This window comes from Pocillopora damicornis, chromosome 9, assembly GCF_964200805.1.
Source record: "Pocillopora damicornis chromosome 9, jaPocDami1.2, whole genome shotgun sequence".
Classification (NCBI taxonomy): Eukaryota; Metazoa; Cnidaria; class Anthozoa; order Scleractinia; family Pocilloporidae; genus Pocillopora; species Pocillopora damicornis.
In genome coordinates, this window is record NC_142678.1 from 2879481 (window position 1) to 2949470 (window position 69990).

Sequence of the window (69990 nt, forward strand, 5' to 3'; positions counted from 1 at the left end):
ATGTGTCTTTGCTTGTATTACTTGACCTTAGCGCTGCGTTTGGTACGGTCGACCACACCATCCTCTTACGCCGTCTCGAGACATTGTTTGGTGTTACTGGAGATGCGCTCAAATGGATCGCCTCCTACCTGTCAACTCGGTCTCAACGTGTCACGATTAATGGTGTACTGTCTAATAGATTTGATTTGTCATTTGGAGTTCCTCAAGGGTCATGTCTCGGACCACTTCTGTTCTCTGCCTATGCCAGCAAGCCGTTCCAGGTTATCAAGAACCATTTGCCCAATGCGTATGCGTACGCTGACGACACTCAGCTTTATTTGTCGTTCAAGCCAGACAGTTCAATGGGTGAGACGTAAGCAAGAGGTGCTATGGAGAGATGTATCAGGGCCGTAAGGGCGTGGCTGATTGTTGATAAATTAAAGCTGAATGAAGATAATTCTGAATTCATGCTCATTGGAACTCGCCAGCAACTTAGCAAAGTTAGAACTGACAGCCTTATAGTTGGTGACACGCAAGTAAAATCAGTCAGTGAAGCTAGGAATTTAGGTGTCTGGTTCTATTCTAATTTCCAGGTTCGCAGCCATATAAACAAAACGTGTCAATCAGCTTTCTTTTCGCTATATAACATAAAGCGTTTAAGAAAATATCTGCCTTTTGAAGCTGCAAAGTCATTAGTGCAAGCATTTGTTATAAGCAGAATCGACTACTGTAATGCAATATTATATGGTTTGTCTGCTATACACGTTAATAGGTTACAACGCGTTCAAAACGCTGCCACCAGGTTACTGACCAATACACCACGTTATTCGCACATTACACCTGTGATAATTAATCTCCATTGGCTGCCAGTTAAATTTAGGATCATTTTCAAGGTAAATTTGTTGACTTTTAAAGCTCTCCATGGCCTAGCGCCAGCATATCTTAGTGATATTATATCATTCAAAGGCGATTGTAATTATAATTTAGATCAAATTTTAATAATTTATTAGATCTGCCAAGACCACTGGGGACAGAGCTTTTCCGGTAGCTGCCCCATTTTTATGGAACTCTCTTCCGGAAAGTCTCTTATTATTAAATTTAAGAATCCTCGATTTTTGCAACAAAAGACAATTTTTTTCCTTTCTAGTAAACTAATTTCAGTTCGATTACAAGCTGGTCGTAGCTTTTGCGACAAATGATTGACAGTTTTATCACGGTTTTGTTTATTTAGTCGATTTTGTCCAGTTTTTTTACCAAGGGAAAATTTGTCGGCGGTGCGTTTGAAGATTTTTCAAAAATTTTACAAGTGGCGACAAATCATCCGCACTTGTAAAATGTTGGTGATTACGGAAAGGTCCTAAGTTTCTATACAAACTGAGGTGCTACGTCGGTGGAAGGGTATTACAAGACAATTGCTTTAATACCAATTGAGTTTATAATGTAAATTGGCCACCATAAGTTGACGTTTCGAGCGTTGGTCATTTGTCAGAGCGAAGTTCTTTTGGATGTCACGTAATGCTCCATGCACCCTTAGTCTACAACTAGACTAGACTACAACTACAACTACAAGTGGGGTTTTAAATTTTTTTTTCAAGAAAGAGGCTAGAGCTATGGAGCCCAACTCCGTAGTAAAAGATGTAAAAAAATTGTCAAATTATCTACAACATTTTGACGCAAATGAAGACTTAGGTATTACTTCATATTTGAAAAGTGACCAATTTGAGATTAAAAAGTTAAAAAACTCAAATAAACTCTTAAAAATAAAACAAGAGTACATGAAACTGTCTACTTCAATTTGCAATTTCAAGTTCAAAATCTGTGACTGTGATTGGCTAAATTTCTCATATGGCGCACGGCATGTGTGGTTGTAAAATATGTCTAAAGGGGAGGGAGGAGGAGAAGATTATAGTTTCAGTGTTAAGCCCCGTTCAAACGGTCATAATTTTTTATGATAGTTTCAACTATCAGGCGTATTTAAACAAGAACTATCATCGACTATCACCAACAACCATGTAGTTTGGACATTTTCAAATTCGACCTGATAGTCGATGAAATATTTTTGCTGTTTGAACGGGCGGATGATCAGCAGTTTTGCCAAAAACAGGCTCAAACCGAAATGGCAAATGGTAAAATGACTGAAGTAACCGTAAAAAAATTCCTAAAATATCTCGTAGTCCATTCACATCATCTCCTTGTAGGCTTCAGTATCTTCCACACGCAACTTCTTCATTAAAATTTCAAATGCCCCAAACTTTGCTGACCTCAGCGCGCGCCTTTTTTTTTAACCAATTACGCGAACCCGATGCGTGATTTTGGCAACTAACAGAAAATATCATGAACCATTCGAATGCAAACAAGATAGTAAATGATACTGAATAAAAGTTGAAACTATCGCAAATTATCATCAACTATCATGACCGTTTGAACAGGGCTTCATGACATCATAGTTAGTAGAGGAGACTAACTATGATGACATATATCGCTTGATTGTCCACACTTACGCTTTTGATCAGACTGCCGGGCACGGTCTCAAATGGACTGAATGCCAGGCAGTCAGAAATTTTCACAAAAATGCTACTGAAAACCTCAGAAAAACCTGTTGAGTATATTCAATGTTTGTTTAGTAATGTTGGTTTTTCGGTAACATACCAAAACGCAGAAACGTTCCAGAACGCTCAAGCTCGGATAATTTGTCCACTAAAGAACCAAATTAAGTTTTTAATCACTTGACATTCCTAAACAAATATCTGATGCTCTGTAGAAGATTCAATGAACAATTTAGTGGCATTTTGGTGAGAATTTCTAAATACTGGGCATTCAGTCTATTCGAGACCGTGTCCGGCGGTCTGATCAGAAGCTTACAATTTCTAAGTGTCGAAAACCGAGCGATATTAAAGTATGCTCAAGCTCGGAGAATTTGCTCACTAAAAAAAAAAGTTAATTTTTGGAATCGCTTGACATTTCTAAACAAACATCTGTTATTCTTAAGAAGTTTGAAAGGACCCTTTGGTGGAAATTCTGTGAAATTTCTGACCGCCGGGCATTTGGTCTATTTGAGACCTTACCCGGCAGCGACAACATCGACCAACAGTATACCTAAGGATAAAACAATGACCTCCTCTTACTGCAGACCTATGTAGCTTCATCTTGAAGTGTGAATCGGCCCCTAAGTAATAACTGAGGTAAGTTCAAGTGAGGAGGGGGAAGTCTTTTTCGAGGAGATGAAGATGTTAGGTCTTGAAAGCTTAATCATCTCGTTTACAGTGGTATTGCTGCTCCCCATTTACGGGAGACCGAGATTGGTCCGTCGCAAGTGTTCCTAGCGATTCGGGGCGCGATCGGGAGCCCAGGGTGTAATCCGATGTTCGTGTGCATGGCTTCAGCTAGCGTCTAGCCTTTACGATCGCTGTGCTCTTGCTGGTCGAATTAAAGCGTTGGTGAATCGCATCCGATAGATTCCGCAAGTAAATTGCAGTCAGCATTCCTTGTAGAAGAAAAATAATAAGACAGCGTTTGAAATGCCAGATAGAGATGATATTTTGTTGAAACGCTTCCCCGTCATATCGCACATTGTAGAAAAACGGACCTTTAAAGTCGGGAATTTCATCAGCGCTTGCAACACTTTCGCTTCCTGCATCAGGCCTCACAATGTTTCCTCGAACAAGTAGAGAGCTTAGACCCCTTTTTAAGGCTTCGTAAAAAGCTACGTGATCGGATATATAAGTTCCGAGGGCTTCGCGTGTATCAATGAAGGACATCTTGCCAAATGCAACGGGTAACCAGGACTTTCCCTCTAACCGAGCGAAATAGCACATTGCTCCCATTCGTATATGAAGATTACCTTGGCAGAAAGTAGTAGATCCCATCGAAGCTTGAGAGTATCCCATAACTGGGCAAGGCGCACATAACCGGATAGGAGAGGCTGACCCAACAAAACGACTACATTTAAGTTCTGCATTCGGAAAGATTACTTTGATTTCCTCCAGGATCAGTGAGAAGGCAGGGATGAAGACCCTTGAAGAAAAGTGTGGTATGATGTCGATCCATTTTCTAGCTGTTGGCCTTCCTAAAAGACTCACGACAAGTTTTTCCCCTTCATGCCAAATTCCTCCAGTGTTGTTTCTAACAAATATTTTAAGGACTCTATGGAGGTAAGGAAATAACTTTGGGTGAGGCGGAAATTTTGCCACGTAAAGAAGCACTTCCATCAGCAATAAGAGGCAACGCTTCTGGAATTCAAACCATGCAAATATGTCAAGCCAATCATAGTTCTTGTACGAATATCGCACTTCCATATCTACGACTGGCAACGTCGATAGGTCAAGATCAGTCGCGTCTACGAGATAATCCAAATAAGCTTGTGTTCCTTCTCCATCTTTTGTGATAACACAACAGTTGTGTAAAAAGAAGGTAGGCATTTTCAATTCCAGGTAATTACACAAGAGATAATCAAGAACACCTAAAACACACTGCGCGTCTACTACCTCACCAAGATCCGCCAAGGGTGTTTTACATTTCTGGACGTAAACATGGTGTAAGATGGCCATTTTAATCTGGTAAGAGCTCAAAATGTGATTAACCAGTAAACATTTTAATACTCTGTAACAACGGCGATGACATTCATCTAAGGATTTCATCAGACAAAGCTCGGCCTGAGCAAAGGACACGTGGAAGCATTTCCGACAATCTGGTGAACAAGGTTTTGGTACAAGGTAGCAAGGATGTTCTTTAATCAAGTTGTAGAAATTTGACGGAAAATTTTCGTCCTCAGCAAGTTCCGCAATGAACTTATCAGTACATGAAATTGCTGGCATGATATCAACTTTAATGTCGAATTCTTTGTGGTTTGCGCCTTTCCACTGCAATTGAAGACAAGGTCTATGCGCTGTGATGAGCAGCGTACCTGATTCCCTAATTATTTCGTTTTCATCATCTGTCATTGTTTTCACAGTTGCTGCAATCATTTCTGTAAACATATCACCAAGATTTTTAAGCCATACTTGCCGGTTACTCTCAAACGTTACTCGAACGCGTCCTGGTCTACATCCCTCATTTAAGGTCAGTTCTCCCACGTTTAACTTGATGTTGAAGTCAAACTCATTGGGAAGCGCTATTTTTGTATTTTCCACGAAACTCCCGATGGGCAAAATTTCCTTCACCGAAAAAAGCTCGCCGTAAGTTACAACTCGATCTTGTTTATCTTTGGGTTGCTGAACTTTCAACTTTTGACCCTTTTCGAGGATCACAGACAGTGCTTCGAAAACGGATGACGCTATATCATTTACTTCTGAAGAAGATACTTTGAAGCTGCAGTAGACGTCGTGGATCACTTTTAAGAACACACTTAAGTTGATAATCTGATCTGAAATTCAAGAAGAGTATCTTGAATGGACACACTTTTTTCCCCTTCGGTTTATTGCAATACTTAACAGTTATGGCTGGTAACAGGAGACAAGCTAGAAACAATTAAAACATAAATTTGGCAATGCAATATTGCAGCGGTTGGTGTGAAAAATGGACAAAAGCATTATTGCATAATGATAGCTGACCATTAGCCTGTTCCAGAACTCAATCAGAGGAGAAGAGTGAAGGAGCGGGCGAGCTAGAAATGGCTAATGTGGCTGACAAGGAAACTGCTGTTTTAACCTTGGGCTTTTCTTATGTACGTCGAAAACCTCTAAATGGACAACTCGCTAAAATGGGTTCTTTTCATCAAAGAAAACGATCAGATAACACGTGATACGCTGTGGAAGTAAGGTGAGGTATTTTTATTGAGAATTTGACGTATTGTTTTATTCCTTAGAGCGGTCGTAAATATTCTCATACAAACTCTTATAATTCCGCTATGACTGTTATTGTGCGAGATGACCATCTCACAGCTGGAGCTTGGGCCGCCTGTGGTTTGAGTTAAGTTGGATGATTCATTTTGGACTCGAGTTTATAACTCGCAGCGGTGAAATAAGTGTGAACCTCATTCTCAAGAAGACATTGGAAATGAAATGAAAGTTATACCGCAGCCCTTATATGAAGAAGTAGACTTCGAGCTTGGAGGTAAAGAGATCAATTTAAATTTATTTCATTAAAAAAATTGTGGAGGAGAAATCGGGTAGCTTACGCTCATCTAACATTGCTCCTTCGTCCGTTTCTTCAGGGTTGACGTCATTTACTTCAGGTGGCTTTTCAGTAGGCAGATGGGAACGATCTGGAAAAGGAAATATTCAGCATTGGTCGCTCAATAAATAAAATTATACTCTAAGAAACTGTTGTTTGCTGGCAGGTGAAACTCTGAGTTGAAGATCATCCTAAGGTTTCAAAAGGTAAATAAGCTACCTCCGCGAGTTTTGAAATATCCCAAAAGCGCTAGCTTTTTGAAGGAGTAAAACAGAATGTTATCAGTTATGAGTGAAATGAACGAATCTGACGAGGTAAGATTTTTTCTGTTTTATGCCCTGATGTCGAAGTGAAATATTGAGAACTACGTAACTGAGGTAACATTTCTGCACAGGGCAACAGACTACTAAAAAGTCACTTTTTCAGAATAATGTCTGAAGGTCTCGGGTAACATATTGAAACAGACACAAAGTACTTCGAACGCCTCTTTGTGCCTTTTTTCGCTCGCAAAACTGTCCCAAATGCAGCTTCGTGAGTCATTCGCCATATACGCTTCGAATTTGATCATGTGACCTGGTACGTCACGCCGGTGTATACTTAGCTAAGTAATCACGGCGGATAGTGGTTCGAGTTAAAGCAGTTCTATTTCAGGGTATGATTATTCGGATTTTGGGGCCTCGATAGAAGGTGAAAATAATGATAGGGCGTATGAGCCTGTTGGTTAAATCAGGTCCTAGCGATTTGAACCGCCAGGACGAACCAAAAGTAGAGCGCGAGTCAGAAGAGGATCATGGGCATCAAGAACCCGTGCGCCGGGGCCGCCTCAATCACAGGCAGACAACCCTGTGGGTTTGAGGCCACGTGACGTCAGTTATTTGATACGCTGGTTAAAATCTTACGTTGTTTGTAATTTGCAACGGACGTAAGACGTAAGTGATCCCGAGAAATGTTTCACAAATACCGCAAATTGTAACATTTCATCCCCAAATCCACTTAATGACAGTAAGATAAATAAAGTTCACTGACCTTCGTTTTTCTGTGTTGTCTCGAGTGATTTTGCGGGGTTTAAGGAAGGTTAATTCCCCACTTTGCACTGATGCCCCTCCAAAACATCAGACAATCAGAACGAAGCTACTACTGGCAGCTTCGTTCCGATTGGCTAATATTATTTTCCGTTTGCGGAACGGAAGTGGTAAAATAGTCTTAGGAGAGGGCTGGCTTGTACCGTCTTTCGACGACACACTATGCGCTGGCGTGAGGAGGGAGGGGTGAAATCTGAGCTCGAATGGTGATTAATTTCCTTAGAACAATACGGTTAATCGAAGGCTTATGATCGACCATCATCTGCCGTGTCGACGGCGGATGATGAGCAAATGTCGGAAATCGAGCAGGCTTTTGAGGTGGTTAGAGGCGGGCAATTGCACTGATTTTTGTCTTGGGTCTTAAACGTTTATCGAGTTTTAACGTTCCCGAAGCTGGGAGGTGAGCAACATTTGGAAGCGGAAGAAATTCGGCGAAGTTCTAGAGGCTTGCCTAGACGGTAGTGGAAGTTGCACGCCTTGTGATTTTCCTTTGCCTTTTGAGGGGCATCAGTGCAAAGTGGGGAATTAACCGTCCCAAAACTCCGCAAAATGAGGGCGATGAAGTGTTACTATTTGCGGTATTTATGATACATTTCTCGGAATCACTTACGTCTTGCTGAGATCGACCGTTGCAAATTACAAACAATGTAGGAGTTCAACTAGCGTATAAAATAACTGACGTCACGCAGTCTCAAACTCACATGGTTGTCTGCCTGTGCCTCAATCAAGAAAGCGAAGAATTGTGAGTCCAAATTGTTTCTTTAATTGATTTTTGATTTTACAAATTAGCTGACTGACATTTGATTTTAGCTTTGATTGACAGTCGGTGACGCAATCGTTTTCGTAAGTTTACCTCGAGATCAAATGACACGATTTTGAGCTGTGAAAGAGAAAGTATTGTTCCTCGCTAGCTAACCTGTAGTTTTTCTTCTGATCCGTTTCTTTCCCGTTTCGCTGACCTGTTCTTTAGTAACTTTTGACTGGATAACGCCACAGAAGTAATTTGTTTTGTAACCAGTTTGATTTTCAGTATTGTAATTTCGTATTTTCGACATTTAATTTCATAAATCGCTCGCTGTTAGAGTTTTAGGAATTGTGTATTGTCTCTTACAGATCGAATAGAATCAAAGAAAGAATTATACGATTTGTATTCAGTCAATTACTCGATAGCTACTTTATCCCTGAACCACAACAATTTGTAAAAAACATAAGCATGCGTAGCATGCAAGAGTCATTTTAATGGCTGGGTGGGTTGAGATGGGACAGTTGGTATACTTCATGTTTTCATTTTTGTCACGGAAAAGAGCATAACTTTCAAAAAACGAAAATATCGCAGAAAGACAGAAAAAAATCTAATTTATCTGAACCCACACAGATATTATTTGAACTACTTTCTCTGTTATCTAAATACTTCGAAGTTGAAATGAAATCCATCGATCAGGTGCCACATTGACCAAGCCAGGTCTCAAATTACGCGGAAGTATATTTTTGAGGTAACTAACTGTAGACGAATAATTTTGACTTTCTCTCTCTTGGAGGAACGGCAGTAAGCAGTCTCTTTCGCAACCGATATTTGGTCTCGTCACGCAACGCGCGCTCTCTCTTTCAAACGGGAAATAGAGGGCGTTGTGAGACGAGACCCAACAACGGCTGCGAAGGAGATAGCAGTAAGCGTGGCACCGATGCATTTCATTTTAACTTAGAAGTATTAAGACAATAGAGATAGTAGATCACATAATATCTGTATGAGTTCAGATAAATTTAGTTTTTTCTGCTTTTCTGCGATGTTTTCATATTTTGAAAGTTATGCTCTTTGCGGTGACAAAAATTAAAACATTAAGCACACAAACTATCCTATCTTAAACAGCCCAGCCAAAAAAACAACTCTTGCATGCTACGCATGCCTATGTTTTTGCTATACGCACGCAACTTCCGAAGACCGCGGTGAAAATATAAACATACACACTTGTGGAGGTGCATTGGACGGATTCATTTCTGAGAGTAGTTTTCCACATTATACACGTTTCAACGCGTTTGAATCGGTTTAAAGGTTTCTTGTATTGAATTTGGCGAACGATTAAAGATTTCTCGGCTTTAAATGTAAAACACAATGCAGCAAAAAAATAGGATTCGTACATGTAGAATTGAAAATCCTCTTAATATTAACCTATTTTTAACTTAGTTTACCCTTCTGTTGTCTAGATTTCTTGTTTACAGCCTCATTGTAAGTCATATCTCACATTTGTGACAGTTACAGAGCTGATAACTGTTCATTCAGGTGAAACCAACCATACAACTTGTGTCAGTTCTTTATTTCTTTCATTCAACATCGTGATAAGAATTGCTATTGTACTGATTCTTTTGTTAGAAGGTGTCAGTGAGGAAACTGCCAATCAATGTGGAGGGAGGAAGAAAAAAATCTGCCGTCAAGAAGTAGATGTGAAAAATAAAAATTTGGAGGCTGTTACAGAGGAACAGTTGCAGGCAGAACCCAGATGCATTGTGCAGCATCCAGGAGTAGGAGACGCTTGAATGAATTGAAGGAACTGCAGACTTCCTTAATACTAGCTTAGAGCTAAAATCCAGCCATTTTTGCACGGAATCCTTTGTAGTTGTCAGCTGGGAAATAGTTGCTGCAAATTTGACTCAAACCTAGTGCCCAACTGTTAGGTTCTCTTTTTCTTCGAACAAATGCAACCTACTGCCGCAGCACACTTTTATCAGCTGGAGATTGATGAGGGCTAACTCCGTCTGCATTTGTTTTGTTATAAAACATCACTACACAGCGCTTTCCTGGTTTTCGTTTTTTCGATTGAAATCCTGTTGTTTTCCTTTCATATCATATATGTCAATGCGGCTAAGAGTGGTACAGTTTTGGATAACTTGAGCGTGAAAAAATATACATATTTTTTATAGTTAAGCTCGCAATTTGAGAAACATTATGCTTGTTATTTCCGTCGCACGATTGTGTCGCTGACTTGGTTCGTTTTTTTCAACCAAGACACTATGCTGTGGGTGCTAGGCAGTCTCATATCATGTGCTTTAGTGGTTTTCTCTCTAAGGATGTCGGTTTTTTTTATACACGATAAACGAGGGCGAGTAATATATTGTTCACTCAGCTGACAGTGGTACATTTTTTAAACGAGTAACCTTGTGGACAAGATTGATCTCATCATACTTTCCGGTCGCAAATGAGAAACAACGCATGAGTGTGGTGCTCATAACAAGGCGTTTCTTGTAACTTCGGTTTACAGCATGTTTCTGTCATTATTCACTTCCACTGGAAGTCAGGCTTAGGCAGACGAATGTTCTATATGTGCTGTTCAATGTTAGTTGTAATCATTTTTCAAGAAGTCTCAACTAGAGACGAAACGCGTTGGAAAAATACACAATGTTACAACAGTAAGAGGTCTTCATTTGTTCAGCTCACTAATCTCTGTTAAAAACGATAAATAAAGGATAAATCTTGTACATTTCTGGAACTTGGAAGAAGAGTTTCGCTCACGAAACCAGATGAAGACCTCCCATAATACACGACAACACTATGCGCTCATGTCACGCTCACTCCAGAACTTATGGGCTTGAGGTCACAGTGATATACACCGGACAGAATCCTAAGTTAAAAGCTTTCCGGCTAGGACTAAAAATACATCTATAAGTAACAGACTCGATAATGGTCGAGAGGAAAGAGAAATAAATATATTTTTTTAACCGCTGTTTGGCATGGCAGGCAATTTACCTGTGGCTCTGAATACAGATACGCGATCCGTCGCGTTTCGACAATTTGACCTTTTTAGAGAAAGTATTTTATTTCTCACTTCGTATTTCATAGTCTCTAAATGGTGACTTGTACCAAAATGGTACAAATCTTTTTTTCCCCGCTCGGTAGCAGCTGGACAGCAAGGGCGAAGTTGACGGTTACTTTAAGGTCTTAACTTGATCCTTTTCACTGCCCACTGTGACGTATTTCATCACGTGACCTGGTCAGACCATTTTCAGTATACATATATGGCCGTCGATTGAGCGTCAAAAATACTTGTGGAAAATTTGGTTTTGCACGATATATCGTTTATTCGCTCATCTAGGATTCTTCAACTTAAGAGGAATGTATTTGGACAAAAAAAGAGGGGAAAAGTTTGCCTTCAGTTACCCTTTAAGCACACATCTCAAGGAGAATGAAACTATGGAGAAAACAATAGATTTGCTTTGGGACTACAGTTTTGTTCTGGATAGTATGGGATTATATGGAAATATTTCCGTGATCAATATATTGTAGCAGGCCATCATTTACAACTAACGAGCCTTGAAGATTTTCAAACACATTTCGTGTCTCCGATCTTTGCATCGAAGCCGCATTTATTATGAGCACTAATCCTTACTTATTGTCAGAAAAATTAACTCCCCAATAATTGTTAAAAGCAAATTACGTCGAAAAATACCTGGTTCCATTGTGACGATGATTCAGTAAACAATAAGAAGAACACAGCTCAGTAAATCAAGAGCGTAGACAACAGCTTCCTGCCTCGCAATTTACTTGCGCTAACTAGTTTTGTTAGGAATCAGACACCAATCTAAAGCTTTTTTTCCGGGAACCAATCAGAACACACATTTATGGCAACAGTTTACAATTGTTGACCAATCAACGTTGTTATTCCGTGACTTCGTAATCCTGCGAAAAATTAAACCAAAAGAGTGACATTGGCATAATCATTTATCTTACACTAGTGTGGGTTGCGTCTAAGGCGAAGTTGGGTGGTGTTAATTATGGCTGAAACTCAATACAAACCGCCCGGACTGGAGGCATGGGACATTGTGATAGTTGTGCTGTATTTTATTGTCATACTTGGTGTTGGACTTTTCGTGAGTATTCCTCAATTCAGTGTGCTGTTTATCTTTTGAGCGAAGCTGAGCTTAGCGAAGCCTGTGTTCAGCTGTTTCTTTGGCCCAACACCCAGCCCACCTGTGCTTTGTTCATTTCAAAGTCGGCTCGATTGGGTATGAATGTCACAGCTTCGAATTATTTTGTAGGTTTGAATTGCTAAAACTGCAATTTAATGGCATTAATATCTCGGCAATTTCCACCTTTGTTGACGGGCTTTTAGCGTGTTCTCGGCCGGAAAGAACAATAATAATAACAGTAATTAACTTGTTTGGTTTTTATGATCTCGCTAAACATCGTACACCTTGCGCTTTCAGAGGTGACAACTATTTCTGAGTTTGCCTTACTGCAGACGGGTCTCACAAATCTTAACGAAATTCCGACTAGATCACTGATACACTTTTAAACACAAGGAAATTGCAAACGCGTGGTCTCAAATGTTTACACATTTAACCAACGTAAGTTGAGAGCGAATTCCTTTCATCGTAGAGTTACAATATCGGTGGGTTAGACATAATCACATGAATTAAGAATGTTTGATTATTCATGTGATAACCTCTTTATTTCATATTTATTTGATAACAAAATTTCCAAAGCACCTGTTGGTTTTAGATATTCCTTAACTCTAATATTTATCGTACGTTTCATCGATAATAAGTCGTAGTTAGCGAACAATGCTATTTCCGCTGTTGCGGCTGGTAACATTAATACTTGTGTATTATTTCCCTGTAATCTTTTGTTATGTCGAGTGTGCTAATTTAAAAACAAATATTAAGTTGCTGTTTGGGAAGAACTCAATAAAAAAAGAAAAAAGTTTATCACTTGGGTGAGGGCTCCACACGCAAATTTTGTGCATAAACTTTGACACAGAAAAAGCGTCTGACGTTACTGAATATGTTTGGTTCTTTAGAATAACGAGATATGAGGCGATTGCATGACAGTCGACAATCGTGTGAAATCTGCTACGTGAAAGGCATGTGAAAAAATATTTGAAAATCATGTGAAAACATTTTAACACTTCCTGAAAATTAACCCATGATTTTCACACAGTTTTCCAATTAACACTGAACACTGGTTCTAATGTGGTTTACTGTAAAGCAAAACAGAAAACTAGATACATTCTTTTAGTAAAGCCTGGACACAAACCTGAACTGATTGTTCATGAGTCTCTGTGAATTTTTTGTGGAGCAACTTCAGAATACCCCGCAACTCATTTACATGTCATTGAATAAGAATAGCGTCTATTGTGTTTTTTTTGTAATTAATCCAGACAGTAATTACTCAAGCACATACTTGGCGGATGCCTGCGTTTGAAATTTGCATTCAAGAACTAATGATACAGATCCTTTAATCAATTATGTTACGCATAAGTTTCTCTCAGGTTGATTTATTAAAACAAATAGACCTTCTTTATCAATTACATGGTTTCCTGGTAGTAACATACTCACAAATTGTGTCAATCAGTGACAGTCCAATACTAAAACATAAGTGATGGGGAACAATAAGCTCTAAGTATTCACTATTTTACCTTGTTGGTCAGTAAAGATGTTCCTGTTTGTCACTCATATAGGATAGCAACAAGTACCCAACAAGAATCCTTAAAATTTCCCAGTCAAATGCTCTACCACTGTCCAAGCTACAGGCAATATACTATGTTGCCCTTCTAGGGTACTCTTATGTTTCCTCTCTCTCCCCTCCCTAATTGTGACAAAACATCTTTCTTTATTCAATTACCAGCTAAAATTTTACTACCTAGTTATGCTCATATTATGCATTACATATTGTTGATTTCAAAATTGTCTGAGATGCTTATCACATATTAACTTAGTATATACGATAGCCAAGCTTATGTAGATACCAGCTTTGTAGCTGAATGGGCCACCGTGAATAAATAAATAAAGTTTATCTTATCTCTTATCTCATCCCCGGAGGACAGTGGTACTTGCTAGAGCATCAGACTGAGAAATCAGAAGGGCAGAGGTTTGAATTTTTGCAGAGTGTCCTTTTTTTTCGTCCTATGCTTAAAACTAATGATAACATCCTTTTACTATGGATGCCTTCAGCTGAAATTTTATAACTTCTATTAAATCTATTTGTGAATGCCACTGTTCACAATGACCACAGTAATTTGTATAATTTCTTACAGGCTATGTTCAAGTCCAACCGTGGAACTGTCAGTGGCTATTTCTTGGCTGGACGATTTATGACCTGGCTTCCAGTATGTAAAGTTATCTTGTTTCATTGTAAAGAAGGCTTTTATTGATAAACCTTTCATTCCCAAGTTCTCGTTACTGTTACCACACAATCCTTATGATATTAGAGTGGAGAATTTGGTATTTGATCAACTAATAATCCCCTGATTGATTTATTTCTTTATTCTCATCACTTGTCTGCTTGATAATGTATTGAAATTGTAAGGAGAAATTCTGTCTTGGTCACTCATGGGAGTTAAAGATATAAAACCCTGTTCCATGTTGTTATTGGGTTTCTCTGTCTTTTTTTCTTGCATTCGTTTGACCTGTAATAGGAAAGTATATTTTAACAAACATATATGAATAATCTTTGTGGCAACTAGTTCTCTTTTAATATTATTTTTGGGGTTTAGCTCCTTTAAACTACTTTTGTTTTAAGTGGGTAAGTTGATCTCCCAGAAGGCCTCCTTTCTGGATTTGGTTAAATTTCATATTTTCTATAAATTTGTGTTATATCCTTGAAGCATCAATATATGTTTTATGGAAATGTGTATCTCACTTACCTGGAGATTATAAGAATTAAATAATTAAAATGTTATGGCTCACTTTTTGAAAACTGAATAGTCAGGTCCCCATATTATGCTACTTTTGCCAAAAATTCAATTTCCAATCCTTTTTTTCTGCTTGCCATGGCCACTAGAATAGTGGCAGCTTGGAAGGGTTGATAAAAAGACTAAATGTGGTGAACTGTAATAATTCTTTTATCAAATGGTAGTTGAGATTAACATCATGTTAATGGAAAATATGTTTTGAAAATAGGTTGGTGCATCACTTTTTGCAAGTAACATTGGCAGTGAACATTTTATTGGATTAGCAGGATCAGGAGCAGCTGGTGGAATTGGAGTTGGAGCATTTGAGTTCAATGTAAATAGTTTATCAAAAGTTAATTTGTTAATTTAAGCAGATGAGATTTGGATAGAGTTGTAATATCTGAATAACTGCTGGTGTTTCATTACCAATACCCAATGGAATTGGTTGGTACCTTGTAGGAATGGAAATAAGCTTGCACCACAACACAAAAAAAAAAAAAATAAACAAACAAAAACCAAGAGTTTGTCAAGATTTTGTCATTTTTTTAAAAATTCTATGCTGTTTGATTTTTTGATGAGGAGCAAACAGTTAAAAAACCTCATATGCAAAGATGGGAGTGGAGCATTTTGTTGATGTAAAAAATTAGTTTGTCAATTGAGCCTTTGAGTTGTGAGTTTTAGAGGGTTGCTTTGTGCAGAATTAAGATTAGAGACAGTGTGACTGTCCTGGAAAATGCTGTGAATTAGCAAAAACCTCTGCTTGTACAGGACAAGGTGCAGCAGATATTTTTGCATAATCTGATATAACTGCATGAGCTCTCCATGAAATGGCAGACACTTCAAAGATGAAAGTCTCTCACCTTTGACTCCAAAAAAGTTGGTAGATATAGTATCTGAAGGCTTGGAGTAGACTGAGTTGTTGAGACTAGTGATTCTGATTTTTGTTTGTTCTTTTATTAGGCAATAATTCTTCTACAGTTGCTTGGCTGGGTGTTTCTACCAGTTTATATTGCTGGTGGGGTAAGTTTTCATTAAACAATTTTGCTTAAGCAAACAACTATGTCAAGATGTATGGAGTTTTCCTCTTAAAAAGAAAAAGCTTTGACATCTTTAAATACCAATGATAGCTAATTATTTTTTTCTGGCCACATAACAAGATATTTTGATAGAATAGTCCTTTTTACAGTTTTTGGCGCCATATTGGATTAGTAACCGCCCAAACACGATAGCGAGGCTGCCGGTGACCCGATTCGGGCATTGCATAAGAGTTTGTTGGTGTTTTCAAGCGTTTCGTTGGTTTGTCGAGTCTTTGGTGGGATGAATGAAAGCTTAAGCGTCGGGGAAACATCCTCCGCCCCTCGAAAGAGAAGAGGAAAGTATTGTGCAGCCTTTGACTGCAATAATAGCGCCTATAATGTAAACGGTACTCGTACAAGTTATCATTTCTTCGAGTTTCCCAAGGACGCTCAGCTAAGGAATCGGTGGTGTTCACTTATCAAGCGACGACACGGACAGGACGGCTTTGTTGTTTCCACCGCCACTGTCCTCTGTCATGAGCATTTTCGGGCAGAAGATATCTCGAAAAAACTTTCTGGTCGCTGGAATTTGAAGACAGGTTTGTGATATTGTCGAGCTTTTGTTGTGTGCGTTCGTGATTTGAGCTATGAAAAACTCAAAATTCTAAGATATTTTGATCTTTAGAAACAAGGATTCGTTTAATTTTTCCCAAATCAAAGATTTTGGTTGTTTTATTCGACGATTGTTGTTTTATTGTAAACTTTATGATTTAAAGTGTTTCATGTCTTGTGATTTTTGTCATTGAATGATAGAATATTTAATGTATGCTTATTAATATTGCTGGACTTCACAAAAGCAATCAATTTAATTGCAGATTAACTCATAATAAATAAATCTGAAATGATTACTGTCACATTTAATAAGTTTTATTTATTTATTTATTTACAAGGTGCAGAGCCATGTATATTTAGCTGGACAAAGCAATCAAACCAAAGAAAGGCACCAAAGGAAAGAAAGATGGATGAGTCAACTGTTGGAGTAGCAGCATCAGCATTGCAGTTTGGATCCTGCTCAGTATTTCCTTCTATTGATGCGTCAACTGATGCTGCTCATTCATTTTCAGAGTGTGATGAAAATGCAGCTGAAGTGGAGTGTGAGTCCCCTCAAACAGAGCCTGATTGTGTCCTTGAACTGCAAAGGAGAATTTAATTACTTGAAACTCAGCTAGCTGACTGCCAGGAAAAACTCAGTGAAGCAGAAAAGGAAAATGCTGTGTTATTGGAACGTCAATTTTCCATTGACAAAATTAAAGATGACAATGCTGCTGTTTTATTTTACACCGGATTCCCAAGTTATGAGGCATTAATAAGCTTCTACAAATACATTGAGCCAAAGCTTTCCAAAATGCAGTACTGGAAGGGTGAAAATCTAGTAAAGGAAAGCCAGCCTTATCAACTTGATGATAACAAGAGTAAACCTGGACCATCAAGGAAGCTTACTTTTCTGGATGAGTTCCTACTGGTGCTCATGAGACTGAAAGCTGGTCTATTTGTACAGGACCTTGCCGACAGATTTGGCATCAGTGCCAGCCTGGTTTCCAGGATCTGCATCACCTGGATAAATTTGCTCTATCATGAGCTCAAGGACCTGTTTCCATTTCCCACACAGGAGCTTGTTCGCAAAAACATGCCTAAGGAGTTTGCCCAGTATGCCACAACCAGGATAATTTTAGACTGTACTGAGCTATTCATTCAGCGACCATCTGCTATGCTGGCTCAGTCAGAGACATGGTCAGATTATAAACACCATAATACTTGGAAGTTGCTAGTTGGGGTAACCCCAAATGGACAGGTCACTTTTTTGTCAGATCTCTGGGGTGGGCGTGTGTCTGACAAGCAAATAACAAGAGAGAGTGGTGTATTAGATTTGTTGCAAGTGGGTGATAATGTCATGGTTGATCGCAGATTTGACATTTCTGCAATTGTACCTGCTGGCGTTACAGTAAACATGCCACCATTTTTGGCTGGCCGTGATGAAATGACAGCAGCTGAAACTGAAGAGACTATGAGCATTGCTTCAGTGCGCATTCACGTGGAGCGTGCAATTGGCCGCATTAAGACCTACCACATTTTAGATGGTACCTTACCTAATACATTGAGCCCCTATGCAACACAAATTTCAACTGTCTGTGGCCTTCTGACAAACTTTTTACCCCCTTTACTACCACCGGCCAATCTTTGATTCTAGTTTTTGCTTTCTATTTATTATTAGGTAGAAATGTTTACTTTTTTTGCATTTTAAAATTGTGGCAGAAGCCCAGCTATCAGTCTAAGCCTGCTTCCTGTAATCAGCCCCTTGGGTTCCATTAATTTTGTATTCCAAATAATACCACTTGCATGTCAATGCATATTAATAACTATTGGGATTCCATATAGTAAGTTATCATGGAACCAAAAATTCCCACTTTATTTCATTTAAAAATGAAATTGTACATGTATTTTTACACAGTGCATGCTAGTAATTTGTTCCCTTGAGCACAATGTGGCGGTACTTGCGCGTTGACACAACCAGGTAATCGTAAAGCTGAATAAAATTTAGTTCGGGAAGCTGACGTAAATCAGTGGACCATCCGAGAGCAGAGATTTGTCTTAAAGTTTCATCGTACTTGAAGTCACCACTATTTTCCGTTGTATTCTGTTGATCCTGAGCAGTATTATCGCTACTTTGCCGCTGATACTCACCCGGTCGTAGCACATGTCGCATGAGTATCGCGTAGACTTTTAAAACCAAATCTGCTTTTATTCCGCCCGTCGCTTCCGAATTAGAACGCAAAATTTCCCTTAAATCCTTCACTTTTAACTTCTGGATATCTTCTAGCGTTGTAATCTGCATATCCTTGCAAAATAGCACCATTTTAGAAGCGATTGAACCACGAAAGACTTCTCCGATCAGCTGTATTTACTGTTTTTGCAATACGCAGGTCACCGGCAGCCTCGCTATCGTGTTTGCGCGGCTACTAATCTAATATGGCGCCGGGAACTGTAAAAAGGACTATTTGGCTTTCTTCCATTGTAACTGAATTCTTTGAAATGGCCTCTTATACAAACATAGTATTATATTAGAAAATGCCCTGAATGAAATGGCTTTAAATAGGAATTACTAATTAGGAAATGAATGTGTCATTTTCATTTTTCTTTTCAAAATTGCTTGATGCTGGCAACACAAGAGATGACAATTTCAATACAAAAGGGTTAATAAATAGCAACAATTTGAGATGCTGTGTTAGACACTGGCAAATGACAAATGGTTAAAACTGAACTAGTTACTTTCGGCTTTTAAGAGTAAAGATCTTCAAATTAACAATGAACAAACAATTTCTTGCAGTTTTTCCTCAGTGTTTATTTAAGAATCAGAGGAAAATTGATCAAAATTTGAGTCTTTTTGTCATTTGCCATAAATGACATGCCTGAACTCACTAACTAGTATCAATTAACCTGGTGCATCAGTATCCATATTCTCCTTAGTGTTCTCCATACGTTGCCTAAGGTGCTGGCAAGGAGAATTTGTTTGACAATCAAGAGCCTCTTAAGTTGGTGATCATTTCCGTTATTCTCACATCCTTAATGTGTGATTCAGGGATGATGTTGTAAGAGGAAATTAGGTGCTAAGTAACTCTGAGGGGTCAAAGGGTTAATTACTAACATCAGGATGTTATCTTTTTTTCTTTGTTGTGTGCAGATCTGTACCCTTCCAGAATATATTTCCCGTCGCTATGGAGGAAGAAGACTTAGAATGTGGCTTTCAGTTTTGTCTCTTCTTCTGTACATTTTCACAAAGATATCTGTAAGTTGGTGTCATTTTTGCCATACTTCAATTAAATTTTCCATTTATAAATTAAGGTATTCATCTGAAAGGCAGGCTAGATGAAATGACGAGTCTAGAAATTTGCCATGTACTAAATGAACAATTTGAATAGGGCTATAAATGAAGAGGATAAAACTCTACTGGGGTCATGATTCCTTAGCAAAAGCTGAATAAGCTAATGAAAAGGTTCTTCTCCAGAAGACTCCAAGATTTCCAAATATGGTATGGTTAATACAGTTGAGCCTGTATTAAGCTGTCACCTAGGGTAATGACAAGGTGACTGCTAAATTCAGGTTGACCACTAAGCACAGGTCCCACGGTAAGGAGGTATTATAAAAGGCAATTAAAAAAAATTCCATTTTATGCCATGATTGACCACTTAATGTACAAAAACTTTCTTAAAAATACTACTAGGCTAAGCGTTATTACCAATGAACAAAAATCAAAAAAATTTGAGAAACAATTTAGCCGTTGGTTATACATTTTCATTAAAGAAAAACAGTCAACTCAGTGAAATGCATGACAACAGCACCTGCACATGATGCATACAGCCCAATTCTACAGGCATAACTTGTACACTGTCAAATTATAAGCATGACAAATACACTATCATATTAGTACTGAAATTGGGCTGGTGTCATAGCCAATCATGTTCAAGAGCTTTTTAAAGTTTTGACACGATCTGAAAACTTCTCAGTCATCTGGTAAGAAAAGGATGTGAGCTGTGAGATAAACGTCAGATGGATGTCTGGTATAAAAGTACTTCACTTACTTTGATTTCAGGTTAATTTATTTTCTGGAGCCTTGTTTATCCGTTTGGCTCTTGGTTGGAACTTATATTTGGCCATTTTGTTGATGCTGGGAATGACTTGTCTCTGTACTCTCACAGGTTAGGATTTTGTTTTTGCTCTTTTGTCCTAAGGGATGGGTAACCTGGAAGAGTTGAGTAATGGATCCACTCATCAGTGGCTGGGTATCCTGTGAAAAGACAGGAAGGCTTCAAGTGGCCATTAGGCTGTCAACCTTCTGAGTTTTTTCCCAAGCTTTCCTGATTGGAAAAATCTGTAACTTACATTTAGGAGATAGAAACTTGTTTGCATTGGTAGAGGAGATCATACATAACTTTGACAAAACTGTCTTTTATTATGTTAACCCTTTCACCTCTAAGTTCTAAATATCAATTCTTTGGGCTCTCTGAAATACTTTTCTTTAGATTTAGTGCTGAGAAGTTAGTTTTATTTTCATATAATTTCCTCAAGTGGGTATTTTTCTTGTTCCTCGTGACCTTCTGCTTCAACAGTTATCAGAATTGTGAGGATAATTTCTTTCTGGTCACTTTTGGGAGTAAAAAAAAATAACATGGATAGTTAGCATATATCATGCAGGTGACTAAATAAATGCTTTTGCCTGTGGTAATTGGCTCATTTGGAAATGATTAGCAGGTATCACTCACCTTTAAGTGGCTGCAGAGAAAAAAATTATGCATCAAGAGCTTAATTTCTGACCATTTTTTGGTATATTGATAGAAAAAACGAATTTTGTGGTTTTTATGTGATACACACTTCAAAGTGGTGGATATTTACCTCTTCTGTTCACTGCTCAGTAGATATCTACCACTATTCACTTCTGCTTTGGGATTTAACCCTTAAACTCCTAGAGGTGATTAGCATGTAACTTCTCCCTGAAATATCAACACATGATCCAGCAAACAGGTAGTGAGAGTATATACTCAGGTAGAAGTTGTTATCTTGATCTAACACCAAATTCTCACCACTAATTTACAAGGAAATGTGTGGTAGCTAGAGGGGAGAATTAATAATCAGATCCTGGGAGTTGAAGGGTTAACCTACATTCAATGTCGTGTATAGCTTGGTAGCTTAGATGGATGTTGCCACAACTAGTGTTCAAATTCCGTTGAAGCCTGAATTTTCTCAGGCTTTTTGTCTGCATTTGCTAGAAATGCAGCTCATCTGCAAGTATATTTGCTTTACTTGATGTTACAATGCAATAACCCACTCAAATTATTCTCTGGTATTTTAACAGGTGGACTGACAGCTGTGATCTACACAGACACTCTCTGTACTTTCCTCATGGTTACTGGATCATTGACAGTCATGGGACTTGGTAATTTTGTTTTGTTTGTGGCTAAAGAAGGCTAAGAAAACCATTTTTACTGTTATCAAGGATTAAAAATTTTGGTACTAAATGGTAACAATCTTTAACCCTAAATCTTCCCATTTTATAATCCCTCCCCACCAGAATCTTCTTACCCCTCAAAATCTCAAAAATACCATTCTATTGAGAATGTAACTCCTTCATGGTCAATCCAGTCTTGAAAATGTGACCCCATTGAGGGGTACACCTATTATGAGGAAGTACCCCTCCTCCTCCCTGGAACCTCTGGTGTTTTAAATTGCTTAAATTTTTTTATATCTTAAACTTTTAACTTTTATTTTTAAAATTTGAGAGTTTTCTGTTCCTGGGGATTTTTCTCCAAGGATGGAAGAGTTTTGGATCTAATACTTCAGCAGGATGCTCAGATGGCCTCCAAGTTGATTCAAAGTTAAAAGTCATTATTAACTGCAGATGGTCGCTTTTGTTTCATCATCCATCATATTGAGTTTAACCCTATCACTCCCAAGATCTCATTAGTAATTCTCCTCACTCTCTGACATACAATTTTATGTTGTTAGTCAGGAGAATTTGGTATTGGATCAACTAGTAATCCCCTTGTTGATATCCTTCTTCATTCTTGTCACTAGCCTGCTTGACATTGTATAAAAATTGTACGGTGCAATTCTGTCTTGGTAACTCATGAGAGTAAAAGGGTTAATTTGATATCAGCTCTTAAGGGCACCAGTGAAACTGGCCAAGTAATCAGTTTGAAAACCATTGCCTATACATCACTATGAATTCTAGAGAACCAATTTGTTAATTTGTGTTTATTTTGTTTTTAGGATTTGCTGAAGTTGGTGGTTATGATGGTCTAAAGCAAAAATATATGATGGCAGTCTCAAATGATACTTTGTACTCAAACAGCAGCTGTGGCCGGCCAAGGGAAGATGCTTTTGTCATGCTGCGAGATCCTGTCAACTCTGACATGCCTTGGGCGGGGTTCATATTTGGACAGACAATTGCTTCAATTTGGTATTGGTGTGCAGACCAGGTTTGTTATGAGTCTCTTGTATAAAAGTAGAAGTTATGTTAAGTAGTGACTAGAAATTAAGAGCTCCTCACAGCTTTTTTTCAGGTCCTATTTTCAATTACTCGTTTCAGTAGTGTTCTTAGCTGTGAGGAGCTCTTAATTTCATCTCTTCACCGCATTGCAAATATATGAATTTCATATATCTAAAATCATCATAGTGAGTAGAAGTTATTTATATTCAGGCAGGAAATGTTTGAGGCCAATTGATTAGTTTCTGATTCTATGCACTTTCTGAACACCTACTAGAGACTGAAGAGACTATTGTGAATATAGGACTTGTCAACAGAAGGAGCATGGGTTATGAACCTGTTCTGGTCTGTACAGGGCAAAATAAAAGTTGTTGAAGAAAACCAATCAAGTCCTAATACCTGTTATTAAAGGATTCTCTGGAAGTTTTCTGCAAATCATAGGTATTTTTGGCTTCCTCTTTTCTAAACAGGTTCAAGGTTCAGCCCTTAATGGTGAATCTCTATAGCCACAAATTGGTCAGGATTGAGTCCCAATCCTAACCTTTTGTGTTTAGAAATGCTAGATGGGGGGCCAAACCAGGTCTTGCCTACATCTCATGCATCATGTATTTTTTATAGTATGTTCTAGGCAGAAGAAGAGGAAGGTTTGCGTGGGGTCAAACCTCCCTCATTTTTTGCTCTGCTGTTTCTATTGTGCTATTTACCTTTTAGCATTGTTTCACCAACAGAATGCCTGCAACAGTTTAGAATTTTTAAAGGTTGTGCAAATTTAAACAATCACCTTTCAGCTTAGTATTTAGCTGTTTGTTTTCTATTATGCAAGGTCATTGTGCAAAGAGCTCTTGCTGCCAAAAGTTTGTCACATGCCCAGGGAGCCTGCCTGTTGGCTAGCTACATTAAGATTTTGCCTCTCTTCACCCTGGTTATGCCAGGAATGATTAGCAGGGTGTTGTCGCCAGGTAAGGGAGGGGGAGATGTGTGAGAGAGGGTATAAGGAGAGGGGGTTTAGATGAACTTATCCATTCCTAATACTTTACACCATAAGATCAGTGTATATATTCTCCACACTGTTCTTGTTACATCTTCTGTGGGATTCACAAGGAGAATTTGATCCCCATAGGATTCATGCAAACAAAATAGCTATTGTTTGATGCGAAGAGCAGCAACCATATAATGTGATACAAGCCAAAATGGCACCTTCAGGGAAATTGACCCAATATTTGGTGCTTGTATTTGTTTGCAGTTTTTGGTTCTTGTTTCCCAGTTTTTTAAAGGAATCTTTATAACATAAGACATTTTCTTCATTTTAACAGCAGCTTGTTCTGACATTTGAGGTTTCTTCAGACTATTTATTAATTTTTTTTTAATATTGGCTGGTATGACATCAATTTATTTATCTAAGTCCTTATTTCTCCAGCTTTTCTTACCAATTTGCTGCTTTGGTTGTATCTCTAGACCGTGTTGCATGTAGTGTCCCAGAAAAGTGCATGGAGATTTGTGGAAGTGAAGTTGGCTGCACCAACATTGCATACCCAGAGCTTGTTCTCAAGCTCTTGCCAACAGGTAAGCTGCAGGTGACTATCAATGCCCTTAGAGATGCTGTGGTTGGATTTTTTTTTATCATTCTTTTCTTAGAGGGGAATCTGAGCTAGCATCCCATTCAGAGGGAATGATGATACTCCTTCTGCCTTTTGCTTGGGAAACTTGAGGATGAACTTCAGCAATGATAGATAGGTCTCTAGGGTATGCAGTACCTGTTGTGAAATGTATTTGAGAAATTTTCAGTGAGTGTTGGATGTTGGATTGCTTTGTTTTTGCTATTTCTTTATGTGATTGGTCCAGAAAACTCGTGCCCCTTTACTTTAAGTTCTTCTCGGCTCCTAGAGATGTTTCCCTTACTCTGATTGCCCTTGTGATTGCTTTAGTTTTGGTTTAAGGATTCTCAATCGAAAGGTGCTCCATAGTGAGTTTGGAGTAAAGAAAATAGGATTTGAAACGAAAATGAAACTGGATAGGGTCTCCTCTACTGATTAAATATGAAATTTCCTGGACACGTTTTTGCAAAACCCTATCCGTGTGTCATTGTCTTCCTTGAGTCATATTACTCCCTATCTCCTTAAAATTATTTTAAAAATTTTCTATGAAAATTTGAATTGTGTTCTCTTCTTTTTAGGTCTCAAAGGATTGATGATGGCAGTAATGATGGCTGCTTTGATGAGTGACTTGACCTCAATCTTCAACAGCGCCAGTACGCTCTTCACCATCGATGTGTACGGCAGGTTTCGAAAAAAGGCCTCAGTTAGGGAGCTCATGATTGTGGGAAGGTAACAGTGGTTTCATACGTGAAATAATTAACCAATTAATAATTAATCAATAATTATTAAAATTTTCCTTAAGACTCTGTATGACATTCTACCGCCGTTTAGCCTGCCAGCAGGCTCTCGTGTTGGGTTAGGCACAGCGAGTTACTACATCATCGAAAGCCACTTCTGGAAAAGTTGCCGACACCGTTCTTGTTACCACATTTTGACATCTTCTGTGATCTGTTGTCGAACAGACGCACAATGACGTGAAATCCATTTGTTTTTTTATAATAAGGAAGCAGTATTGTTAATGATGACATCATCTGTGCGTCTGTCCTTGAATGTTTCATAAGGAGGAACCAATCAAATTGCGTATGTACGTTAGCGTGTTATGAAATTGAAGTAGATACTTGATTTCCTCTCGGATTTTTGAACGTAGGCTAATCAGCTAATATCTCACCAGCATTTCGGATTCCAACCTCCGCAGCATAGTGGCACGTCAGCTACCATCAGCTGAGTTGTAAGGTTACATGTTGGGAGAGAATCTAGCAAATTTTTGTGGGATTTTGCTCACCCGTCGAAAGCTACGCGACGAAAAATAGCGTATTCTACATGAAAAATAGCGTACTTTCGATAGAGTTGCGCGTTATAAAAAGGCTCGATTCTTTGTAGTCTCGATTTCCGATGGCTCCTAAATGGCAGTTTGAATAGGGCCGGCCATTTCTTTATTCGAAACATCTGTGTGATTTTATAGGATCATGGTCGCAATAATGACAGGAATAGGAATCTTGTGGATCCCTGTGGTTCAGAGTGTACAGGGAGGTCAGCTTTTCATCTACATCCAAGCTGTCAGTGCATATTTTTCCCCGCCGATAGCAGCCCTGTATTTGATTTCCATCCTCTGGACGAAGGCAACGGAGAAGGTTTGTCATCTTACGTGCCTTTTTTTTTTCATCACAAATACAGCAAGATGGACCAAGTTAACCCTTTGACCGTAAGAGTGACTGATTGTTAAACAAATTCTCCTTGTCAGCACCTTAGAATATGTATAAAATATATGTACTGATGAAATGGTTTAAAGTGTTAACAAGAAAAGAAAGGTATTCTTTTTAAAATTTCTTACTTGTCGAGTTATACAGAGGTGATTAGTGGATAAATACTCTGAGTTAGTCTGAACATAAAAAAACAACTGTGTCACTTCACTCGTATGCGGAGCTTTTCTTTCGACCGAAGGAAGTAAATACCACTGTATTCTAGAACAAAGCATAAGTCCCAAAGGTAATCTACTGTTTTCGCCCTCGTTTTCCTTCATCAAAGAACTGCATGTATGGTGAAGTAGTGGGTAGTAAGGAAATTTTACCAGTAAATATTTGCACCTGTTCTGCGGAATAGATTTACAAGGCAACAGCGGCAGTGTTTACCTTTCTACGAGAGATATTCCCTTCACTAATTTACTTACTTATGTAATTTCTTTTTCTGGCGCACATCTCAGGGTGCATTCTGGGGTATGATCGTGGGCTTTATTGTGGGCGCAATACGAATGATCCTGGACTTCACTCACTTAGAGCCTCGTTGTGGTGAAGAGGACACTCGACCGGGCATCATAGCCAAGGTTCACTACATGTACTTTGCACTGATCCTCTTTTGGATCACAGTCTTCACTATTGTGGTAATCAGTTACTTCACTAAGCCGAGGCCTGAAGGAAATGTGAGTAGAACACTGTGTGTATGCATTTACTGAACTCAGCGGTCAAACGTGGGTCATGCGTAAATGGTCAGTTTTGTTCAGCCGCGCACTGAATTGCGCCGATTAGAACGCAAAGAAATAAAACAAAAAAAATTCTCACAGCGCGGGAAAACGCAAGTGACCAAGTCGCGATTGGTTGATTGATTGAATCTGATTGGTTTAGAAAGTTGCACGCATTTTATGGACCAATCACAGAGCGAAATAAAGCCTTGCTAACTAAAGTGTTAATGAACCTCAGACTGCTCGGTTGACCTGGTGGACATTACACGAGAAGCCATCGGACACAGATGTCATGGAGGAAGCCAGGGACGAGGAGATTGAAAAGCAAGAAATTCCTGAGGAGGATGACATAGAAATGGAAGAGATAGAGGCAGATGAAGACAAGGAGAAGGGAGCAACTGAGGAAACGCCGACCGTGACTTTGAGACCATCGAGTGAGTGAACACTTGAAGTTGTCAGTTACTATTGCTGTTGTTTTTGATGCTACACTTTCAATGTTTTGACTCAAAGCTTTTAATTAACGACCTATAAATTTTATTTTTCCAAACGCGGTCCTGACATTGTCACTTATCGCCCTCGAGAACATAATTTTCCCACCAGTTTGTAAATTTGAACAAGCAAGAGCACTTTCTGTCGTACAACCAACGCCAATCTGATGAAAAAAAGGGAATATCAGGGGAGTTAACGTAAACTCAAAGCAATCTGCATGAAGAGAACAAACTGCCTGCAGCGCGGATGAGAACATGGCGTTGACTTAGTCGTGATTACTATTAATTTTGCATCTGATTGGTTGAGAGAGTTGCATGAGTTTTCGGGACCAATCATAGATTAGGAAAACTCTCTCGTGTCAATTTGTGCCAAGCACTCACCAACCATTACGCGATAGAAATCTCGAGCTCATTATCTAATTATTACCTAGTATACTGTTGTTACTGCCCTCACATTTCATCTTGCCTTTCAGGGCATCCACCAGAATCGAAAATAAAGCGTTTGTACTCGTGGTTCTGCGGCTACGAGGCTGGAACAGAAGAAGCAAAGAAAGCAGCTCATGAACAACACGAGCGGCTGGCCATGATCACATCGCTTGAACGAGATCCAAGAGCGGAAACGTTCCTCAACATAAATGTGGTCATCATTCTTGCAGTCGGGCTCTATCTCTACATTTTCTTTTCCATTTAAATTTTTTTCAGTAGACAGAGTTGTCAGTAAATTTCGGTAGCCGGTCAAAATCACTTTCTAGTTTGCCAAGAGTATCCGGCACCTTTAACCACATTTTATTACAAGCGCGGAAGAAAAATCGTACAATTGTTGAAATGCAATCGAAAAAATTTGCACAACAGCCATTTTTCGGTTTTTTAGTAAAATTGAACGCATAATTTACCAGTAAAAGGTTTAGATGTGTGATAAGATTCCAAGTAGCTTGATAGTTCGTGCGAATTTCGTGGACAGCCTGACTAAGAAAGTTCCGAGTCTTGCGTATGGTTCTACTTTCAAACGTATTGACACCCTTAGTTGAACATGTTTTAACTGGTGTGACCAGTTTCTCTTATCTTGTTGATCGGCTCGTTTTACGTCCTATTTCGTTGAACACTAAACGATCTGAAGCTGCAGTGACAGTGTGTTACCTGGTTTGGTTTTGGTGACAGTAGTCCTGGAAAGGACCGCTGTCGGTTAGTGAGACGGGTCTACATGAGCGGAAGTCGTCGTATCCTTCACATGATGACTTGGTGTAACTAGTTCAACTATTGTTGTTTCATTTTTTCGTTAATTTTTTGTTTTTGTTTGAATTCTTTCGTATATTTGACAATTTAATCATTCGTTAGAGCTCATAGTTCCCGGTTACATTTCATGCGGTATCCAGATGTGATATGGTAGCTATGTTGGGCAAAAATGCTTAACGAGGTTTAATTGAGAAAATAGTTTTTGAAATTTTTATATACAGTATAATAGATTATATGTCATTTTCTTAGATTTGTCCAGAATTATATATTTATATCATGTAATTCCTAATACCCACTAATACTCTATAGCAAAACCTATATGTTTGGTTTTTGGTAACTGAGTGAATAAAGTTTTTTGTGAGGTAGTTTGATCAGTGATTTGTGATAATTAAGTAAGATAAATCACAAATCTAATTATTTAGAAATGAAGGGTGAACTCGGTATGTTTTTGGTTGGATTGCCAAAAATACAGTCATTGAAAAGGCAAAATTGAAGGATAGAGCTTTGCCTTTTAAAACGGATGTTTTTGACTCGTGTTATTTAAGAAAACCTTCTCCCTTCCCTCTCCAGAAAAAAAGAGCGGGTTATAATCACATGAAGGAATTTTACTCGCATTCGTTTTTTTAAGCTAAGACATTGTCGACCCTCCTCTCCCCATCCCTCACCCCTCCCCTCTCCATTCCTCGCCCCTCCCCTCTCCTGGTGTATTCCTTCATAAAGCCTACAATCATCCACCAATTCTGGTTTAAGCCGACAATTAAAAAATTATAGAAACTACACAATTTTCATCTGTACCTTTAAAAAGTAAATATGAAATTAATGCACTGACCACGTTTTGAGAGAAATTTTTATTGAAGATCCGACTGATAAATCCGGTCTGATACTAATAACGTTAATGAGCGTAGCATTGCTACGCGCGTTCTGGTTCCCGCCATGAGTTGAATTATGGGACGTCATGCGGCCAACTGACCGAGTGACCGAGTCTTCAAATTGGCAGCGCCGATTGTTGAAGTTTTAGCACATTTGAAGAAAATTTTCAGGCTGTTACGTTACTTCTTGGAATATCAAAAAGCGGTGAGTCGCAAATGTTTATTCATACTTTTTAATGGCGGAGATAAATTTGAATTTAGGTCTGTTATGGAATAATGTCATTCCCTCGGTCCGAAGGACTTACGTCAAGATCGATAACTTGAGTCAATTTGTTTGACGTGCAAAAAAGACTTTCAACTTGAATGAGACTTTAAATTATTGGTTTAGTAAGATAGAAAAACACGAAAGAGGCAATAATAAAACAAGAACGAAGAAGGATGGCGGAGGATGGAGAGGATTGAAAATGATAAACTTGAAAAATCTTAAGCTAAATTATTCAATATGCACAAATCGCTTCTTGTTCTTCAAAGTTAAAAAGGCTTTTCGGTTTGTTCGTTTATCTCCATTCCCAGCTTTTCCGTCGTTTCAGGATTTTTAACTCTTTGTTTTCTTCCCAACCGAGCCTTTAAATTCTTGAAAAATTCTTTGCACTCTTTACAATCCCGTGCCGAAACAAGTCCGTTGATTACATTCGACATGGCCGCCAAACCCAGGATAATGAAAATGATTCGAATTACTGTATTCCAGACGGGATGTTTTGACGGGCCACCTCCTGGGATTAAATCGCCAAATCCAACTGTTGTGAAAGTAATGAAGTAGGCATAGAAACCTTCAAAGAAAGTCCATTCATGGGCTTTTACCGCAGTTGCCGCCCCCGCAAGTAAAATTGTTATCAACAACACCAAACCCAGCAAAGCGCACTTTTCATTCAAGTGCCTTGGCTTGTCCTCTCTCTTAAGGCAGCGGGATTCGAATTTTGTGACGAGGAGTCGCTCACTGCGTAGCATTCGTTCTCCAACCACCTGCAGGAACAATATGTTGATCGGGATACCAAACAAGGCGAAGATTATACAAAAGGCTCGGCCGCCTGTGGTCACTGGAGTGATATTGCCATATCCTTGGAAGAGAAAAAACACATTTTTAATCTAGAGTTTTGAATCTTATCTTCAACTTTCCAAAGCAACAGATCATGTGGTCATGAAGAAAATCTAGACGCGAGTATGTCCACCTGCTCGGGGGGGGGAGGGGGGGAGTGAGGGCCTCTCAAGAGGAAGCTACAGGATACGAGGATGTAAGGGGGTGTATGAGGAGGGGGTGGTGGTGGGTTGGGATCTCTTTTGGCACAAGAAAACCAGCTGAAACTGTAAAGGTCTGTATTCTGTGACACGGTGATTTTTTTCAGAATTACGTGACGTTGGACAGATGTTGCGTGACCACAAATACTCTACTAAGTTTTCTTCAGTGGTAAAGTCACGCGACAAGAAAGAAAAAAAAAAGAGTATTCATAAGATGTAGATGCCTGAAAAGTTTGCTCAGTTAGCGAAAAAAGAAAACTGAAGCATGAAAGCTCTAGAGATCCGTTCACAGAGCTTAAGCTAAACAATGAGTGAAAGCCAGGTGAAATCATGGTCACGAGTATGCAAGGCTTCAACACTTCATGTAAGCTCGACTTTCACTCCAGAATTAATGCATGCCCCTCTTTCACAAATAGGATCTCTCACCGACGGATTTTTTTCTATCTTTTATTATTTTGTTTTAAGACGATGCTTCAAGGCATATCTTTTAGATAACAAGGCATATTTTTTAGATAACAAGGCATATTTTTTAGATAACAAGGCATATTTCCAATCAGGAGTGAACGCCTCCGCTCAATTACTTTGATCGACATTTTGCAATCGTTCCCGTCCTAAGGAATATTAGATACAAAATAATCAAGTAGACTAAAAACATTCAGAATAAGGCGTTTCAAGTTTTTAAGCAATTAATTTTATCTTGGGAGAGAAGGGCAATAACGTAAGAGGGAATTCCTTAAAATTCAACAACTCACCGATTGTTGTTACCAGTTGAACCACGAAAGATATCGATTCACGATAACTCCATTCCGGTCCATCACTCGAGGCCGACGAAGCTGCTTCAACTTGCTTCACAATGCTGTCAAATTCGGCCTCACTCATGTTATACTTGGCTGTTATATTGTCTTTTATGTTCTCCAATAGCTGTGGTTTCGATTGCTCGGGGTCGGGTTTATCGTCGCGTTCAACAGCTCTGAATATAAACATGCCAACCATAAGATATATGAACCAGAGAAGAAATAAATACAGAAGCGCTCGGTTTTTTCCGCACTCCGCCATCTCTGAGAGTTTTTTTCTTTCAGTGGCGTTTTATTCCGTCGAGCTAATAGCTCATTAACGCCGAATTTGAATCATTGAACACTTAGCAATTCTTATAATTGCGACAAATGACCTGAAAAGTTAATGCATTTTTATTAATATATCAAATATGATAAGCATCTGTTGTTGTTAGATGAATCTTCAATTTATTTTACGTCACGGCACATAACAAGAAGGAATTTAGCTTCTGCTTTCAAGGAATGCTTTGAATAAGGCAAAAATGTAGAGATACAAAAAGCACATCAAAAAGAAGAGGAACGTTTAAGATTCACACGAATTGAAAATTTCGAGCTTAAAAACTGTAGGTTAATTAAACCGTGACGCTTGGGCGGCCTCTAATTATAGATGGTTCCAATATTTACATTTACTCAACATGGTATTGTTTTACTTTACTTGCAAAAACGCCCTCGAATGAGATCTGTCATTTCGATTAGGTGCAGGCCAATTGGGAGGGTGGTTGTTCTCGAGTCTCAGAAATGTTAGGGAGGAGGGGGGGAACGGAATCTAAATTTCATTTCCCGACCCTAATTTGCCCAATTTCCATCTACATATAAACTTCATGTTCCCGAATAATCAGCATATACCAGCTCTCATCCAGGCCAGGTGGAATTTCCTGAGTGGGAGTGGGAGGGGAAGGATTGGGTTCTGAAGGGGAGGGGAAGTAGAGGCAGTCAAGGTCTTCTCGGATAGGACGTAAAACCGTAGGCCCCGTCTCCTGCAGGGTTGGGGTAGGAGACGTTAATTTCCCACGCACGAGATTACTGTGTGGTGGATGTCCTCCCCTGGGGTGGGATGGGTGGAAGAAACTTGTATGGCGCATCTGAATATATTCATATAGATATTTGCGCCGAATAAGTATTTGTATTATTATAAGGTCTTTATTTTTCACAGGGTTCCATTTGTGTTTGGCGCATATAAACAAAAATTATTTAAACCGCACAGAAATCTCCATAAACGAACCTAATAAAACTTATTAAAATTCTAAATATATTAAATCAAATGGATACACTTTTAAAGTACAAATGGATTCTAAATTGCTCGAACTTGCTAGATGTAGGAGCCATGTAGGCTTGATCATGATATTCATAGCAGCAGAAAATAGCAAAAAAACGAACTGTAATTTTCACTCATGTCCTAAATTCCCCAAAGTGTGCTGTAGAAGTAGGAGGATAGAAAAGAATTCCCTACGCCTCCCTACTGAGGAACGGTCATTATTAATAGCGGGGGGGGGGGAGAGGGGGGTTTCACCCTGTATTATTCAAATGATCCTCTCTCGATACACTTCATATTGGCGCTTCAAGCTGCGAATCGTTGTTTTTCGGATCTTCGTTACAGTATTCAGTTAACTCTACTCCACCACCGCTCTCCTTTGTTTCAGGAATATCAACACTTTCCCCTCTTCTGCAAAAATTCATGTAAGTTTTCAAATATTGTAGACATTCAGTAGACTCCATAACCGCGATCAGTACATTCGACATGGCCATTAAACCCAGGATGATGAACACGATACGAACTACTGTGTTCCTGACGGGATGTTCTGTTGAACTACCTCCTGGTATCATATCCCCAAATCCAACTGTTGTAAACGTGATGAAATAGGCGTAAAAACCGTCCAAAAATGTCCATTCGTCAATCGTTTGTTGGACAGCCGCAGAAATAAGTAACAAAGTAACGAAGAGTACAACTGCACACAGAGAACATTTTTCATTTAGGAATCTCGGCTTTTCATTCCTCTTCAGGCAGCGTTTTTCGAATTTCGTGATGAGAAATTTTTCGATTTCACGTAAGCCTTTACCAACGGACTGCAAAAACATAATGTTTATCGGGATTCCAAAGAAAGCGAAGATTATACAAAACACACGACCGCCATTTGTCACTGGAGTAATGTTACCATAACCTCGAAGAAAAAAATGATAATAAAGAAATAAAATTAGATGAAATGAAGAAAGATTTCTTGACTTCTCTTCTTCGGCTATGGCCGCTTGATCAGAAATTGAAAACAAATTAAAAATGCGAAGTAAACACGCCTATAATTTGCAGGGTCTAAGGTCCCATCACAAAATGGACACATTGAATAGAAGGAAGGTCGCGTGATTGCAAAAGATCGAATAAATTCATGGTGCTCCACTGAGCCATGATAAGTTTTAATCAATTCTTAGTAATTTATTTATTTCCTTTCGTTGAAACCGAAAATTTCAAACTACGCTAATGTTTTCTGTGGGCAAATAAAACTTCTAATAATAGTTCCCGGAAGTGGTTTTGGAGACAATTACGTCATCTCGAAACTGATAGGTTCATGAAGAAAATACCTGAACACAGACGCTGATTTTACAGAAGTCAATTCTTATCCGTATTTCAAAGATTTATAACATTATTCATGCATCCTCAAGTACTTACGAACCAACAGGTGTTCACAATTTTACAACATCACGCAACATTGATCTACGCATAGCTTGATCTACGGTATCTAAGGATATTTGAATTAGAAGATCTGTCATCTAATTACCTATTGTTGTCACAAGTTGAATCACGAAAGAAACAGAATCGAGATAGCTCCATTCTGGTACGCCATTCGAAGACGAAGCTGCCTCAATATGCTGCACAATATTGTAGAATTCTGCTTCGCTCATGTTGTACGCGGATGTTATTTTGTCTTTGACTTCCTTTAGCTGTTGCTCTTTGGATTTCTCTTGCTTTCCTTCGCCGTCGTGTTCCACAGCTCTAAAAATTAGCACTCCAATGGTGAGGTAAAAGAACCAGAGAAGAAATAAAATCAGTAGATTTCGAACATTCATCTTTTAAGATTTTCGCGTGACTCAATCAGACTCAATGATGCACAGCACGCTATCATCCCTCCTTGAGTTGTTCCGTGACAATGATTATCTCGCTGCGATCCTTTTGGTCAGCGTACGAGGAAGAAGCCAGCCGACGAGCTGTTAGAGCGGAAAGCGCAGCAACTAGGTTTTAGTTTATCGGTCACTAATGTGGAGTCAATCAGCTAATTTTTCAATAAAAAGGAATCTCACATTTTGCTCGAAATTTCATTTGAAATGGTCGAGTTTCCTTTAATTTTACTTTGATTTAAAGGGGCTTTTGCGTAGTTCCTAGCTTGCATAAATTTAACTCCTAACGAGCTCCAAAAAGCTTCTCGGGATGGCAGAAGATACATGCTTAAAAAATTAACACAGAGCAGAGGCTACGCGTCTTCCGGCGAAGACCGAGACCAAACCACCGAGGCAAAGACAATTTTCTAGGAACACATTTCGACTCCAGACTTAACTGAACTTAGTTTTAACATTGATTATAATCAAATAATTCCTGATTCACGATAAAACTTTTCATGAGAAAACCGAAAAAGAACATGAAGGGGGAGGAGAAAGAGACAAATTGTCGCGTGAAATTAAAAAACTGAGATTTTCTACAAGAACGATGGTTATTTTTCTCATCACCATCTGCTATTTTGAGCACCCAAAACTCCGGCGCATTATGCTGTTATGATCCTCGCAGGAGCGTGAAAACCAGATGGTTCTGCACAAGGCTACCCCTCTTATTACTTTAAGGAGAGGAATTCCCGATCAGCTCAATCACACATAGAAAGGAAAGCGGCCTACAAAATGATATTCGTTAATCCTTTGTAAATTTATTCGTTCAATGGATAAGAATGACAAGAAATTTTTATCGTCACTATTATAATCTATATGTAAAGAGTTTATCTCCATTATCAAAATCTTCATGAAAAGATTTATTTCCTGCCAAAAGATCTGTTACTTGCAGACTACTAAGGGTACCTTAAATGTTCAAAACTTGCCTTCCAATGAGGTGAAAATTCAACCAGGGACGCCGCAATTTTGAAACAACTCAGTAACCAGGCCTCACGAGCAAAAATACAACGCGCGAAGCACTTGCAGTTTAGCTGCTGCTTTGGTTGCTACGTAAAGAAATAACTTGACTCCAGAATTCCTTTTTGTGTTTTTTTTTTATGTATGACCTTACTACGTCACGTTTAAGCGGCCAGGCTGCTGAGCAAGATTCAAAATGGCGACGTTCGTTTTTTAATTTGAAGACAATTTACGAAGAGTTACGTCACTTTTTCGGGAAACTAGAAAAGCGTCACTGTCATAATAGCGGAGATAAAAATCAAATCGTTTCTGGAGCATAGTTCTCATTTAACTCCGTTTCATTAGTTTTTGGCGTCTCAGAAATATCCACACTTCTCTTTTTATCGCAGCGCGCGCCCAATCTCCGGAACAATTCCATACTCTCGGTGCAATTCACAAGTCCATTGATCACATTCGACATGGCCACCAAACCCATGAGGATAAAGAAGATGGTAAGCACATGCTTTGCCGTTGGAGAACCACCAGCCATTGACCCTGGGATCAGATCACCAAAGCCTACTGTTGTAAAAGTTATAAAGTAAGCATAGAAACCTTCAAAAAATGTCCAGTTTTCTATCTCAATTTGACTCCCGGCGCCTGCAAATAATATAATCAGCAACAGAAGAATACCCACGAAAGAGCATTTTTCATTCATAAATTTTGGCGCTCCCTCTCGCTTCAGGCAGCCTTTTTCGAATTTCATGATGAGAAAATGCTCGCTGCGAAGCATTCTTTCTCCAAGTAACTGCAGGAATATGATGTTGATCGGGATACCAATGAGGGCAAAGATTATGCAAAGCACTCGGCCACCTGTGGTCACTGGTGTGATGTTACCATAACCTTGAAAGAGAACAAAATATGAAATAGCTGAAATGATGAACGGCAGTATTCGTTTTTGTACACTGGATATTATTAGAAATGATGCAGAGTCGTATCTAAGGAAAACGCTGTTGAAGTGACGTCAAGTGATGAAGTGTATTATCACGCAATAACTCCCGCTAAGAAAAGCGTGACATCCCTGAGAACAGCTGGAATTGCGTGACTTGAAGGGTTTATGTGAAATTATGAAGAGAAGAAAAGTTAAAGGAAATATCTTGTCTTAGATATTATTCTCTCGTTTCATTACTTCTTTGCTTGAAATGTATTGATCTTGAAAGGAGAAATTCGTTCTTTGTTGAAGGTAGTGAAGGGAATCGATGATTTCAAAGATTACTTTTCCAAACATTCCAAAATGACAAATGACGACACTCACGTACCACGATCGAGCGATCTTGCTCTTACTGTGGCAAAAATGAAGATCGAGCAACACGACCGAGAGGAATGGAAGCGTTCGAGTTGTTTCAAACTAGTGAGAAACGTTTTACTTGCTGTGACGATTGACCAGTTATCGTTTAGTTAAGTTTAGCTATGAAAACAAACAAAACAATCAAACGAAGTTTTCAGAATTGCCCTACTTACCAATTGTTGTCGCCAATTGAATCACAAAAGAAAGTGATTCGGTATAGCTCCATTCTGGTCCACCACTGGAATCCGATGAAGCTGTTTCAATCTGCTGTACAATGATATCAAACTCTGCTTCACTCATGTTGTACTTAGTCGTCACATTGTCTTTAATTGCGTCCAAGGACTGCTTCTTGGCGTCCTCTTGTGGTTTGTTCTCATTCTCAGTACGTTCAATAGCTCTGAACACAAACATTCCAATAATCAGATAAATTACCCAGACGAGGAATAAATACAGAAGTGTTTTTGCCTTTCCGCTTCCAGCCATCTGAATTTCTTCTTGTTCAGAAATAGTCTGCTAACTCGATTATCATGCCAAGCGCGCAGCGGAGAAAGTATAATCAAGCAATTATCGTTGCCATGGTAGAGGGACGATTGTTTTATAATACCTCTTTTGTTTCGTCCAGAAGATATTCAAAGCCAATTGCTTAACTTGCTTGGGGAAAGAAAAAATTAAAAGTAATTTTGCAAAGAAACTTGCAATGTAAACATAAATTTGTCATTTCCGAGACTATTTACAGAAAGAAATAATATCCAAATTAGCTTATTTCTCTTGTTATTTTTAATCAAAGAACAGAGAATACAACAATATACAGTCTTTTGTAATATTGTTTTGTATTCTTGGACTAAAATTATCATAGACAGCAGAGTTTTTTTGCGAGTTAAAGCTGTTGATTCATTAAATCTATCTGTTCGAAAGTTAACGCGAACAACTCTCGCTCTGAACGTTAAGCTGTATTTACACGAGCAAACATTTATTTGACAAGTTTCCTTTAGAAACTTTTTCTGACAATCGTAGAAGGAAAATATGCCTGAATAGTCAAAGAAAAACTCGTTAAGAACGAAATTTGCGACGGCAGATGTTGTGAGAAAGTGGTTGAAAGGGGCTTCAGGAGGATTACATTCTATCAATTTTGTCCTTAACGCGATGATTTAATTTTTACTTTTATTTCTTCGCTAGATTTTATTGTTTTTAAGTTTTTTTTTCAACGATTTAGGAAGAGCCACGAGATCAACTGGTGAAGAAGCGTCTACTTACCATCGAATTTTGTGAGTAAAATGTTAAAATTTTGGAGATGAACAGAAGAAAATTGAAAGGTGTCCTACTGTAAAATTTGCATATAAATAAAACTCCGCTTAGTATAACTTAACAAAAGTTATACGTGGTTTTTATTTCGCACATTTATTATTTACAAGTAAGTTTTTCTCGGCATGCAGTCGTCGATACTTGACGGTTTTATTATTCACGCGCAAGTTCCTCTTGGCATTTTTTCTTCACAATCAAGTTGTCTTAGTCGTTGACGTACTTATTATACACGAGCGAGTTTTTCTTCGCAATTGCAGTCGTCAAAACCTGACGCATTCATTTTTCACAAGCAAGTTTTTTTTTGCAATTATCCTTGTCAGAACCGAACGCATATATTTTTCCAGAAAGGTTTTCTTAGCAATTGCAGTTGTCATCACTTGACGCATTTCTTTTTTCACGAGCAAGTTTTTCTTGGAAATTTCAGTCATCGATCCCTAAAGCTGTTATCATCCATAAGCTAGTTTTCTTGGAAACTTTACCTTTACCTTTTTATTACATGACGCATTCATCATGCACAAGCAAGTTTTTCTCAGCAGGTGCAGTCGTCAAGAACTGACGCTTTTCTAATTCACGAGGACGTCTTTTTGGCAATTGCACTTGTCAGAAAGGAAAGAGTTCGAAATCCAATTTGGCATCAAAAACATTTGTGCAACACTCACACTGACACTGCCATTTTGAAACTCGATGGGAAACCTGGCCCCTAACCTGTGATTACAGTGCCAAGGAAAACTACTGATGAACAAACTTGTAAATAGAGGCAGATTCTATGATAAGCTCAAATAATAATAAAAAAATGTCTCGTTAAGTTTTACTATACTCTTTCTAAGAAAAAATCACTTAGATGTTCTTGTAAGTGGATGTAATTAAACCTTTCAAATGCTACTTTCAAGGCATTTCAAAAGAGCACCTGTAAAAATAGCAACTGGAAGGTTTTCCAACACAGAGCGCTTTGTAAATAGTTGCGTACATTGTTGTCAATTGATCACTTTGCATATCAAAACAACTGTCGTTGTACAAAATTAACTAAAAATAGCAACCTGCTCTTTTATTGATTATTTTTTTCTTTTATTAAAAAAAAAAACAAACAAAAAAACATACACAGGTCTTTGGAAACAAGCAACATAGTGAGATGGCTTACTAAAACTGCATTTTAAAGTACGTTTTAAGCCATTAAATGTCTCGGATAAAAACAATTAAAAAGACAACAAGATTGGAAATGCGCTCCTCCCTTAGACCAAGGTTGATATTTATACAGTCATATCAACCACTCACAATTGAGTTTTCATATTAAGATGAACTCACTGTTTTTCCACTTTCATGCACTTGACGCACATTCACATTGATACGAGTCTTCGAAAGATAGATTTCAAACTCTCTCCATTCCTCTGGGGTAAGAGTTTCTATAGATTTTGCCAAAAAATTAGGTTGGTCGCATGGACAACCTTCGTCGGTTTCGCTATGCCCTCTCTCATCAATACCGACCTCTTCTAATCCTCTGATAATCTTATCATCACCGAATTTTTGGAACAAAGGTTTTTCTATTCGCTGTGTCCGATTTAAACAAGAGGTTATGGTTATGTCTTTATTTGTAGCACCCGGGATTACTGAGCTCTCATCCAGGACACCTGATTCATCCGGGTTTCTCGAAGTGACGTCCCTTGAAAAGAGGCCATCTTCCCATTTGAGGCAACATGGAGGTTCATTTTCCTTTCCCACTTTAATAATCCTCGGAACTGCATGGAAGGCAGTTCTTGATTTTCCTGACATGATGATAATATCCCCACTACGAACATATAAAGCTGCAAAAAAATTAACGATAATATAAAATTTTTGGTTGAATTGTTTATTATAACTTTCTCAACAGTCACACAACACTGTCTCTCACAATGCTGACACATCAATATGTCTCAAAATTATGATTAAAATTTTATTACAGTGAACAGGCCTGTGGAGAAAACCCACATAGCATCAAGAGAAAATTCTCACAGTAAGTGATTCTTCTTAATAATTGTTCAACCCTTTAACTTCCATGATTGGATTGTTAATGCTCCCCTCTGGCTGAAACACATTTCCTTGTATTTTAATCACAAGAATTTGATGTTAAATCGAGACAACAACTGACAAGGAGAATTTGTTTTAATAGTCAAGAACTTCTTGAGTTTACCATCATTTCCTTTATTCTCATGAGCTTAATGCTTGACTTAGAGGTGATACTGTTGGTAGAAGAGCCTTCTCTAAAATGTTTAGGGGCTATCAGTTTTCTTTTCTCATACCATGACCATTAAACTATTAAAAATTACTTATAACTTATTCAAGATTTGGTCCATGAGGATCAACCCAGACTAAGCGGTTTATCTATTCCAATGACTCAAAACTAGTAAGTTACAAACTCACCAACTGGTCTTACATCTCTAGTTCCTCCACCAATAAGAAAAATCGCTGTTTGTCCAAAACTCAATGAGATCAGAGGCCATGATAAATCAGACTCATAGTGATCTGTATGGCCCCCCATGGAGCCTCCCAGAGGATAGTAATTAACAATGCCAGCCTCAGGGGAGTAGTCTGAGTATCCAACTGCACTAGCAATGTGTTTTGTCAAGCCTGCTAGGTCTGATGGGAAGTTATGATACCGTTCAGGCTTGTAATTGACAACATTATAGTCAAAGTGATATCCTAGGTGGACCCAGCGGAGCTTTTCCATTAAGTTGTTGTTTTCATTATTCCTGAGGGATTAAGAAATTGCTGTTAAAACATGAAATCATGCAATACATGTGATCCATTTAAATGCTTCACTCTCAAGATCTCATCTGTATAAATTCTCCTTGCTGTCTGCCATACAATTCTTATGACATTAGTCTGGAGAATTTGATATTGGATCAACTAATTATACCCTAATTGATATCTCTTCTCTATTCTCATTGCTTGCCTACTTGATATCATATTGATACTGTCATAAGAAATTCTGTTTTGGTCACTTGTGGGAGTTAAAGGGTTAACCAACCATGAAATGACCAGAAAAATTGTTACTACTGCCTGGATCAGATTTTAGTCTATCACAGGTCAAGTACCTTACCCTCCCTCCCCTTCCCACCCTCAGCATTTTGCCAGATGTCCCACAGTCCATTATGACCAAGCCACCTCCTGCATCACCTTCTTGGTGACAGGAAGAAAAGTTCAAGTTGAGCATGTGCTTGTCAGAGAACACAGCACAATTATTACTCTGCAGGTTTAAAGCTTGGACTGCTAAATCCCAAGTTCATCTTGCACTTGTCTCCCACTTAAACTGGAGATTGCCAAAATTTTGCTGCTATATAATATGAAAACGCCAAGGTCCAAATACCAGTATTGACAAGTATTTGTGTTCAATGCTATAATCTAACAATTTTACACACCTTACACAGAACAAGGTGACTTTTGAACTTCTCTCACTTACCCTTTGTGCTCAGTATAAGTAGCAGTGGAAAATTGAAAGAATCAGAAAATGTTTATTTAAGAGGTCATTATGGTGGCAATCCATGAGGGTGTTTGATTACCTCTACTACATCTCGAAAATTTAATGAAGTAAAATTTTTTCCTTTTGTGATTATTATCCTAATCTCAAAATCTGAGCTTTATTATTTCTGAAGCAATTAAACTGTAATAAAAATGGATATCAGAAAGTTTACTGGTCTGGCCTCTCACCTCTGACTGAGTCTCCACACAGTTTCTCTCGTGTCTAAGGTCATATGCGCATCCAAGTTACAAACGTTTGGTTTGTGGGGAAAATCTTCAATACATCGTCTTGTCCAGTAATGTTGTGCTCCACGTAAAAACGGGTTTACTATAAAAATAAACCCTGAGCACGACTTAAGTTCGTACGCTTGCCATTCCTTTACACATCGAAGTCCGAAATTCGAATCACTTTTATCCCATTTTCCTTGTGTTTGCAGTTGGAATTTTTCGACACGATCACGAAATGTCGAAGGATCTCGGAAATCGATTACTTCGCTGAAGTCTGGTGGAGGTTTCTTTCGTTTATAACGTTTGTATTCCTCCCGAACATAATCAATACGGCCATTGGGTGACTTCTGATGGCACGATTCGTCGCTAGTTATATCTGCCGGCGCGTCCGCCATATTTGAAAACTGCAGAGCCTAGTGGTCAGCAGTATTTCATTGAAAAGGAAGATTTTAAAGAAAGGAGGGACGGGAGAGCAGGGGAGGGAAGCTCTGTTCGTTATAAGCTAAGTAAACTGCTAGAGAAGGAGGGGGTATTGTTTTCCTTTCGTCTTCAGCCATTGAAGACGTAATCGTTCTCCAGCGGAAAAATATAGGGAAGTAACAATACCGCGAACCAGAAAACCAAAAACAACCTAAAAACAACAAAAATAAAAACTTGAGCGAGGTAAATCCCTACCGATATTTTCTGACATTATAAAGTCTATATAAGACTTCGTTGAGCTCCATGCAACATGTTGATATTGCTTTGAACAGGAATAGGACAACACGTGGGAATGATTTCTTCAAGCTTGAGTTGCACAGCCACTAAAAATATTTAAAATTTGGTATGACTGATAACATAAAGAGTGGAAGGGTGTCACTGTTGCGGAAAAACTTTAAGGTATTCCGCTCTAAATGCAAGCGGAAGCTTCCAGAATTTGCTATATGGGCTTTTGAGTGAGTTGAGTGATGTATAACGGAATCATCAAGTCACGAAACTTGATACTGCACCGAATTAGTTTCATTGTTACCGCTCTCAACGAAAAAAAAAAAGCATTCGCGAGGACTGGAGAATTAGGCGATGAACTTTAAAAATATGGTCTTAATGAAAATTGTTACCCGTGGAGGAGAAGGTTTCTGTAGACTCGTTTGAAACTCCAAACTAAATACAGCTTTGTTTATTTTTGAAAAATCTTAGCTAACCAATTTAGTCGTTTTCGATTAGAGGTATCATGGGAAAAGCCGGCGTTTTTGATCTTGTACTTTTGTATATTTGTACCTCAGCTGTTGTTGTTTTTTTTTTTTTAAGGGAAATCTTTGAGGATTTTGTCATTAGCTTGTAATTGTCTGCTGCTAAATTAGATCACATGCTACCGACAAATATAGCTTCTACCGACGAGACAGGAATATAGGCTCTTAAGCCACACCCACTCACGGATAATCGTAAATTACCCCACAAATATGAATATTATGAAAAAAGGTATGGACGACATCTTTGTTAAAATGGCAATAGTATACTACCGTACAGCTTGCTGGGGGGTTTTTAGTTTCTGCTTGTAAGAAGATACTGTTTGAAAAGTTGGATTTTTAAGGGAAACATTTTTTACTTGAAGTCGTTGTTATTTGTGAGTTCCTAAATTTTCTCTGCGGTCCAGTATCTGTCCCCGGATATTCCAAAATATGCTTTCCACCCTGACAGAAATATTCAACCCTGTGCTCACGCGCGGAAATGAAATCGTCCTTTTGCGGCACGTTGAGTCAATTTGTTAACCAATATACCGTGAAGTTCGTGCTCGTGGAACGAATCACGTGATTGGCTACGTCAACAATATTACGCCTTAAGGAGGCACGTTGACTTAAAACTTTTATCGCTCAGTTCAACAAGCCAGTGAAAGTTAAACCTCGAAGACGTCGAAACTTCTTCAGAGATTTAAGTTTACGCACACTGTTGCAATGAAGAACATGAAAGGACAAAAGTGTGAACTTGAGAAGCGAACGGATTTCGACAGTGCCATGAATCAAGCTTTCAGCGAAATCTTTGAAAATCTCAAAGGCTTGGAAGAGGACACCAAAATACGAAGATTAAAAACAGAACAGCTGCAGAGACGAAACAGCGCGCCGGCTTCAACGCTGAAGGAAAACTTTGGAACCAAGACGAATCAATTGAAACAACCACAGAAACAACTTGATAGAACAAAATCTGGCGAGCAAAAATCTTACACACTTCCAGCAGTTTCAGCTTTGTCAACAATGCACTGGGTTATGCAATGCTGTGAGGAAGAGGAGATTGACGTGATAGATTCAAGTTTTAGTTTTCTGGATAACTACTGACAGAAAGCTTTTTGAAGGAGAAGAATTGTGGCAAACAAATTTGGAACTATGTTGTTTGATCACAACACTATGAATATAGCGTGTCATGCACAATTCATTTTTATATCCAAGGATTATGAAAACGCAATGAACAGTAGACAAAGTCGTTCGTCCCGGATAATAGGAATTAAAACCAAGTGATTTACATAACTCTAAAATGGTATTAGAACTTCAGTGAGTATATAGATAAAATTTTGAGCTTTCGATCTTGTAAAACGAAAAAACCATCAGTAAGTTTCATTTAAGGTTTTCTATGAAAATGGATGAATTTGAGCAAACAACACAGGCTGTATGCAGTCATACTCAAGTACTGTTTTTACCGACTTACCCCGAGGGCAGTGTTTATCCTGTATTTCGCAAGCAATTAGAGACGTTGGAACAATATACTGAATGTATACAAATAGAACAAAGTCATTTATTTTATTCAAGAGAAATTAAATATTTAATAGTAAAGAAAAATCACGAAACTATATTTCTTGACTCAAGGTGAACTCTGTGTTTCTCAAAAGAGTTAGCAAAAAGAAGGCTAATTGAGCGAACGAATTTCAATTAACTTCTGTTAGCCACATGCAATGTTATTGGAGTCTATGTTCTGAATATTGAAACATCACTCTGGATCTATGATGATTGCTCTTGGAAACCAAATGTGAGCAGAAAATGGAAATACATTGATCATTTTCGAATGATGCGGTTAGGGTTGTCCAGGAATTTCATTCCCATGCATCAGAAAACAATTAAAAATTATTGAACCACCCAGGCCGGTTAATTAAAAGTCTTGTTAACGAAGATGACATATGAGGTTAACCTTGTCGTGCATAGCGTTAGAAAATATTCCGGCAATTAAATAAATCAAGGGCCATTTCCGAAATTTCTCGACTCTTTCATTTATAAATTTCGTATATCTTTGGAACGCATTACTGCTTTTGCCAAACGAATCGCTATAGAGCGCATAATTACAACATAGCTTCGGACAGTCTATATTTTTCATCAGTAAAAGTTCATCAATAACAACTCGAAAATTCTGCGCTATTCAATATCTTTGTGTCACACTTCAATTGTAGTTTTTTTTCACTTCAGTATCTACCCCTATCTGTTCGACAGATAGAGGTTCTTTTCCTTACAACAGGGAAAATCCTTCGTTCTTAACATTGATATTTCGTCTATCTATCGCGAAAAGAAATTTATGACCTATTTAGCAATGTTAAAGGGTCATCCACTTTTGTTTTCCGACTGACTTATCAACTGATATCTAATCTGGGTCAATGAGCCAGAAGCACGTGACTGCGTGTAATGAACCATAACACGTGATTTTTTGGTAATAAGTTGTGTCAACATCACGATGAATTGGGAAGAAAATTTTACACAGCTGATGTTTGCGGAGAAAAGAGTCGTTGGATAATATAATATGAGCAGGAATTGCAAAAAGAGTAAAGCATATGTGTTTTGATATTCCTCTCTAAGTAGTCTTACCGCAATTTCCCCAGAAATGAAACGACCTTATATCTGCAGGATATGATATCAACTGCGCTTCCCGTGTCAAAAATACCTTACTTGTTAAAAAGGCTCCTTAAGATTCCATAAGTTCGCTGAAAGGAATGTTCGTTATCTTAGTTTTATCTTACGTGAAATTATTTCTAGAGAATCTCAAGAGTCGGCTTGAACGGTTAACGGTTGAAAATTTTGACAGTTCCGGTTCGCGGAATATGACTCTGTGGGACTAACGCCAACGATTAGCCGTACCCTCCCCCGCAAGGTGGGACCTGACGCAAATGTCTTCGTTTTCGGTACTAGGATATAATCATCGTAACGGCATAAGCCATAAGAAAAGACGCGTCAAAGTCAAAGCTTATGACATTTTTAAAATGACATCGTCAGATATGAAAAAAAGTTTGCTGATAACATTTTCTACGGCTAAAGGTAAAATTTTGTTAATTTTACGCCTAACAGCTGAAAATTTTAGCCATTTGGTAGTTAACGGTTAAACGCATTGAGACCGGCTCTTTGAATGGATGATAAATCTTTATCACCAAAAGAACCAGTAATCTTCAAAGTAATTAGATATGTAATGCAAAAACCTCTTTCATTGTCCTTCAGAGAACTTCAGGTATGACTAAAACAACTTCGGCTTTTTCCATCGCTGAAGGATTTATCGCAAATCGTCTGGAAACACTGAATTTCTATAAAACTTTTGTTCATATCTGGTGGTCTCCCTTTTTTTCATTGTTTTTTTTTTTTCATTGAATTTTTCTTTGTTTGAAATTTCTGTGACCATTCACTGCCTCATAGATTTTGATCTATCTCGCCGAACATTGTTAAAAGACAAAATGGCCGCCAATCGGAAGTTTCTGTGTATGTCATTTTAATAACTTACTTGTTGCCTATCAATTTTAAAGTGTGAGTTGAAGAAAAACGCTTATTATCATAGGCCTATCATACTCAGCAAGATGTAGAGGAATGCACTGATCGTCTCCTACAGTTGAGAAAATAGTTTTCAAAGATTATTTAACGCTGTCACTTGTTCAGTAAGTTTTAACCAAATTGTAGATTAGTTGTTTGAGTTTGCTATAACTTTTAAATAACATTTATATGATATTTTCTGCCGGGAATTAATCTCGTATTTAGTTTTTTTTCTAACCTGTTTCCATTAGTATGTAGGAACATCAAAGTAATTGAAAAAGACACCAGACTACAAAGAGCTAAAGAAATTAAATATTTGAAGGAGTGTATTGAAAACTCTCAAGACGGTATGCTCGGAGAAACCACACGAATACACGATTTTGCTGGTCAGTGGGTTCGAATGAACGTCAGAGTTGTAGGCTTAGCCTCGATTCTTGTTGTTGCAGAGTTACGAAAAGCTTCGTAAATATTTTTAAAAGAGTATATTTGCAAACCTTTTCTCGTCCAACGGTAGATCGAGAAGAACATTTTAAAATAACCTAAGATATCCCAAAAAGTATGTAAATTTGAAGAAAACCTGGGGCTACGACTGAAGGCTCGGTGAAGCTATACCTACCTCAAAATTATTTCGCGTAATCCAGTAACCATTGAACAGCCTGTGGACAGAAACTCCAGAGAGGAAAGCGTGCCGAACAGAAACTAGCTTTGCGAGTATTTAACAGAAATATGGCAGAGAAAGAAAGTGATTGACCAAAGCACAATTTAGTCTCAGGTCACAGCGGTTTATCTCGTCTATTTTTTGTCCTGGTGCGGCAGCCCGCTGACCAGCAAACGGTAACTGAATTGAATTACTGAATTGAAAAAAGCGAACTATTTGTGCGCATCAAATGAAAATACTTTGCACAAAGATGCTTTTGGAGTGCATTCTCTCAATTTCCCTGAATTTCCCTTGTCTTAAAACAGTACGCTCAGGCAATTTTCTCGGCATGTTGACGCTAAAAGGTGGAGCAACTTTGTGCTTAATATTTAGGAGATACATGAGTTTTGTTTATGCCTATCTGGTAAATAACATTCTTAGAGCGCGGCCATCTATCAAATTGGAATTCACTGAGGAAAGAGACTCATACTAAGTCGATTCAAGTAATTGAAACGTTAAGAGGTCTTATAAAGACTCGTTTACCACATAAAAACATGAAAATGGAACTTAAAAGCCAAAATCTCACAATTACAATACAATTATTGACATCTCTATATTATCAAAGATACTACGATTAAATGGTTCACGGCAAATGAATATTCTAATGTGATACAAGCTAAACTACTCTGACCAATCTCACTTCTTTGATCATTTGGTTTCACTGAGAGCCTTATTCACTTCAAGTTGCGTCACTTTTCAGTGGGGTCCAATTGTTGAGACATCAAGGAAACGTCGCTGCAAAGAAATGTAAACAAGAATGATGCATATCCGAAGCAGTTAATTAAATTTTTTGTGACTTTTTTTCCTCTACTTCGTTAACCAACGCTATTACGGTGTGAGTGACACGATCAGATAAATAATTTAACATAAGATTTATTCAAGATTTTTTTTTATGAATTACGTACAAATCTGAAGTGTCTATTACATTCTTCACATACTGTATGATTGTCTGTATGAATTCAGTTCAAAATACTCGACTCTTAAACACTCAAAAACTGCCCGCAGCTTGCCTGTCACACTCACCGTGAGGCGCTGCTCCAACATTCAATGAAACACCATTTGTTATTACAGTGCACGGGATGAATGATTTTATATAAGAGCAGCATCTACAGCGTTGAAATTGCAACTGAAGGAAACTATTCCGAAGCAAAAGTGCAGAATGTCTCTCACAAAGTGTATTACAACTGTAAACAATCCTGCTTAAAAAGGAAGGTGTTATTTGAAGCAATTTAATTAAGAACAACTTTTGTGGATTTCATACCCGGATAAGTCTTTGGTGACTTCTAAAGATCTCATCAATCATTGAATTGTTCTCCTTTGTAAACACCAGCTCCCCGAGATTTCTAAGGCTTTCAAGCTTTCAGTTTCCACTCTCCTACATTTTCGGATAATGCAGACTTAAGCTAACCGATTCTAAGTCCTCCTTCTTGTAACAATATTGTAATTAAAAACAGTTCATAGCCGGTAAAGTTGGCTCCATGCCGTCTGGCTTAGAAAATTTTCTCCTTCCAAATTCCTCATTCTATTGCCTGGAAACCTCTGTTGGTTGTCTACACGTCAAAGACGGAGCACTCCTGAGTCTTCTTCATCTAAAGTCAACTTCCGTCTTATGTCTCCTGTAAAGTCAACTGAATACAGTGATTTCAAGGGAAGATTAATTTTTGAAGCGTATAGTTGTTTAGCAACGAGAGTGTTTTTCAGGTATCTGTGATAAATGGCCAATTATAGAGAATTAATCCAGGGCAATTAAATCCTTTCTAGTGCCGACTATAAAGAAGCTATTGCAAATTGAAGTGACGGTTTTGCTTTGCTCTGCAACGTGCGTTCTGATGCAGAGCGTCGCAAATTGTAAACCAACGCAAGTTAAGATTCAAGAAAAGAATTTCAGGCTATCGTTCTAAGAGGAATTCTTGTTGCTAAAATTCTTAATATATTAAGGAAGTCAAGGTTGACGTGTAAGACCGCACCAGCACATGGAAAACTGTACTTCTTGCCGTCCGCTAAAGCTACTTTCTCTTCGACTGAAAATATCTGCGGTACCTGTGAAAAAGGAATTTTATTTGGTTCCTTGCATAACTGATTTGTGGATTAAAAAGTTGTAAAATAAGAGTTCATTACAGCCGTTTGACGTTGTCATAAATGCCTGGCTGTAACTTACAGTTGGAGTTAATCTGTCAATCCGACGACTCATTCATCCTTAGGTCCAGTCCAGCGTGTATTAAAAACTCAGCCGTTAGAGAGCTGGGTTTTGAACTATTTTTGTCAAAATTTTATTGTTAGTAGTAATTAATTATCATTTGTTGTCATGACAGCCTTAAACGAAGTTTACGTCATGAAATGATAGTCTGAGTCATTCTGAGCGTGAAATTGAAATGACTTGAGTGTGATAAAACATTAGAATATCCGGTGTCTTCAGAAAATGGACCGAAAAAGACCGAACAAGTGTGATTTAAGACGGTGAAGATTAATAGAGAGAATGTAGATGGCAAACTTGAAATGTATCAAATTACGTTGGAGATTTCAAGATTAAAAAATTTCAAGATTCAAAACCGAGAATTCCTTCATTGTCAACCCTTGACACCTTAGTGTCAGTATACATATTCTCCACACTGTTCTCCAAACATTTCCTTGGGTGCTGACAAGGAGAATTTGTTTGACAATCAACAGCTTCTTTAGTTGGTGATCATTCCCTGTATTCTTGTGTCCTTCATGTGCAATTCGGGGGTGATATTGTAAAGAGAAATTAGATGCTGGTCACTTTTAGGGATCAACCAGTTAATTAAAGGAAAGAGAAGAATGTTTAGGAGGTAAAAATATACAAAACCAGAGTTAAGTTGTTGACGATTCGAAGCCTCGTCACTGTTCGTTAGATGCGTTGCAGAAAATCAACAGAAAAAAAGCAAACAAAACGAAAAAGTGATCTTAAATCTCTTCATGAAGAACGTTGTCGGATTAAAGTTAGGCACAGATCAAGACAGTTCATCTTAGGACTAATTGTTCAAATGGCAGATAACGCTATTCAAAAGATAAATCACTATCAAGCGGGTAATCGTTAACAAAACGTACTGCGCTCTCCACCGGATAGAGATTTATGCAGTGGACTAATCTCTCAAGGGCCTCAAGCGATCATTTCCAAATGATCTCCTTATAACAGAAAACAAACAAACAAACAAACGATGCAGTATTACAAAATTCTATGACTCATTTCCATTAATTTTATTAGGTACTACTAAATGAAAAAGGCATTGCCGTGACTTAAACGCAGACTTGTTTTTCCCAAAGTTAATCATACGTTATTGTTTTTGATATTGTGAGTTTAATCCTACATGCGATTTAACTGAGAAAAAAACCTCTTGATATTGTTACCGGCCAACTCTCTCAATATCAAAGATAATAAGTTTTATTCAACCAGCCAATATCGGCGATCAGAGTTTGATGTCTGCTGTACCATTCGGTCGTAAATTTAACGACTACGGCACGAGGAAAATTAAACCCACGTAATCCGTGCATATGACGTCATTGTTAAAGTAAAGAATATTTGACCCTAGTTCTTTACCAGATTTGCGCTCATAATACAACAACCGACTAGAATTTGAACCCTATAGAAAAATTTTGTCCTATGCTCTACTAAGAATTAATATCAGTTTTGTAAAACGAGTCGGAACTTCCAGCTTGGATTGTCACTTTGGCCTTCCAAAAGGATTTTATTATATTAAGTCAAAATATTGGCTAATGTATAATACACCGAAAATTTTGCAGACGTAACCGAAGCTCGTATATTATGATTTATTCAGTGTATTACACTCGTGGACAACATCTGAGGTGGTAGTAGTAAATTTGCCAAAAAAAAATTTAAAAAATCCAAATGTCTCTCATCCACTCGACCACTGTTCCAATTTATTATTTTTTTTGCCACGTACGTACAAATGATCTTTATCTTACGTAATCGATCAATGAAAGCGGTGTTATAAATCACCTTGCTTGCGCTGAAGAAGTTTCAATTACCCCTTGATCAACTCCTCAAGGAAGTCTAAATTAAACTCAACTGGTTCAAAATCCGGCTCCGGTTCTTCATCAATCCAGTCCAACCAGGGCAGGGTTGAAAAAGTTGGATCAGATCTCGTCCTTGACAATCTTCTTCCAATGTCTTTCCTGAGTTGCTTAAAAGTTGACATGTCTGCGGTTTCTGTGAATGTTTTGGCTGGAGCGCTGACCCGGCGTCTTCTTGGGAGATTTTCATTCAGGTTTTGCTCCTTTTTATAAATTTCCGCGATTATTTCTTCTTTTAAAACTTCATTGTCTTCACTCTCCTCGCTCTCTTCTTCCACGCTTTGCAACTCGGGCCAAGCGATGATCAAAGATGGTTGAGTGTTCTTCCGTTTAGGGAAAATGAGTTCCACATCTTTTTCCGAAGCGTCTAGTCTTCCAAACGATGTGGCCGGTGCACTGATTCTTCTTCTTCGCTGAATATCAAGTTTCTGCTTTTGCTTCACACCTTCCTCTTCGATTTCCTTTAGATTTTCTGAAATTTCACTGAACGCTTGTTTCATGAGTACTTCAAAACTCCCTCCATTTTTGCGCATCCTCTCTGAACCTTTTTCGGGCCTCATCTCAAGGAATACTTGAAAAAAGAAAAAACCCAAATGGAATATTTCTAACCACGAAACCGTCTTAGCTAAACGGACCACCCGATTGGAGATAGTTAAGGGAAACTGTCGTATTTTAACGATATGTATGAACTTTGTAGTTTGATTAATGATACGTTTGTCTTTCTTGTGCCTAAAATATCAATGTTTTCATGTAATTACGGCATTTAATGATCTGTTTAGGCCCCTCATACGCCAAATATCGTCCACCTGACCGGGTGTCGCGTGATCGATCCTTTCGAGTGATGGTGCTCAGATAAATATCAAAATTCATCCCGCTGTCTTTTTTTCGTTCCGTAAAGAACATAATCTCTTCTGTCATACACTTAATGTTGACAATGATATGATAAGATGGAAAATTTTCGTCTTCTTAAAATTTCGCTGGTTTCAATTTTTTTTTTGCGAATCACGCTTTCGTCATTCCTACCGGAGTGTGTAGCGACTATATATTAATGACACTTATTGCAAATAAGATAATTTTTAATGCAGAATAACTTATCAGTATGAGCAGTTATGTAACTTTCTTTTCAAAAAGCCCGTTTGTTTTCAAAGACGCGCGGTAGAGGTGGAAAAAAAGATGCGATTAGATACGTGTGTTCGTCGAGGATGACTCACGCTATACGTGTAGTCGCGTGAGTCGTTGGTTGTTCATCATACGCCTGAAGACTATCAACCTCTGCCTTACCCCAAGAGTGCTTGCCACGCGACCAAAGTTTTCGATGAAAGCTATCTGACTTAAGTGGGCGGTAAATCGAATATCGATTGATTCAATTCTCTGGAAGTTTATGGTGCAAATATTAATCAACAAGCGGTTTAGGAATTATTTACTAGAATTTTATTGAATTTATCAATAATGCAGTTTAACTAACATTAACATCATAAAACTCAAAGCCGATGACTCTCGATCGAGGATCATTGTGTTCATTTTCTATTTCAGATATTGTACACAAACAAATACAAAAGCATGAAAACATCAGCAATATTTTAAAATACCCCTCCAAACTAGTCTAACAGGTTTTTCATTCCCATTTAACCCCTAGTGGTGAGGGTGTAATGCCTTCTCTCAAACCTTTAAGTCACTTCATATGAGTGCTAAGTTACAAATGATCTGTACTAAAACAGTAAATAATCTTGATATCCTCTTTGCGGCCTTTCGAAATTTTGTGACTCAGGAAACTCTTATATTTTGGAATTGCGATGCAGCGTGAATCTAACATGACAACTCAAGTCGACCAAATAAGTGTACCAAACACTAAAAAATTTGTAGACTAAAAAACTCTGCCACAAAGAAATTTTTGCTATGAAAACAACTCTACTCGCTTGTCACGTGACACGAGTAAAATGATTCATAATGGACGAAGCAAGAGTCGCGTGATTTCGTCACATGCTGCAAAAGTGTTACAGTGTAACTAATAATACTATTTTGTTCTCTGCGAAATGTGTCTGAACTAAAAGGAAACTACGGGACGCTATTCGAAAGGGTTGGTAATTTTATCCTATACCCAGCTCAGTAGCTTATTAAATGTTACTCATTAAATATAAATTCAATTTTTAAAAAGGACCTGAACGCTGGCAGTGGAATCACGTACTTACTAACTGCTTGGGAGGGTCCAGCAGAAAGAAACCACAGAATTGGATTATTTCTGCCAGCATACCGAAAAATTGTCGCAAATTAAATTCTTGACGCGCAATTCTGTCTGTGCGGTTCCTCGGAAGTGAATATTGCTTACTAATGTATTCCTGAGAACTGGGCAATCGGCGCGCACGAAAAGTATAATATGTCCTGCCTTTAAAAAACTGGAGCATGATCTCGTCATGGCCAAGAAGGACTCTACACCGATCTGGCTGCAGTCCTTCATGGGCATTTTGAATCATCAACAACAGCAACGAGTTTGTAATTAATTTTCATGTTACCCTTACATATAGTCATCCAAGAAGCCTAGATTGAATTCAACTGGAATGAAATCTCCCGAAGGCTCCTCCCAGTCACTACAATCCATCCAAGGTATCAACGAGTATTTTGAGTCTGAATGTGCGCGAGAAAACTTCCTGGAAATCTCCTTTTTGAGTTGCTTTAAAGTTGTCGTCGTTTCTGCTGTAGTTCTTGGACTGAGTGCTTTAACGGAACCTCTGACTTGTTGTGTTTTCAAAAGCTTAATTGTCTCTGCTTTTTTGTTGTCCTTCATCATTTCTTCGATGTAGTCCCAACTCGTGTCAAGCGGGTCACCGTCGACATCCTCTCTATCAAAACTCTGCCATGATGGCGAGATTAACAAAGCTGACTGTGATAGCTTTTTTCCGCCTCCATAAAACCCATGTTCCAATTTGTTCTTCAGCTTTTCTGAACCTCCGTACGGTTTAGCTGGTGCACTAACTCTTCTTCGCCGCTTGAATTCCATTTTTTCTCGTATTTCAAAATTATTATTTAGGTCTGTTTCTGTCACACACAATGAGATTCCATCTTGATACATTGCCTCCTCTGCAATAGCTTTTTTTCCGTTCCTGAACTTAGGTAGGTATTGTTCGGCTATAGATAAGAGTAGTGAAATTCGTTGAAACTTTAAAACCATATGAACAACGACCCCTTAAATTGGCGCGCACGTAAAAATGACAACTGTATTACTTTACCTAAGCGACCGAAATACCAGTTGATTCAGTGATATGGTCAGAAACTGACATTATGAAAAATACAACGATGCCTTACCTTTCCACTGAATTTATCCGCTGCTTCTTCCACTACAGGTTGTGACTCTCAAGCTTCTTAGAATTTTTACAACGATGATTGTAGTTACACGCTGTACTATATGCGACTCACTTTGCTGCCCACGTGACCTACATACGGGAGTGCACTTCACGCGATAAACAAGCTGTAATCACGCAATTTCGACATTAGTCACGTTATTCATAAGGCGGACTTATTTGACTGTTGAAGTATGTTATTTTCAAGCGCAAATCGACATCACGCTGTGATCTTTTTCATGAAACACTACTTCCCTTTTCGATTACTTCAAGGCAAATTACAACAATGATGCATAAAAAAAAAGTTGAGCTGAGTGGATTCAAATAGCTGAAGAAGAGGACGTCGAGACTCGTCGATCACGAGAATCGTCACGAGGGAAAAAAAACCTTCGATCAAAATAACTTTACTGAGCTTTCTCTTCGGTATTTTGACCTTTTGCCAAGATTTTGTGCAGAATTGTAAGAACAAGACTCGAGAAAAAATTTTGAGAAGGAAAAGAATATACCAGACCTCTTGAATTGCATTCAATTTTAGACCAGGAGTTGATAAGTTGTGAACTTCATATGACTAGGATTGCCGACAGGAGAGTAGAGTGAACCATGTGATTCAGCGTCAGTGAAAATAGGGTGTGACGACTGGTCACGGTAGAGAAATGATTGTGTGCACGATCGGTGAGCCGAGACAAGCCCACATCGATGTCGCCACAGACGTTGAGATCCCTGTAGGAATTGAAAAGAGCAACCCAGTGCGCATTCTTTCGATTTTTCATCCGCTTTCGTCAAGAATAGTGGTGCCGGCTCGCTTATGCTCGCAAACAAAAAAATGCTTGAAAGGAATTAAACCTTAGCATATGCTATTTCCAACAGTTAAAGAACGATTCCATTGCGCCGGCTAACTTGCCATTTTTCGCTCGTCTTTACTTAGTGAGAGCCAGTGTAACAGGCTCTTAGGAAAGCTGTCTGTATCGACCATTACTAGTTTGGTGATCGTAAGAGCAAGAATAAAGTCATTGATATGAAGAACAATTTGAAGCCTCTTCTTTGCTTTAGATCGACTAAATGTTCTTACTTTACGTGAAAGTGGTGAACAATGGGGTGCTATAACTGGTAATTTGGCATTCCATACAAACTTATCCAGGATAAGTCCTAAAAAATTCTCACTTCTATTTTTATGCCTATAAAACTTCAAATACATGCAATTTTTCTTCAGTCCTTCGTCATCCACGCTTTGTCAATCATAGACACCACTTATGCTTGCTAGCATAACTTACTCTGCAGGGGATCATCTTTAACAACTTCTGCTCATTTTCGATAAAAGAATAAGCTACTTTTGAAAATGTCATAACCTTTACTTTACTTGCTTCTGAAAAGGAGGGGGGGAGGGGCGCTTTTTCCCCCTTCCCCCCCAAAAAACCTGCCGGGGAGGGGTGTAAACACCAAGGATCGTGATCGACCTTTAACATCCTTTTTTGCTGGTCCTTTTTTACGCCAGAGCACGAGCCCGCTTATTTTACCCCTGACGTCTCCTTTAAGAGAGGAGACCCCCACTAAGTAAGGTCTTCTGGAGCAGGGCTTGGTTTTAAATGCACAAAAACTCCATATTAACAGCGGCTGTTTGTATCTTCTCAGAAAGAACTTACAAAACAAAATACGCTACCAAACAAACCACTGCGAACAGAAAGACATGTTATTGTACTTCAGTGTCTTGTACCTATTCATTTGATAACACTCTTGAAATGGACTAAGTCTCTAGACTCATATTTTGTACGAGGGATCATTTTGATCGCAAATTCTCTCTAAAACGGGCTTCAAAGTTGAAGACCCGGCGGTACACTCAGAACATATTCGAGCAGCCCCCGCCGGAATTTATTACCGACATGTATTGTGCCGACTCACTTACGGCTGACCTTACTGTGGTGCGACCTTTCTTCTGCATACGTTACCACAACCATTACTTAGCTCGCCTAACTGGTGGTTTGATTAATGTTCTTTATATTACATGCAGACTTCAAAATTCTCGAATCTGCAACAAATTTGTTCAGTAATTTGTGATCCACAACCCATCCCAGCTAGCTCCAGCTCCTTGTAAAGAGAAATCGTGCACACGAGTCTAAAAATAAACATCCTTGATGGCAGTTATAAGGCAATTGACGCCGAGAATCATAGCTCAACCCGCGGGCAGTTGATTACTTCATTTAAAAGAAACTAAGTGATCAACGTCAGTCGCCAGACAAGCTATACAAGAAACCTAGCGAAGAGGTATTCAAACCGATACGATCTGTTGAATGTTTCTAACTTTATCAACTTTTTTTAGCGCTTGGCCTGTTCTATGCCTCATTGCCCCCAAGAAGTAAACAACAAACCCACCACCTTTGTCTATGATTTTTTCATTTTCTAAAAATACATTTTAACTTCATCTGCTCTACATACATAAAGCGCCTTTGATCATATAAATGTTAGAGGGCGCTATAGAAGTAAATAAATTATTATCATTATTATTATTATTAGCACGAACATCAATTTATCTATTATTGCACATAGTTTTTGACGGTTTCTACGATTTCGAATAACATGTTCATTATGTTACAAGTTTTATATCTTGTTCACAGAAATTGATCAGATTTCTCGGTATATTCTGACTAGAGTGTTCACAGATATATCTTCATCATCAGCCAACCATATCTACCTCTTCACCTGCCTACGAAAGTTAAATCTAGTTGAATTTGTGCCGTAGGTTTCACTTTGTAGTTTTTCCTTCAATCTCGTACGCTCGATAATCATAACAATATTGACACTTGATTAAAGAAACGAACTCTCTTCCCTAAAGAGCAGAGCACTCCTCACAGTTTCATCAAAGCTCTTCGTCAAAAGTTACTAGATATTCCTTTTAGCAAAACCTCCTAACGCCTTACTAAAGAAAAAAACTCTCTGACTTACGGAGCAAAGCAATCCTCAAAGTTTCACTAAAGTTCTTCGTCAAAAGTAACTGGTAATTTCTTTTAGCAAAGCCTCCTAACATAGGCTGGTTCTTAACTCATAGAATAAGCAAAACGATTGAAGATTAAGTTGTGTAACTTTGCCCTGTTAAAGCTCTCGAGTGCAAATGCAAAGTTTCATCTCAGATGGGAAAACAATGATCTCACTTATAGAGCTACGTCCTTCGCTCTGACGAAGGGCTAAAACCCGAAACGTCTGCTTGAACTCTTAACAGTGGTCAATTTATATTTTCAACTCAGTTGATGAAGCTAAATTATGATGTCACATCAATAAACACCTCACCAACGTCGCACCACACTTTCTTTAGAAACTTACCCCATTATCACTGCCCGTTATCAAATTGGAGAAAAACTTACAAAAATGTTACGATAGGATGTTTCAATACTAGAACCACAAATGAATCAAGCAAGGGCGAAATAATTTCAAGTTATTTATATTATGATGCAAGGTTGTTCATCAGTCTTCCATAGCCGTAAGCTAAAATTTCGCCGATGGGTTAACTTTGAGTGAGGTAAGCCAAGCTTTACTTTACATCGTTGAAAACTTAGCGTTATTCTAACGGGAGACATCTCGCCAAAGATCTACGCCCTCTATAAAGATGGGCCCTGAAACCTCCAACTATCCTCGCAGTTCCAGGGTTTGTACAAGTCGATGGTCTTGATTCAATGGCGGCAGTGGTCCATTTTAAAACCCGCCCTGTCCTTCCGATTCATCACGGAAACCCTTTGAAAAGCTGACTCAGTCGTGAAAAGGTGAAGACAATGACCTGTCAAATTCAACTTGTTTCTTTGGTTCTTGCAAAGATTCCGACGATCGTCTCATCAAAGCGGCAGGGGCACTACCTCTCCTTCTCTCGAGATCAATTATTTTCTCTCGTTGTTTTTTATTGTCTGCTTTGATCTCCTTGAGATTCTGAAATATTTCACTGAATGCATCGCTCATGGCCTTTTCAAAACTTGTCCCATCGCTGGGGTTGATTTGTGTCTGTTTCTTGGCCTTGTCTTTGTTCATGACAATGTAATCGAAAACTGAGCGAAAATCTTGTCGAGAGAACTGTAATCTGTCACTGCAAGTGTATTTCAAAGCAGCCAGCTTCACGCCTGAAAACTTTGAAATGGTTTGGCTTGTAAAACTGATCTTTAGCTTAATTTATTCTTTATGCCGACAATATTCACAGCCAATCGAATTCCACTTCGAGCATTTATCAAGTCATGGCTTGTGGCATTTAGACGTTTCAGATGCATGTCTTTATTTCACGCCTCCTTAAATTTGAATTCGTTCTTCTTCTAGAAAAACTGCCCCAGGCACAAGCAGTGAGTTTATTAATACAACTTATTTAATATGGAAAAGTTTCTGATCTTCTAATTAAAACACACTCAGCTAAATGCAACCTAATTAGATTGTTAGAGCATTTGAATCCGTGCAGAAACACGATATGACAAGTACACTTAAAAACCAATTAAACATCATTTTAGTCGAGTACGTACCGCATCAGAATCTTCTCGTGCATGGTTCAGTGTTTTTACTATCTATGCATGGCTATGAACCCTACAATTCCACTATTTTGCTTCTCCCTAGAACGGCTTTTGTTCCTATACAACCAAGAAGACAACAGTCCCTACTTCACCTCCCGAACCCAATGTAGCCATTTTGTCTGCAGAATATTCCTCCCGTTGCCTTGGCTACCACACATGCATTGACAAAATTTATTTTGGGTTCGCTTGTGAAGGAGTACGTAACAACATTATGTAGCAACAACCGCACTATGTAGTTTTTGACGATGAAATTTAGTCACCTCCAAAGTTCGGCCGGACTTCTTAAAGAAAAAATATCCAAAGTGGGAGGAATAACAAACAGACTTTAAAAAGATATGCAAATATTTTTTCGGGAGCACAAAAGCGCGACTATACGTGGGTCATTTAAGACTTGACTGACTTGACCGGTTACCTCCGCATATAAGACCTCTTACTGCCCTCTGTTTAGCCTGTGGAAAGGCTTCCGCGCTTAGCTCTGTCTTTACCGCCTATCACATCATCGTCGACCATCGTCGACAGCCGTGCATGGAAACAGTTATATAAATCCCTGCTTGATGGCCTGTCAGATAAAGTGATTGATATCACTTGTAAAGCATAGGGCTATCACGCAAAAACAACGCCGAAAAAATTAACTTGATACGGATGATAACTAATCGAATGGCGATCAGTTAGCCACAAACGTTATTTTTTAGAACGATAACGCGAAATATCGAGTCGCTTGTAAAGTTGAACACGTTTTCTGGTCTCAATTATTGTCCGATAATCGTTCATTCTGATAAATGGACTGATGTTGTAAGAAGTAAGGACGTGCAATTTAGGCAGCAACTTTGAATCAGTCTACCATGCAAAAGAATACAACATATTAATTGAAAAAAGAAATGGAAAGTTATATCAACGTTTAATTGCGATCCTGCTCTTTCTAGAAGCCCTTAAACGAAAATATTGTGTTGCAATTGATTATTTACGACACCCACACGGGTGCGGTTCAAGCCATGAACACGTTCAAGAGGTGGGTTTACAACCCGCCGAGAATGAATCTTAACTTATTAGCAAGTAGCTACTTAGAAGTTTCAAACTACTCAAACTCCGAACCTCCGCGCGACGAACGCGAGACTTGCACCCGAAAATATTGTGGAGGAAGAAGAATGTTTTGTTATCGTTTCTGATTGGTGTATTCGGTTCCATACTCTTAAATACCATCAATATGCATAAGCTGAGATTATTGAAGTTATCACGTTCTTGAATTTCAAAATCATTTCAAGACACATGTCAGTATTTGAATGTTCATCTTGACAAACTCTTTGCTTATTGATGGCAGCTTTATTAATTTTTTACAGAAAGACAACGGAATCGACTTTTTTAACTGGGAAGAGAGAGGCTTTGCAATGGCGTGCATCAAGAATTTCGCACCATTGCACAGCGCCGTATAGACGTTAATTACACTTCACGTTTTGTAGAGGTTGAAGGACATTAATTTGTAACTAATGGACCGAGGTGAAAGCTTAAGCCTAAAAACTGACAGGGTTGATATAAAAAGGGAATGCGGATCATAACAGCTTGAGGAAAGTTGGCTCACCTTAAACTTTGAATCTACGCCATGATAGTTTGCAAGGCCATGAATGCAAGGAACAAAGCTGACAATCAGGATAATGAAAAAATGAACTACGAAAAAGAAATGGAGAAATGTTTGAACTCGATTTTTCGCAATTTACGTGCGTTAGAGGAAATTCGGCGTGTTCGTGTTCCACAGAGGTGTGAAGAGGTGAAAAAGGAACGAAATGCCGGCACGGAAACTTCAAAAAAAGCTACTTACGCAACTAGTTCGCCTGGCACAAGTTACAACAGTTCATAAGTCTTCTGCTGTAAAGAATGAACGAGATAAAATTGGTCTACATGGAGCCTAAACTTTCTCCAGGAAGTACAACGTCCGCTAAAGAACTGTAAACAGACCCCTGGACGGTTTTTACAGTCGAACATTCGTTCCCGGACTGAATTGGAAGCGAAAACAAAACTCGTTAACTGTTCCAAACTAGCTGATGAGGAAATCTGTTTCGAAGTTAAAAGGTTTTCAATTTTTTTTTTTGAACCGGCTTTAACAGCCACCTTGACAACTAAGAATGAGGTTTTGAAATAGTGCCCACAACAGATCACCGATTGAAACTAATCATGTTGATGGTATTTTAGCTCTTGGAATACGTTTTATTGCGTTTAATCTGTCATACGACACAACGTTTTTCTGACCTCCACACGAATTCATTGAACTAAGCGGTAAGTACAATGTAAATAGCTTTTCGCTTACAGATTCCTTGAACGCGTGCCCGAAGGTACGCAACTGCCTAGTATAATTGCACAAGAAAAGCTTAAATGTAAAATTATTAGAGGCATCGTACACTGAACGGATAAGCTGTGACGTGAGTGTTTGTAGCTTCACGACTGTCCGACACGGAAACACGTAGTTAAACGTATTGATCTGTTTACCAACCGTATCACAATTCGTAAACCCGAAGATGTACGAAGATCAGGAAATCCGATGGAATCCTTTTCTTGTGATTTTTATGCAGTTAAATACATGTTTAAGGAGCGTCTTCGTTTAAACAATGCTATACGAGTGGACGTGACCTGAACTGAACTACCAAGGCCGTCCTATTTTGCAACAATTTGGAGGACCGTGAAATACTTAAAAGCCACAGAAAAGTCGAGTGGCATCTAAAAATACCCTCATGAATAAATACATTAAATCATGAACCTGCAAATTTTTTTTTTTTTGACAAAAGTATTCCTCTGCTCATTTATAGTGAGGGGAAGTTTCTCCTCATTTTTTAAAGCTATTTGATTGCATAAAGGGAACATGACATATTGCTTTTGTTGGTAAACAGAAAATTTGTGATGGGACCTAAGAGATTATATTCTAAAGATTTTAGATATATGAAAATTCATATATTTGCACTGCGGTGGAGAGATGAAATTAAGAGATCCTCGCAGCTAAGAACACTACTGAAACGAGTAGTTGTAAATAGGACCTGAAAAAAAAAGATTATAGACTGTTCATATTCTCTTGAGGAACCATATTAGAAAGAATTCGCCGTCCCCTCTATTGTCGTAATGGATAATGATAGGCTAATTATATCGGCCAATCCGAGAAAAAATATAGGAACATTACCAGGAGTTAGAAATGAGAGCCTGATGGATTTTTTGAAGATGGCCTCGAGCGCTGGAGACATGGAGGACCAAATGGGAATTGACCCCTAATCACAAGATCATAGGAAATTACATAGGTGTTTGGCAAGAATGCGGCTGCCTAGTGGGGCTCACTTTCATTCATTTATTCAATTTGCTGAGTTTTTTTGTGTCGTTTTGTCTGCTTACAAGTTCCTGCCTCTCCCGTCCCCAACGATACAACTTAAGTCACCATGGAAACCCCCATTCCACTTCCACCAGCGGAAATCAAATTTAATTTGGAATGTTACTTACTCAAGACATACTTGACACTTCAAAGATGTCATGCCGGGAACGTTAATGAAAACTTGGCTCTGAAAACCTGTTAATGTTGTGCTAAATCATCTAAGTGTAACCGAACATTACAGTCACACAATGAAACCCACGGCGTTATTTACTGTGTCTTGTTTAACTATTTTTCTAGACAAAACAATATAGACTCCAATCCTTTGCTAAGCGAGAACTGAATAGTTTTACTGATGCATTCCAATGGTTCGCATGCATAAACGCACGATCGAGTAGCGCGCGTTTGGTAGGCGTGATGTTAACATAATCTGGCTTAATCGTGACTGTCATGTTTAATTTGATATGGGAAATATTCAGTTATGGAAAGTATTCGTGTTCTTAAATGCTTTACAATATTTGAAAAGACTTTGTTATCACTGATTTAGCCTGAATTCAAAGACTGGCAAACAGAAGTTTTAAAGTTGACACGTGCTGACAAAAGGTTATAAGGAGTTAATTAGGATTCAAGTTTTGGTTACAGTGAGAGATAAGGGTCAGGTGCTTCTTCAACAGTGCGTAACTTAATGCAGAACTTTGAGACTATGGACGCAAAAGATCGAGTACGAAAGAAAAGCAGCTCTTCCTTTGATTATGAAAAGGAAATGGAAAAAGCTTTGGGCGTGATTTTTCAAAATCTACGTGACATAGAAGAGAGTCGATTTCGGATGGCTTCTTATCAGTGCGATGAACACCAGATGGCAAAGCCACTAAGTGTCTCTGAACAGCCTTGCTACATTGCAGACTTGCCGGCACAAAAGACAGATCGCGAATTTCAAGAAGTTCACAAGGAACAGGTTACAAATGTTAAGTCCAGGAGAAAGTTACCGTCTGTACCAGTTTCCAAAGGAAGGATTTTTCCCTCTTAAATAAATATGGAATATTTTTGATCGGGGACTGAAAGATGGCTTTGTTAGGGCAGACAGAAAATAAGACGTCAGGATACGGTGATATACATGCTCAGTGCAGCGAGGCCGGCGCACCGTAGTTTCGGCGATCGACTGTTCGCTGGCATCAGAGTTCTTGGGGAAAGCAGGAAGAACAGGGGCAAGTTAAGACGAAGGTTAGAGATGGAAAGTAACATTTTTGTCAGTTTTTAAGGAATAAGAACAGCCGTCTTAATTACAGTACGGCCTTTATGTTTAATCTTACGTGATAGAATTTCTCAGTACAGAATTACGATCGAAAACGCTGAAAAACCGACATTCCAATCTTTTAGTTCCTTAACTAGAAACTGGATGTCAAAAACTTTGTCGGGGGTAAATTAACGTTCAAATTACATATTGTAAGTTAATTGTTATAAACTTTACAGCAATACGTCTAAAGTAAACATTAATAACCTGAAAAATGCCACAATGTTTGTGTACCATCAACGGATTATACGCCTACATTTAGCAGCAAATAAACATGTAATAAGTTGGTGTAAATATTGTTGTAGATAGAGTAATTGTGTTTTTTTTTCTGCCAAAACTAATTTGATGTCATTTCGTATTTATTATAATGTATCATGATTTAGCTCCATAAAGTTACTAAATCAAGATAACATGGCTTACTTTTCAGTTCAAAGAGGTGGTAAAGTAAACAGATTGTAGAAAGCGTTAATTAATTACTGCCGGAAGAGATTTAAAGAAGTGTAGACTCGCTATGACGCTTAATCAAGTGGAAGAATTCTTGTTAAGCACACCGATCAATTCGTCAAACTGTGTCATTGTTCAAGATATTAAAAATAATGATGTCAATAAGAGATTAAAACGAGACCTCCACGAATATACATTGATGATTTCCTGTTTTTGTAGTTTTCCCGGATCACGCAAACTGGAAGGCAATAACACTGGATCTAAAACAAAATTATCTGATCTAACATCATAAGAATTGTATAACAGACAGTAAGGAGTATTAGCAATGAGTTTAGCAGTGAAAGGGTTAAGTATAATAAGCTTCTTGGAATAGAGGAATACAAAGTAAGCAAGATTACTTCTTGCCTATTACAGAATTCCGTCATTATTTTCATTTTTAAATAAAGCCATCCATCCATCCATAATCAAAGCAGGAAAAAGTTTGACGATTAAAAACTGCTAAAGCTGTTTCAACAGTCTATGAATGCATTTTAATGAACGGATTACCATGTCTCCACACAAAATTTTTCATTAAAAAAGTTTGTCACCAATGAAAAAAGAAAAAACGTCTTTTATTCGTTTTTATTTCTGTGGAGTTTTTTCTTTTTGGGGTTTTCCCAGACTCGTTCATTTGGTTGTGGCTGACGTCTAGGAGGTAATCTCCAGGAAGCCTCTTCGGCTGCCTTCCATTCTTTGTAAGCTTGCCTGTCAAGAAAAATAGTAACAAAAACATTAAACAAACTCAAAATATTTATTCACAATCGCACACACCGTTCAAGGATTTATAAGAAAAAATGAAAGGTTAGCATTTGAAAGTTAGTGCCAGTAAGTGAATACAAGTCGATTTAAAAGCGCTCATTTAAGTGATAGGCGAAAACCTTTGGACCGTCCATTGACTTAATATCTTAGCTAAGTGTTTTTCTTAATGTTTCGAATTTCTCTACTTACCATCTTCGCCAGATCGACTTTACAGGCCACGAAATCAACATGTAAACGGTAACCACAACACAGTTCAGAACCAAGACGGTCGAGATCGTATAACCGGTTTCACGCCAGGTCGAGAAAACGAGGTGGCTCTGAATCTTGATAACATGTTCTGATGACAAAAAACCAAAAATATAGTATGAATGTTACCGACGCGGAGCAATTTTCATAACGTACCGATGAAACAGCTAAAAGTGAGATGATATCTTAGGTCGTAATCACACAGGAATATTTTCAAGGTGTATTTTAAAGGGGGTGGTCCCACGGAATACCCTCAGAGGGTACTGCTCTGGGTATCTCTCGTTGGTCTTTCTACTCACCGTGAACATATTCATTGTAAAACTGAGTGACAACTTCAATTGTTTCCCAAAGGTATTCAAGCACAGGTTCAATTGGTTTACGACTCCTTTCAATCACTTTCCAGGTCCATTCCGCAGACCATTTTGCTTCCATCCAAGTCCACTCAGCTAACCATTTAGATCCACTCCATGTTTTCCCAGCTGACCATAAAGCAATTTTCTGTGAGATCTCGGCCAACCATGTAATCTTTTCCTTTACCCATTCCGCCATCCCCACCGTTCCATTCCAGATTAGATGTGGCAAATATACGATATTGTTCCAAATCGATTCAGCCAACCAGAAACTACCGCTGCACATCCCTTTGGCCAACCGTGTGATCCAAGTAACAATCCAGTCCACCAAACCTGTCAGTCCACTCCAAATTTCACAGACTTGATCCACCAACCCTAAGAGTCCATTCCAGATTTTACCGACCAAACCCAATAACCCTTTCAGTCCTCTCCACATTAAACCAGCCATAGTTCCAATTCCGTCAGAACTCTTTTCCCATGCTAGAGCCAGTTTTGTGACCGTAAAGCTCCATATGTTTTTCATCATCATCATTGCCTGTGTGATCAGTCCTGGTGCTTTACGTTTGTAGACGTTGTACTTTGAACAAGTCATGTTCCGAGGATATTCTGGAAGTTCCTTGCAATTAAGGATCTGAAAGTAAAAAAAAAGGGGGGGGCAAGTGAGTTTTAACTGTCAAAGACCTCTCGAGTATATTTTAACCCGCATTTCAAGTTACCTATTTGTTTTTCATGAAACTCGGGGAGGGGGGAGGGGGGAGGGGGGAAGGGTAGGGGTTCTTGGTAGGGATTCCCGCCTTGGCTTTTCAAGTTCAAGTCGACTATTTAGTCAAGCCAAAGATAAATAATTCATTTCAAGAGTTGTATGTGTAAAGTTTAGTGCTGTGTCCGCGTTGATCTCCGAGTACTTAAATTTATCGGATGTAACGTGATTGCAATCATTTTTACAGGATGAAGAGCTAGTTTTTAAGGTTGCCGCAGTGAGTATCATTTCTCAAAACCCGTAGACTGCATAAGGCATGCAGGCCTTAGATAAAAAAGCTTGATTGTTTTATTTGTGCAATGTTTAGTAATACTGCCTCCAGTGTAACCTGTAACTCGCAATTCCCCTACCTGTATTTTAAAACCGATACTGATTATATTACTATCTTTATTTGCATCATCATTATGCATAAAATATACTTACGAATACAATCTACAATAAAACACTTCAGTTAAGTCGCGTTGTTTATCACTAATTACTAATTACTCTTTTTGCGCTACTTTACATTACTAATGGAAGCTACTTGGTCTGATTCTTACATTACTAAAAACCGTAGCGTAAAAAACAGCAACTACAGAAAAACAACAAGAAATAAAGAGGGAAAGAAAAGAAGTAAAAGTAACCAAAATATATCAATCGATTATTAAATAAGCGCTGGTATATTTTGATTACCTCTCTTTCTCTATTATTCCTTTGAAGTTGACAGACAAATAATCATGATACGCTCTTGCAGTGCACTTGAAAACCTCACTCGGCCAAGGACCTATAAGAGGCTACGTCACGATTTACGCATGCGCATTTAGACCTTAGGAAATAGTGGCGCTAACGGGCTTTTTATAGCCTTTGCCATCGAATTTCATACAATCTTTTCTATCCTGGGATGTTGGCATCGTTAAAAGGTCTAAGGTATGACTCAAATCAAGGATACGTGTTGGGCGTTGTCAAGAGACTGTGAGTATGTTGAAGTAAGCACCTTATCGAGAGGCTATCCACATTTACCAGACTCAAAACGTTCCACTTTCTAAATAGTTTATAATTGCTTTAATTTGCCTGTAACTGTTGGATACAATTAAAGTTGTTGCTTTTGTTGTTGTTGAAAAAATCTACCCATTGGGACGGCAAATACTTACCGTTTCGTTACCGTTAGCTTGCACAAGGGATCGATGAACTAAATACACTCTTTCCGGGCCATTCATTGTTTTACGTTTAATATCAATTACAATTACTAATAGTTTGGTGATGGCGAGCTATGAACTTTCCATTTCGAATCTCCGCCTATAAACTTGATGTCAACAAAATGAACACTGGAAACCGTAAACTAAACACGCTGTAAAATACCTCTCTCAGTTTAGGTAAATCCTTCCCATGGCCTTCAGAGCTTTGGTCCTCGGAGAAGACGAGTTTCATATCCAGATCCAGAGACGACATTTGAATCCTTATCGCATATTCCTATGCCAAAGGAAAGAACATTGTGCTTAAGTGCCAAAGATAAGATATTTCATGCTATAGCTTTTGTCTGTTAATCACTTTAGAATGGGAAGTATCGTTTAGACTCCTCTTAAGAAACGAGAATAATCCGTAAGTTGAAAAGAATGTTTAATGACAAATTATGTTTATAAACCATACAAATTTACCACTTATCGCGCTTTGATAAAATAGAGAGTAACCTAATAATTGGAAAAGTGTCTACAAATCTATTAAAAATTCATCAGTGGCCACCGCCACTTTGAAAACAGCCTGGTAACCTGGCCAAATGTGAATGACTTTCTAGACCTAGTTCACAAACTGCCGCTGCTCTGGTTATCGATAAATTCATTATTTGCGTCAAGAATGACGTTCAGCGGGATTCCTTAATTTCTTTAAGACCTCCCTTTGAGAACAAAATATGCTTTTGTAACCTTATAGATTAGTGACCAGGCTGTTAAGTAAAATTAAAAATGGCGACGTCCTAACTCCAAAATTCGAAAACATTTTTGTTGTTGTTGTTTTCTTTTCTTTTAACTCTCGTCAAATCAGGGAGGAATTTTTTTCCTCTTTTTACTTAAAATACGCCTTACAAAAACAATTACATCATTCATCAGAGTTATTTTTCTGTAATTAATCAACCTTATCGTTCCAAGTTCCGACCACGAACGTTTCTTCTTTAAAATCTTTGAGAGATAGCTCTTGCCATTCATTGACTTGAAATTGTTTGAGCAAATAAAAAAAAAGAATAGTTATCACAAGCAATATCATAAGCATAGTGTGTTACTATTTTGCATTGCAAAATAAGGATGATATGAAGTATGGCCGTTTTGTAAATATTAACTTTTCTTTTTAGTGATTTACAACAAAACCCTTTGAGTCAAACAAAGTAAAAATAAAAACAGAAGAAGCAAAACAGTGGATTATCTTAATGAGTAAAAGGGGACGGAGCGCGTGCTACAAAAATAACTTAGAGCCGTTTAGTCTGCACGTACTCTCGGCGCTGGCGCATAATACCAGCTGAATTACTATGACAACTGCAAACTCGTTTGTAACCTGCAAAAAGTTTTGAAAAGTCTGAAAAATAAACCGTTGGCAAAGCACCCCTTGAGTTTTTGTCAAGGCTTTTCTGAATATTCTCACTTGTAGGAAATGAACGCCCGGTAAAACCGTTATTTCCTTGGGTAAAGAAAGAGGCTTAAAACTGTTTCATTAAAACGCGGCGGAAAAATTTTGGTGCGGGGAAAGTAGAAACCCTTGAAATCCTCTTTAAAAAGGAATGAATCTTACCGTCTTGTTTCACAGATTGTGCAGCTTTCGTCAACGAAAGCAGTAATGCCGACGCAATGAGCAATTTCATCATTCTCTTCATGGAAACGATGTTTTTTTTCCTCTCGCCAAAACACAGCGCCTGGCTTGGTTCCGCGAAACAGACTGAAATATTGACGTCATAGTCATGGCCTAGCACGCTACATCTTGCGCGAGACAACATCAGTCGTCATCGTCAAGTCTCGAGTCGCACTAAAAACGAGTAAGACTGGATCCCAAATAAACCCCTCATCCAATATGGCGGATAGTCCAGAAGCAAAGTTGATGAGAGGACCGGAGTTACTAGATGTTAAAATCTCACAGACTCTATACGAGGTATTATCGCTCAATATTTCCCTCAGTTAAGGGTTCTGATGTTAAAATGTACCCTCTATGGTTGTAGATAAAAGAACTGGAAGTTACAAACCACGAACTCAGCTGTCTACAACCGAAAAAGGTTTGTAATTCAGTTGTATATTCGTCTACGACGGTGTTTCCCCTTTTTGCTATGTTGACGAGATATGTC

At 38.4% G+C, this 69990-nt stretch overlaps 9 protein-coding genes and 1 long non-coding RNA gene across 10 annotated transcripts in view; 3 read left to right on the forward strand and 7 right to left on the reverse strand.

Moving 5' to 3' along the window:
• Positions 1–1372: 1372 nt before the first annotated feature.
• On the reverse strand, positions 1373–11717 carry LOC113684260 (uncharacterized). Its single transcript, XM_089183492.1, has 3 exons — positions 11612–11717; positions 6095–6181; positions 1373–5341 (listed from the first exon to the last, which is right to left on the reverse strand). Exons 1-3 carry the CDS (start codon positions 11619–11621, stop codon positions 3363–3365), a joined length of 2076 nt encoding a protein of 691 aa, XP_089039618.1. The 5' UTR covers positions 11622–11717; the 3' UTR covers positions 1373–3362.
• On the forward strand, positions 11676–29024 carry LOC113684259 (sodium/glucose cotransporter 4). The gene is made up of 15 exons (XM_027201603.2): positions 11676–12032; positions 14198–14269; positions 15063–15167; positions 15794–15853; positions 19589–19693; positions 20498–20603; positions 21758–21838; positions 22672–22880; positions 23712–23847; positions 24344–24451; positions 25062–25212; positions 25946–26114; positions 26684–26899; positions 27177–27372; positions 27900–29024. The coding sequence occupies exons 1-15, from the start codon at positions 11937–11939 to the stop codon at positions 28115–28117; spliced, it is 2028 nt and encodes a 675-aa protein (XP_027057404.2). The 5' UTR covers positions 11676–11936; the 3' UTR covers positions 28118–29024.
• On the forward strand, positions 16081–18485 carry LOC149039630 (uncharacterized). Its single transcript, XM_089183495.1, has 2 exons — positions 16081–16448; positions 16800–18485. Exon 2 carries the CDS (start codon positions 17255–17257, stop codon positions 18089–18091), a length of 837 nt encoding a protein of 278 aa, XP_089039621.1. The 5' UTR covers positions 16081–16448; positions 16800–17254; the 3' UTR covers positions 18092–18485.
• Positions 29025–29492: 468 nt separating the features above from the next.
• On the reverse strand, positions 29493–32030 carry LOC113684211 (potassium channel subfamily K member 9). Its single transcript, XM_089183494.1, has 2 exons — positions 31577–32030; positions 29493–30646 (listed from the first exon to the last, which is right to left on the reverse strand). Exons 1-2 carry the CDS (start codon positions 31878–31880, stop codon positions 30060–30062), a joined length of 891 nt encoding a protein of 296 aa, XP_089039620.1. The 5' UTR covers positions 31881–32030; the 3' UTR covers positions 29493–30059.
• An 868-nt stretch (positions 32031–32898) lies between these two features.
• On the reverse strand, positions 32899–34810 carry LOC113684210 (potassium channel subfamily K member 9). Its single transcript, XM_027201547.2, has 2 exons — positions 34426–34810; positions 32899–33816 (listed from the first exon to the last, which is right to left on the reverse strand). Exons 1-2 carry the CDS (start codon positions 34712–34714, stop codon positions 33203–33205), a joined length of 903 nt encoding a protein of 300 aa, XP_027057348.2. The 5' UTR covers positions 34715–34810; the 3' UTR covers positions 32899–33202.
• A 729-nt stretch (positions 34811–35539) lies between these two features.
• Positions 35540–37684, reverse strand: LOC113684209 (two pore potassium channel protein sup-9). The gene is made up of 2 exons (XM_027201546.2): positions 37256–37684; positions 35540–36637 (listed from the first exon to the last, which is right to left on the reverse strand). Exons 1-2 carry the CDS (start codon positions 37563–37565, stop codon positions 36057–36059), a joined length of 891 nt encoding a protein of 296 aa, XP_027057347.2. The 5' UTR covers positions 37566–37684; the 3' UTR covers positions 35540–36056.
• Positions 37685–39427: 1743 nt separating this feature from the next.
• On the reverse strand, positions 39428–42582 carry LOC113684278 (nucleic acid dioxygenase ALKBH1). Its single transcript, XM_027201622.2, has 3 exons — positions 42066–42582; positions 40779–41107; positions 39428–40183 (listed from the first exon to the last, which is right to left on the reverse strand). The coding sequence occupies exons 1-3, from the start codon at positions 42497–42499 to the stop codon at positions 39672–39674; spliced, it is 1275 nt and encodes a 424-aa protein (XP_027057423.2). The 5' UTR covers positions 42500–42582; the 3' UTR covers positions 39428–39671.
• A 10422-nt stretch (positions 42583–53004) lies between these two features.
• Positions 53005–55226, reverse strand: LOC149039631 (uncharacterized). The gene is made up of 2 exons (XM_089183568.1): positions 54897–55226; positions 53005–54719 (listed from the first exon to the last, which is right to left on the reverse strand). The coding sequence occupies exon 2, from the start codon at positions 54661–54663 to the stop codon at positions 54109–54111; it is 555 nt and encodes a 184-aa protein (XP_089039694.1). The 5' UTR covers positions 54664–54719; positions 54897–55226; the 3' UTR covers positions 53005–54108.
• Positions 55227–64652: 9426 nt separating this feature from the next.
• Positions 64653–69597, reverse strand: LOC113684267 (uncharacterized). The gene is made up of 6 exons (XM_027201609.2): positions 69447–69597; positions 68799–68872; positions 68031–68141; positions 65882–66563; positions 65526–65673; positions 64653–65282 (listed from the first exon to the last, which is right to left on the reverse strand). The coding sequence occupies exons 1-6, from the start codon at positions 69526–69528 to the stop codon at positions 65150–65152; spliced, it is 1230 nt and encodes a 409-aa protein (XP_027057410.2). The 5' UTR covers positions 69529–69597; the 3' UTR covers positions 64653–65149.
• Positions 69598–69665: 68 nt separating this feature from the next.
• LOC149039632 (uncharacterized) overlaps positions 69666–69990 on the forward strand; it is a 2177-nt gene continuing 1852 nt past the window's right edge. Inside the window, exons 1-2 of the long non-coding RNA XR_016180035.1 lie at positions 69666–69800; positions 69868–69921. This is a non-coding gene — a long non-coding RNA (uncharacterized LOC149039632). The remainder of the gene's footprint in view (positions 69801–69867; positions 69922–69990) is intronic.

Coding starts and splice junctions, on each gene's coding strand:
- LOC113684260 (XM_089183492.1), bottom strand. Junction 5,342..6,094: donor AGGAGCAATGTTAGATGAGC/GTAAGCTACCCG, acceptor CTTGAATTTCAG/ATCAGATTATCAACTTAAGT.
- LOC113684259 (XM_027201603.2), top strand. CDS start 11,937: ATGGCTGAAACTCAATACAAACCGCCCGGACTGGAGGCATGGGACATT. Junction 23,848..24,343: donor TAGCAGGGTGTTGTCGCCAG/GTAAGGGAGGGG, acceptor TTGTATCTCTAG/ACCGTGTTGCATGTAGTGTC. Junction 26,900..27,176: donor AGCCGAGGCCTGAAGGAAAT/GTGAGTAGAACA, acceptor AATGAACCTCAG/ACTGCTCGGTTGACCTGGTG.
- LOC149039630 (XM_089183495.1), top strand. CDS start 17,255: ATGCAGTACTGGAAGGGTGAAAATCTAGTAAAGGAAAGCCAGCCTTAT.
- LOC113684211 (XM_089183494.1), bottom strand. CDS start 31,880: ATGGCGGAGTGCGGAAAAAACCGAGCGCTTCTGTATTTATTTCTTCTC. Junction 30,647..31,576: donor TCAACTGGTAACAACAATCG/GTGAGTTGTTGA, acceptor TTCTCTTCCAAG/GATATGGCAATATCACTCCA.
- LOC113684210 (XM_027201547.2), bottom strand. CDS start 34,714: ATGAATGTTCGAAATCTACTGATTTTATTTCTTCTCTGGTTCTTTTAC. Junction 33,817..34,425: donor TCAACTTGTGACAACAATAG/GTAATTAGATGA, acceptor TTTTTCTTCGAG/GTTATGGTAACATTACTCCA.
- LOC113684209 (XM_027201546.2), bottom strand. CDS start 37,565: ATGGCTGGAAGCGGAAAGGCAAAAACACTTCTGTATTTATTCCTCGTC. Junction 36,638..37,255: donor TCAATTGGCGACAACAATTG/GTAAGTAGGGCA, acceptor TTCTCTTTCAAG/GTTATGGTAACATCACACCA.
- LOC113684278 (XM_027201622.2), bottom strand. CDS start 42,499: ATGGCGGACGCGCCGGCAGATATAACTAGCGACGAATCGTGCCATCAG. Junction 41,108..42,065: donor GTGTGGAGACTCAGTCAGAG/GTGAGAGGCCAG, acceptor TTAATCCCTCAG/GAATAATGAAAACAACAACT. Junction 40,184..40,778: donor TAGAGATGTAAGACCAGTTG/GTGAGTTTGTAA, acceptor ATTTTTTTGCAG/CTTTATATGTTCGTAGTGGG.
- LOC149039631 (XM_089183568.1), bottom strand. CDS start 54,663: ATGTATCAAGATGGAATCTCATTGTGTGTGACAGAAACAGACCTAAAT.
- LOC113684267 (XM_027201609.2), bottom strand. CDS start 69,528: ATGAAGAGAATGATGAAATTGCTCATTGCGTCGGCATTACTGCTTTCG. Junction 68,142..68,798: donor TCGGAACTTGGAACGATAAG/GTTGATTAATTA, acceptor CCTTTGGCATAG/GAATATGCGATAAGGATTCA. Junction 65,674..65,881: donor TTACAATGAATATGTTCACG/GTGAGTAGAAAG, acceptor TTTTGTCATCAG/AACATGTTATCAAGATTCAG.